This window comes from Dermacentor variabilis, chromosome 1 (assembly GCF_050947875.1).
Source record: "Dermacentor variabilis isolate Ectoservices chromosome 1, ASM5094787v1, whole genome shotgun sequence".
Classification (NCBI taxonomy): Eukaryota; Metazoa; Arthropoda; class Arachnida; order Ixodida; family Ixodidae; genus Dermacentor; species Dermacentor variabilis.
Window position 1 is genome coordinate 20308851 of NC_134568.1, and position 72089 is coordinate 20380939.

Genomic DNA, 72089 nt, shown 5'->3' on the forward strand with positions numbered 1-72089 from the left:
GAGTTTCCTGGCGGCGTCGTGGACCTGCTGGACGGCCCAGAGTCCCAAGCCCAGAGACGGCTTGGGAGTGGCACATTTAGTGACGTAAACGGCGAAGTGAACGGTTCGTTTTGCGAACCGTTATAACATTCCGCCGCTGGATACGAGTTGTTACAATAAAAGTCTAAAAAATGCGTGGTTGCTTAGCGGCCATGGTGTTGCGCTGCTAAGCAAGAGGTCGCCGGATGGAATACCGACCATGGCGGCCGCATTTCGATAAGGCGAAAACACCCGTTTCCTTAGATTTAGATGCACGTTAAAGAACCTCAGGGGGCTAAAACTTTCAGAGTCCCCCACTGTGGCGTGCGTCATAATCAGATCGCGGTTTGGGCACGTTAAACCGCATAAATTATTTAAAAAAAATCAATTTTGATGCTTGCGTCCATGAAATTTGCGCATGCTCGAAGAACGTATGCCACTGCTTAAGCGTTACTTGTCGTCGTCTCCTTCCACAGCTGTCTCCATGCCGCTCATTATTTAAGGGGTATGAGCCATTCATTGGCAAGAGGAAACTATCGCCGTCGTCGTCGTGCTCACCATCATCAGCATTAACAACAAAAACAACAACGATCATCATCATAAATGGCTCGAGCATCGTCGTCTTTTTCCACAGCTGGCTCGCTTGCGGCCCTCGGCATAAAAGCTCGAACGCACTTACACCTATATGCTCGCGCGTTCGTCGTCGTCTTCCCCAGCTGGCTCCGTGCCTATCATTCCTTAAGGGGTGTGAGCCATTCACTGTGAAGAGGAAACTATCGTGATCATCATGACCTACGATCATCACCAGAAATCGCTCGGCATCGTCGTCTTTTTCCACAGCTGGCTCGCTTCCAGCCCTTACCACAACCGTTCGAACGCACTTACGCCTATATGCTCGCGCGTTAGTCGTCTTCTTCCCCAGCGGGCTCCGTTGCCGCTCATTGCTTAAGGCATAAAGTTTCAGACAATAATTACTAGAGGGAACTCTGGCGCTAGTGTCTACGGGAGTTGCAATAAGAACGGTTGTACCAGCATGGGAATGATGGGAAGTACATGTCTTCAGATTGACTTCAATCTTTAGCGATGTTTTCTTGCGGCACAGTGAACAAAGCTATACTCAGATATTATCGCATAAAATCTAATTTTCTTTCAGCAGTATCTTATATAATGCACAAAACATTACGTAAGCATTGTATGACTGAGATTGAAGCAGGTGTTGACACTAGGGCAAACTAGGGTATGCATTCTTCTGCAATTCTGTTCCCGATTTAGCGCCAGAGAATAATTAATTTACCTTTACAACACCAATAACAACCGTGCTTGTACTTATATAAAATACTCAAGTATTTTATACGTGCTTTACTGACTCAAGTACGCGCTTTACTGTCTTCATCAGTAAAGCACGTAAGGCCAAGCTTTGTGTCAGTGATCTAGGCTTCTCTAGCATTTCTAACGTACCTATCTTCGTAAACGACCATCTGACCTCATGTAACAAGGCCATGTTTTCCAAAGCCCTAACACTGAAGAAAGAAAAGTGGATGTTTCTTTGGACTGACAACTGTCAAATCAAGGCTAGAAAGACTACTAACGGCAGAGTTCTGCGCATCCGTGATCATTCCGACTTGACTAGAATAGACTAATACCATAGCAACCAGTGTTCATTGTCTCACCGCTTATCATGGCCTCTTTCCTGGAACCTAATCAAGTTAATTCTTTCATAAGTGGATTTCATTCCGTCATTCATTTCAATGCTAGAAGTCTTCGGAAGCACTTTGAGGAGATTAATCATTTCCTTTTTTCATCTTCTAGCTCATTCTCATTAATTGCCTTCACTGAAACTTGGTTGTCAGACGATTACAAAAATCTTTATGGCTTCCTTAACTACAATGCAGAATATTGTAACAGATTAACTAGCTGTCATGGTGGTGCGGCAATATATGTCTCTCCTGATCTTACTTATCGCAGAAGACATGATCTACATTTACCCATCACTAATTGCGAATCTGTCTGGATTGCAATAGTTAATTGTTCTCTCTCTAATGATAACAGAGATTTCATATTTGGATGCATTTATCGTACGCCTTCATCATCAGTCGACGACTTTTTTTATAATCTTGATCATACTTTACATACCCTCTCACTAGAAAATAGAAATGTCATTATAATGGGTGATGTCAACATTAACCTACTCAATGACACATCACCAACAGTTATTTCTTACACCAGTCTACTACAAAGCTACGGATATGAATGCTTAATTGATGTATCTACAAGACAGGTTCCTAGTGGCACAGGGACGCTAATTGATCATGTTCTAACTTAATAACTTCACCAGAGGCAAAAGTTCTTGATATGGATATAACAGATCATTACCCATTGCTTCTACGTTTAAACATAACTCGTGTCCTTGCCCTCTCCACACTTCAAATACGTTCTGGACAAAGAGAGCTTCATAACTGCCATTGCTAATATAGACTGGTCTGAAATAAAAACTTTTAATGATCCTCAGAAAGTATTTTCTAAACTTCTTACTGTAATTGTATCACTTATTCATAAATTCACCTGTAAAAGGAAATGTAAAAAAACCATTGCATTCTCTCACAATCCATGGATGTCTAAAAAGTTATTAGCAGCTTTGCGTAAACGCGATAACCTGTACAAAAACTAAAAACCAGCCTTTTAATACCAAATTAATTGCCCGATATAAAAGGTTACGTAACTCTATAAACAACCAGTTAAAAGCGGCAAAACGATTATATCTTGAACAAAAAATCTTACAAGCCGGCAATAACAGCAAATTGAAATGGAACATCGTCAACTCCTTTCTAAACAGGAATTCTAAACCAGAACAGCTATCAAAAATTATATACAATAACTCAGAGTATCACTCCCCTAACCAAATAGCCAACGCCTTCAGCTCCTATTTTTTTTTATAATGACACACCCTCTCCTTCACAAGTAGCTCAACTTAATCGTCTCCCTCACACATTTTCTTTTCCCCACAACGCCAGAAGAAATATATAACGTTATATGTCACCTAAAACCCACCAGTGCTGGAATAGATGAAGTTCTACCTACTACCATTAAAATGATTGCCCACCTAATTTCTGATATCATGTCTCATATTACTAATTCGATATTCAAGACTGGTGTGTTTCCTAACGAGCTTAAGCGCGGTAAAGTCATTCCAGTTCTAAAAAAAGGTGACAGTACATTAATACATAACTACCGCCCTATTTGTATTTTATCCTTTTTCGGCAATGTTCTGGAGAAATTAATCGCATTGCGTCTAACCAAATATCTCACTAAATTTAATATTCTCTCTTCATGCCAATTTGGCTTTCGTAATGGATACTCCACAGATTTGGCACTCATATATCTACCTGACCTATTGAAACAAATAATTGATGATGGTCTATTTGCAGGTTCAGTTTTCATTGATCTAACAAAGGCATTCGACTCCTTAAACCATATTATCCTTTTTGCTAAGCTTGAGGCTATCGGTGTTCGTGGTCCTGCGCTCCATTATTCAAATGTTACTTATCAAACAGGGTTCAAATAGTGTCTGTGTCCAATGACTACTCCAGAGAACAAACCACTAACATTGGCGTCCCTCAAGGATCCATCTTAGGACCACTACTGTTTTTGATTTATATCAATGACCTACCTAACTGTTAGTCATCTACTAAGTGCATTCTGTACGCTGAAGATAATACCATATTTTCCTCTGATAAACACATGTCACTTCTTATTAACAAGCTAAATACTGATCTACAACATGTTTTAAGTTGGTGTAATGCCAACCTATTGTCTATTAATGCCACCAAGACTAAATTTGTTGTATTTTCCTCCCATCAACAATATTCGGGATTCTCCCCTTTAACTTTCGGCTCACATTCCATCTCTCCCAGTCCATGCTCATCTTTTCTAGGGATTTCTCTTGACTGCAGCTTGAAATATAAAGATCACATTTCTCACATCAAAAAGAAAATAGCATACGGTATTCGCGTTCTAATTAAAACTCGTCCCTACTTTACACATAATACAATAATCTCGCTATACCACTCATTCATTCACTCTCATATTAACTGCGGCATACTATGCTGGGGTAACACTTATAACACCCACTTGGCATCCCTCCAGGTAATCCAGAACCAATCCATAAGAATAATTACAAGCAGTTCACGCTTTACTAATGGAAAATCCCTACTACATGAAAACAACATCCTAACCATTTCAGAACTCACCAAATATAATCTAGGAATTTTATTCTACAAATATATGACTAAGGAACTACCGTCAATCGGCTTCTCACCTTGTGACCTAATAGCTCATAGTCACACTAGATTTGCACTCAATAATAATTTTCTTCTACCTAAAGTGCGAACTAACTATGGTAAACAGACTGCGGAATTTTCCGCAATATTGCTTTGGAATACTCTACCACCTATGATCAAAAATGCAAAAAATTTATACCAATTTAAAAGAGAACTAAAATCATTCACAATAAATACTTACTGAAACTCTCTTGTTCTTCTCTTATTTTTTTTAATTTTTTAAATTTTATTCCGTTTTTTTTATACTGTCCTGCTGTTAACAAGTGTTCCTATTACTCATATGATATAAACATGTTTTGATATTACCCTTAGCTCTCATCTGCACTACTGCTGCTTTAAATATTGTATAACATCATAAGTGTCTTTAGCAGGAGGTCCCGATACAGTCTTTGACTATGGGACCTCCTTATGTATACTACGCGCATGCAATTATCTGTATTTTTACTAATAAAAAGAATTATGAAATTATGAATTATGAATTTATGGAAATAAAATTTTTGTATTCTGAGAAAGTGTTGTGCCTTCGAGAGGAATGCTACAAGTGTTGTCTGCTACGACGCCTGCTCGCTGCGAGCGCGATATTTTTCTCGCAGACGACAGGTACTTGCGAACTCTCTCGCTCTTTCGAAAGGCTGCGGTGGCTGTCACGACGTCAGGATCATCATCACTGTCATCATCAGCAATGGCTCGAGCATCGTCGTCTTCTTCCGCAGCGGGCTCGCTGGCGTCCCTTGGCGCAACCGCTCGAACACACTTACGCATATGTTCGAGCGTTCGTCTTCTTCTTCCACAGCAGACTCTGTTGCCGCTCGTTATTCCAGCATAGAATTTCACTTCTGTTCTGTCGTCGTAACGGGGAGGCCGTGTTAATTTTTTTATTTACGGTGGTATCAACCATTGCTTAAGGGGGTGCGGGGCATTAATTCTCTTACGTGACGGATGCATTTATTAACAGAGGTGATACGAGAATGTGTGTGCATGCCTATCGTCCCGATGACCACGGATCAGGACAATAAATATGTTCCTTTGTTCAAAACTTTGTCCCCTCTGTGTCATGTGCTAAACAGCTTTGCTGGGCATCCACCTTCACAGAATGGAATTGCTCATTATTTTTTCGTCAGGACGGCCATAAATATGACTCGCATGACAGCAGCTACTTCAGCCGTTCGTAGTCGTGAACTATAGGGCCATTGCGGCAAAGCACCCCTGGACGTTCCCCGCGACAGTCCTATTTCAGCCAGTGAGCTACGAGAAGCTGACCGGTGGCAGGGGCGCCCTGCTACCGGCTTAGACCGACATTGGCTTCGGATCTGGCTGGTCCGATACGCACGATATGCACGACCAGTTAAAAATATCTCTAGAGAGTGCATCGGTCAAATTGTGACAAAGCGGAGACCTACATGGCACTAAGCGCCCTGCGACATGCCCGGACACATGACAAGCGCAAAATCACCGACAGGAATAAGCGTATGCTACAGGACAAGACTTTTCATTTTCAATGACACAGTGTATGACACAGTGACACAGTGTGACACAGTGTAACTTGTCGCTTGTAATCTTACAAGCGTTCAGCAAGAAGAGTAGCCGCGCAGGTGGCAGCTTTCCTCATGGGGGCGGCGGCCGGACATGCGAAAACGTTGGCAAACGACGGATGCTCTCTGAGTGGTGCGTTGCACCGGTGGCGGCCTCGCACCTCGCCGCACTGCAGGTAGCACCAGATGGCGTATTTCAGCTGAGGACCAGACAGCTGGGGCACAGCCGCTAAGAAGGCTGCCGCGTCTTCTCCTCGCACGCGCGCCTTGAGGACATGCCGGAGAGCCGCCACCTCCAGCAGGCGGGTCGTCGCCTCAGACCCTTGCTCCAGCGCTTGAACGACGCGCCGGGCACATTCGCTGACAGGATGGCTCTGGTTGTAGGCTTTTCCAGTCCACGAAACGTTTTCCCGATCAACGAATCCCTTGTCCACCACCAGGGACAGCAGCGCGGACGACATCAACGACGCCAGGCCTCCGAGCTTAAAGACGAGCGGTGCCTCAGCGTGGTAGAAAGGAACGGCGATCACGTCAGGAAGCAAACGGAAGTCCTTTACGCCGTTAGGGTCACCGCTGTCAACAAATTCATAAAACATCGGTTCTGGCCGTTTCGAGTAAACTTGGGGAAAAGTGACTTTGTCTCTGTCGGAACGACTGAAACCCGCTTTGAGTCGTAGCCAATTCTCGAAGCTATCAGCGGACATGTCGCTGAAGTTTTGGTACGCGTCATCGAGGTAGGCGTCGCTCGACTTCTCCACAATCTCGAAAGGTCCTCTGTCCACGATGATGGTCCCGTTCTTTTGACTGTCGTGGCCATGGCGTTCGTCGTAAGCCCCGAAGCTGAATATCGGAACCAACGGCCTGAGTGCCTGCAAAAGGTACTCGTAGGCGTCCGTGAGATCACGGTGTAGCGTTCTCAGGTCGCGCTCGACAGCTTCGGTAAAGAAGTTCCGCACGTACGGTGCCACAAACGCCCGCCCTGCGTACTTCAGCAGCATGCGGTGGCATTTGAATTGCTGATGCAGTAGGGCGCGTTCTTTACTTCCGGCCATCTCGACCATCCAAGGTCCATGGTAGTTCGCTGCCAGCGTCTCGATAACGTACCACCTTAGGTACTGCTGTGCCGCGGGTGCTCCTATCTTTGTAGGTAAGGAGAGCACCTTGCGTACGAATGCTGCGTGGTACACGGTGTACACGAGGGGACCGGTGTGGTCCAAGCAGGCGTGCAGAAGCAGCCGCCACACTTGCCCGTAGATTCCCGGCACAAAAGAACCGACTGTAACGTGGTCATAGAGCACTCTACCTTCGTACTCCTCGGGCTGCAGGAGCTCGCCGCCTAGCTCTAGCGTAATCCGGTTGTCTAGGGCTAAGAGCTGTGCCGAGGTCATGTCCTCGGTAGAAAACTGTGAGCCGGCCGCGGCACCCGAACCTGGGTAACTCGATGCGAAGAACTTGTGCAGCGCGTCGAAGTCCGCCTCTTGCGGCAGTCGACGAGACCTGCGAGCGAAATGCTTCCTCGCCCACATACTCGGAGCCAGGGCGAGCAACGAGGCATTCCTCTCGAGTTTGAACGTGATGAGAGGCGCCATATGCCAGCGGGTTTCCAGTGAGCAGGAGGCGTTGACCATGTCGTGCGGGCCAGTCCACACCGGCGGAGCGAAGAGACCGGCTTCCATGAGCATGTGTCGTACGGCATCCATGGAACTGTGGTTTTTGACGACCAGGTCTTCGCAGGCCTGAAAAGCCATGGCTGCTTTCTGCACTGCTGTCTGTGGTGAAGGTGTGGTGGCTGCGACCTTCCTGTTCAGCTCATTCACGGCGTGAACCACTCGTTGCAGCAGTGCCATTTTGACCGTGTCCTGAAACGTAGCAGGAAAAAGGGTAAATAGAGAAAAGGCACATCTAGGCGGCATCTGAAAAATATAATATGTGTTTAACTTCATAGCTCAACGAGCCCTGCGGGTCGAAAAACGCTATAGCCAAATTGCACCGTCATCAAAGCGATGGCGCTATGCCCACTCTACTACGCTGTCCTGTGGCATCATGAGTGATGCTACGACGCAGAAGGACTTCGTCATTGGTCACAAACTCGCAGGTAGCTGGTGACGTCGATGTTGATAGGCCTGGGATGGGTTCCAGAAGAGCATCAGCTGTTTTGCGCATGCACTGTGGTTGCCTAGGCGCAGGAGAAACAGGCAGTGGTTTGTCTGCGGCGCACCTGTTCTTTTGTTTTTGCTTTATAAAGCTGGCCCGTTTCTTGCACTGCCTAAACTGTGAAATTTTGGACTCGGATATCGATAAATAAACAAACGAGATTCAGTTTATCGCATTGAATATCATTCATTATCACACGTAATTTATCATTCATAAACTAATGAAATCGCCTGTGCGATTATTCAAATTGATGAGTTCGATACAAAGAGACAGTTTTTGGTGATCAAGATGTATAGCAGTGGCGGTCATCAGAAATTGTTGAATAGTCATCAATAATCGCATAAATAGCTAACAAGATCACAAATAATCATAAATCAAACAAAAACTAGTTTTTCCGAAACAAATAAACAATTTAAGTTATAGGCTCAAGGGGCATGTCATAACTGCAGAACTGAGGGCGGCCAATACGCATAACATAACCATTTGCGAAAACTTTGTGCTAGCAGCAGTTTTTATAGGAACATGGATTCAAAACGCATGTCAATTTACTGTTCTTAAATGTGCTTAGCGCCCACACGCACGCACGTTTGTCTGGGAAGTGTCGGAATGTCTGGAAAGCACTCTCCGTAGGGCAGCACGTCAATGATAGGCAGAAAACGCGTTCTCACCGTTCGCTGAGCGTCCCAGGAGCCGCACACGTGACCGTAGAAGTCGTCACACGGCCTGACTGTGCGCGACAGGCTCTTCTTTAGCGTGGTGGCGAACTGGGCGCACGCAACACTTCGGCAGCCTAATGTTTCACGCTGTGGCTCGGCCGTCTCTGGCGCATCCATGAGGTGGATACCACAGTAGACCGCCAGGACGACCAGCAACAGGGCGCAGAAGGCGCCGAACACCGCCGTCACGGTCCACGATGGCATCTTGACCATGGTTATCAGGCCCACGCGCTGTCCGGTTTCGTCCGTGTAAGGCTCCGGGTTGGTATCCACCTGCTCCTCCATTCTCAAAGTCTGCGAGGAACAATATATATATATATATATATATATATATATATATATATATATATATATATATATATATATATATATATATATATATATCGCACGCGAAATGTGAAGGATGTGGGTTCGGTTCCCACCTGCGGCAAGTTGTTTTTTCATCCACTTTAATTACCATTAATTTATCGTTTCATTACTTCATTTATTAAGCACAAGTAATTTCCCCTATGTTGTCCTTGGTGTCAGTGTTTGTTGGCTTCTTATGATATGACTAATCAAAATCGGGGCCCTCGGTTAACCCCCTTTCTTCTCGTTGATTACACAACGAGGGTCCCGAATCCGGCAGCATTGATGCCTTTAGGTAGCATATGTGGGTTTATTGACCAGTTGCCTTCACCCAAAAAGATCACGTTCTCGTGACGCCTGCGGCATGAAGGACGTTCCACGTCCGCCGCCAAGGTCTGTGAGTAGCGGCGCTGGCTAACACTCCCAGGGTTCTACTAGGACGCATAAATACCCAAGAAAGTGGATGGGAAAACAGCGCCGCGGTAGCTCAATTGGTAGAGCATCGCACGCGAAATGCGAAGGTTGTGGGTTCGGTTCCCACCTGCGGCAAGTTGTTTTTTTCATCCACTTTAATTACCATTAATTTATCGTTTCATTACTTCATTTATTAAGCACAAGTAATTTCCCCTATGTTGTCCTTGGTGTCAGTGTTTGTTGGCTTCTTATGATATGACTAATGAAAATCGGGGACCTCGGTTATAACCCCCTTTCTTCTCGTTGATATATATATATATATATATATATATATATATACATATATATACATATACATATATATGTGTGTGTGTACCTCGCGTGAACAAGTTGATAACGCCAGTAGGACGCTGACAGCTATCTGAGAAAAATTACACCATCACCGAACAAGAGTGCCTTGCTGTTGTTTGGGTAGTGCAAAAGTTTCGGCCCTACCTCCATGGCCGTTACTTTACAGTCGTCACCTACCATAACGCATTCTGCTGGCTATGGTCGCTAAAGAACCTATCGGGTCGCCTTGGTCGCTGGGTGATCCGTTTAAAGGAGTATGATTTCGATGTTACGTACAGGTCTGGCAAGAGTCACCAAGAGTTGCCCTTTGCGGAGCAATAATGACTCAGCATCGCCTAATCGTACTCATGTACAACCCGAGCCCACTTCATCACTCTTGTCCGTCTCAAAGCTCGATTGGCTGAAACCTAATCACCAACCGGTCCTTGTTTCCCACCAACGCGCCAACCCATACTGCCGAACTATCCTCGACCGCATGCAAGCCTCTGCTTCACCTCCGAACGCACGACTCCGTCGACAACTTAAACAATGTAAGCTTCACGATGGCGCTTTCCATCGCTATATTTATCACGTCGATGGCAACAAATGGGTACCCATCATACCACGTTCTCTGTAAGGTGAGGTGCTTGAAGCCTTTCATGATGAACCGACGGTAGGTCACCTCGGATACCACAAGACGTAGGGCAGTATACGAATTCGGCGCTCTTGGCCTGGCCTCTCTTCTGCCGTAGCCACGTTCGTCGCATCATTCGCTCTTTTTCAACGCCGCAAACGACATATGACTCCTCCTTCTGGTATTTTGCAACCTCTTCCTTGTCCCGTTTCCCATTTCAAGGTCGTCGGAATAGACTTGTATAGTCCTCTTCCCAAGACCTCCGATGGAAATCGCTGGATTGTTACGGCGTAGACCATCTGACACACTACGCGAAGACAGCCTGTATACATATGGGAGTGCCGCTGAAGTTGCCGATTGCAGTGACCGCGGCAAATCCTTCCTCTCGTCTCTTCTTACCGAAGTTCTGCGCGCCTCAAACACCGCTCACAAGACCACTTCGAGTTACCACCTGAAGACCAACGGCTTGACAGCGCGTTTTCATCACACTCTATCGGATATCATTGCAGTGTACATCAGCCCCGACCACAGCATCTGCGATGCCATCGTGCTGTTTGTGGCATTTGCTTACAATACGGCTGTACAACACACCACCAGCTTTTCTCCATTTTTCCTCGTCTATGGCCGCTCACCTAGTTTCGTCCTGGACGTCTCGTTCGCTATGGCTCCCGTGTCCTCAGGAACGCCCTTCTCAGAACAATTTTTGTCTCGCCTCGAAGACTACCGTCATCGAGCATGCATTAACACCGACATCGCTCAGTATGTGCGGAAGCATCGCTACGACTCGACTCACCGTGTTGTCACATCTGCCCCTGGTGACAAGTTCTTCTATGGACTCCTGTGTGAGTCCTCGGTTTATGCGAAAAATTCGCCAGTCGTTTTATTGGACCCTACACGGTCATTGAGCAGACATCTCCGGTTGATTACTGCGTCACACCCCTTAGAATTTCTTCCGACCAACGTTGTCGTGGTATAGAAATTGTGCATGTATCGCGCTTAAAACCGTGGAATCGCCGCGTTTCACCATAATGCCGCGCAACCAGGAGGCCGCTTCTACCGCGGGAGAGAATTAGTGTGAGGGCGACCCATGACTGACCCTTCCTCATCTCTACACATCATCATCACTTGTACAAATTATATATATATATATATATATATATATATATATTATATGAATCTGCACTCGCCGAAAAGCGTGCTGCAGACGCACACGCTTTGTACGTTGTTCATTGCCCACACTGTGTGTTGATAATTTCGTTTTGCTCATGGAAGTGCTCGAAGACTGATTAGCATTTTTTGGGTGTAATTTAAGGGACATTGGCATAAACGTTTGCTTGATATTTTAATAACCGAGGCTACCTACATTTAAAGATTACATTAACTTATTAATGAAATTACTACATTAAAGAGCCACGCAGAGCGTGGCTGTTTACCTTCTTCCTCTCTGTCGCTTCTTTCATGTTGCAGATTCATATGGGTGTATGTATACGGTCAGGATCAGCAATAAAACCTTAGTTGAAAGTCAGCGCTGTGTATGTCGTCTTCGCAGTCCTTGTCTTTCGCGCTGTACGTTATTTTTTATCATGAATTACCAACTAGCTACAGCAACCACCCTAGCTATCAGGTACACGGCGTCGGAGCTAGCATGCATCAGAGCTAAGACGCAGTGGCATGCCGCCGTGTCGCGTCGGTGCAGCGTCTGGCACACGACACCGACGCATGTGGCATCTCAACAAATCGCTTCTTATGCGGTGGGCGCCACAAATGGCGCGCCGTCCCAACCGAGACTCCCCACAGAAGAAGACGGCATGGGCATTTCGGGAGCCTTAACTTCCCCCAGCTCCGCTGGTCTCTGGTGTTTGCGATAGCAGAGCCACGAATAATTTTTTAAAGGGAAGCTTTCTTTGCCTCTGCCCGCCTCCAATCTGTGGGTGCTGGCTGCTACCGCCTTGCCGATGACATAACTTGGTCTTCGTAGTATGAGCAACTGGGCATGTGCCACTGGTTATGTGCCCGAATAGACAACTTGTGTCACTGGGCATGTGCGGCTGGGCAGTGGCGCTGGGTATGGGAACATTCTTGACCAATCCTCCACAATGGGTATGCGCCACTGGGTTTACACCCCAACAGACAAAGAGAACAGTATGCAGGAAGTGATGAAGTCGACAACAGAAAATTGAAGAAGTCGGCTACAGAGAAACCGAAAAGTGCGCAAAGAAAAGCAGCCAAGCGTAGAGAAAGAAGGGAGAAATATGAGACCAGAGTGTGCACTGACATTCATTGAGCTACATAGAGCTGATGATGGGGCAGTGAAGTCATCTCAGTAAACGTCAGAGAAGGATTCCCTTATCACCGACTCTCGCGTTGGCGTGGGATCCGCATATGAATTCGCTTATGTTCAATACAAGAGTCACACTGCACTGTAACAATAAAATGACATTGTAATTCAGAAACCTGCGATAAGGACAATAGGAGTGACTTATTTTGTGCTATCCCCGTCCGTATTCACAAAACTTTATCTTATCTTTACTCTAACGTGAAAGTGTTTCATCAGGCGGCAAAAGAGCGCATGCCACTCATGACGGCGACACGCAATCGTGATCACTGAGGGGAGCTCGCGTTCGAGAAGGTTTACGAATACGCGCTACGCCAGGCCTGCAATTAGGAAGTCAGCGTATGCTAGATAAATTCAATGTCGCCCACCAAACACTGCTTACGAAAGCAGCCGCTATTGTGACTATATATATACACGCCTGAATTGCAATATTCGCGCCATTCAATCCGTCCTCGCGAAATTCAACAAATTCCGCGCCCTTATTTTTTTTTCGCTCGATACGGTGCCCATATGATGGCTTTATATTCGAATACGTTACAATAGATATCTCGGCAGGGTAATTTATGGGTACTGTAGAATGGTACACAAGAGCAGAATTGAGAAAATATGTGAAACGTGATTTTTTTGTTTGTGCTTCTTTTTACACATTAAGGGTAAGGTCACATCAAGTGCTCTCGCATAGTTGAATCGATTTCCGCGAATTCTCGTGCGAGGCCACTGTGGTAGCATGACTTATGTCATGTTAAAAAAGTTGCGTCTGAGTGATCAGGTAATTTCTGAGCAAACATTCGTGGATATGCCTAGCATTATGGCACCGTCACCACGATATTTGTAAGCAGTGTATTAATTTCCTTCTTTTAAAGCTCTTTAACATCATGCGGACGGCGTGCCATTATTTAGCAGACTGACTGCTTACAGAAAATAATAACTTTCACCTCAGTTCGAGCCACTGTCTTGTTATCCAAACGTCGCGATGAAAACGTGACGCGCAATAATCACACCCGAATCAAGCCTCCACACGTCTCACACCAGGGCATTTGGCAGTACATTTACTACAGTACCGAAAGACACCTGGATACGCGGTAAACCATTCCGCGCGTTTAGCGGGGCACGGTTACCTTATTACCGTACGAACTGATGTTGCGTAAACGCAGCAGAGCTGTGGAATTCCCCAGTGACCGCGGGCAAAGAGCGAAAGGTTCTCACCGGTGTGGTTCAGTCTCGTCGTCCATATCAAGGGCAGCGCCGGGCAGCGCCCATCGTCAGGTGCCTCCCGCCTCAGGTACTGTGTCCCAGTGGCATAGGTGACTTGTCGAAGAAGGCCATGAAATCTCCGCGGGGATGCCCGGCTGTTGAGGATTTGAACTTGTTAGCGGCGGATGATGGACGAACAGAACGCTGGGAAGCGCGCGCGAGTACCAATGACGCTGGTGACTTCCCGACCACGAAATGAAGACGAAGAGCAGTTACTAGGGTGCATATGGCACTGAAAGCCAAAAAAAAATTCTGCGATGTCTGACATTGTTACAGGAAACCACATCACTGCCGCCAAGCAACCGCGGGCCGTTTGAGGGATCCCGTAGCGAAAAGCATGGAAACACGGATGTCATTGAGACCTCGAGCAAATCACAGATATCTGCAACCCGAATAGCACTGTTGGCGTTGCCGAATGCTATAGTGGTCACACTTTGCTGAGCGAGAACATGGTTGGGGCTATACTGAGGTGTGCGTCAATGAGAGAAACCAACCAGATGAGGCACCTCTTGGGGATGATGACCGTTTTACACCGAAGAACCAGCTTTTTTGTGAAAGCGTGGATAGCATATCCTCTTCAGAATTTGTTGGGCGCGACAATGACGTGGCATGAGACGCGCGTCATGCGCGATTGGTCGGACGTGAGAGGGCAGCAGCTGGCGAGAGGCATTTTGCGTCGTACCAACAGCTTCAGGCAGACAGATAGGAAAGCGCGTTTAAGAAGAAGCTAGGCCTATCCCTCATTGTGTGTATTGCCACCCGAATCGTGGCCTATCCCCCATAGTGTGTTAGTGCCATTAATTTAGGCTTCATCATCATCATCATCATCATCATTGTGTGTACGTGCCATGTTTTCAAGGCACAACAAAAACAGCAGCAGCAGCTGCCGCCGCTGTAGCCGCCACCACACTAAAAAGTCAAACGCTTTCTCCTTTTTTCATTCTTGCTCGCAGCGCTAAAGAAAGGAAATACAAGCAGGACAGATGACGATTATTGTTTGGGGACAAAATACAACCCAAACACTAAAAACAGTTGCGCCCTTTGGGCTGTATATTTGCCACAACGATAATCGTCATCCGTCTTGCCCGCATTTTCTTTCTTTAACGCTGCGAGCCCGGTACTTCCGAGTCACGAACGGCATGCACGTTATAAGCAAGACAGCATTCTCGACAGGAAAGTAACGAGCGCAGCGTTTTCGAGAAAGGAAATGCGGGCAAGACAGATGACGATTATTGTTGTGTGGCAAATATACTTTTCCACCGACGAGGTACGCCAAGCTCTCCATGAACTCAATGGGCGGTCCGCACTGGTCCCAATGGCATCAACAAGCTCCTGCGCGACCTGGATGACCCCTTCGTCATTTATCTCACCGACATCATCAACGAAGTTTGGAAGAAAGGCGAGCTACCCGATGCCGGGAAACTTGCCACGCGATCTTCATTCCCAAACTGGGCAAGGCGCCTAGTCTAGATCACCTCCACGCCATCTCGCTCACGTCATGCGTGGGTAAGGTGGCCGAACACGTCGTCCCCAACAGGATCGGTTGATATTTCGAGGAAAACGAATGCCTCTCACAACACTCGATTGGCTTCCGACCCGGGTTATCTACACATGACGCCATGTTACTCCTAAAGTATCAGATTCTTGACGTAGGATACACTCGGGACACCCGCGCATATTCGGCCTCGATTTGGAAAAGGCATTTGATAACATAGCGCACTCGTCCATCCTGAAGGCGATCACCGACCTCTGGCTCGGGCCTCGGTTGTTTGACTTTATCCGCTGCTTCCTCACCCGGCGCAAGGTCCTACGCGCAGGAGACCTTGTGTCGGAAGCAGTCGAGCTCGGACAGCGGGTCCCAGGTATATCACCTCACCCCCAGGGACTTAACCCCAGAAAGAGAGAGAGAATCAACTTTTATACTGAGCCCTTAGTAAAAGTTGGTGCGCGCAGAGATCAGTCCTCTCGCCGACGCTTTTCGATCTCGTGATGATCAGGCTCCCCCAACGATTCTCGAAGATCGACAGGCTAAACCACGCCATTTACGCCGACGACATAACCATCCGGTGCTCCGCAGGGTCGGATGGCTTCATCGAATCCGCCCTACAGGAGGCCGTCGAAACCGCCGAGTCCTATCTCAAACACGCTGGTCGCAAGTGCTCCCCCACCAAGTCGGAACTGTTGCTGTACGTGCCCAAACGCCGGGGCGCGAAGGCCAGAAGGTGGAAGCCCCCGGCTGACCGCAACATCACCCTCCGCACCAGGGACGGCCATACCGTCCCCAAGGTAGACCTCATCAGGGTTCTGGGCATGATCATCGAGTCCCGGGAGCCAAAACGCAAACAGTACAGAAGTTCACGACCGAGACGGAGAACGCCATACGACTCGTACGCAGAGTGTCCAACTATCACCACGGCCTCAAAGAAAACCTGCTACGTCTCGTACACGCTAGAACAGATCGCCGAGGCTCAGGAGCGAAGGCCGGTGGTCCGACTGATGACCACCGAGGCGGGCCGCCACATTTTGCACGACCTCGGCTTCTCTTCGACGACCAGGCGTCCACCAAAGTTGAAGCCGGTTCCCCGCGACATCCGATACTTCATCACGATCACACCTATTCCGCGGAACGTGCATCCTGACCACAACAGAGGCAAGCGCCTTGCCCGGGCCACCGCCCCTATCCAGTGCTCTGACATGAAAGCGGACGACGTCACGTTCGTGGTGCCGCCGCCTACAGGAAAAACCAAGCCTACACCGCGGTCGCAAGTCTATTCCACGCAGCGGGCCCTCAACTCTGCCACGATCCTCACCCGAGACCCAGAGGTGGCGGAGCAAGTAGCCATAACCGTGGCCGTGCTCGACGGAAAACGGGAAGTGATCTACAGTTACTCCAGACCGGCCATCAAAGCCTTCGAACGTGGAGTCGTCTCCGACCAAGCGTTACGCATCCTCCGTAGCGCGGATCTGCGCACCTTCAAGCACCACACTGTCATCTGGTTGCTCGCCCATCACGGTCGTGCCGGGCGTCCCGCCCAACCTCAACGAGATCGCCCACGACGCAGCGTGCACGCTTGCCGACCGCGCCGTGCCCGGGCAACCCAATCTCGTCGAGCTAGAGGACAACCGGGGCGCACTCATTACGTACAGTGAAATAACGACACTTCTACCTGGGGCGCCGCATCTCCTCGCCACCACACCCAAAATTAACAGGGTGCAGGCGCTAACACTACACTTACTAAATCCAGAGCAAACACGGGGAAGGCGGGAGATCTAAATTCAAGACTATGAGCAAAATGAGAAGGTGAAAGCACGAACCAACGTTTCGACAAGTGAACTGGTCTTTTTTTCAAGGCGACATAGGCTTTCCTTGCCACAGTATATAGGTGTGGGGTTCTTCTAAAGGGGAGAGGGCGTAAGGCGGGTGGGTGCGGCAACGAGCGAAGGTGTGTTAGAGGCCAGGGTGTCGAATTCAGAATGAAGGAGTGCTGTGCACAAGGCTAGTGACACGGCAGTCATTGAATTACGTGTCAATGGCCGTGTGTCATCCGGCGTGTCAAAGGCGTTTACAGCAGCCCTCTTGTTTCGCTGGTGGTCGTGGGCTAGCGTGTCTCTGAAAGAGATACTAGAAGGAGCGGCCGAAACCGGTGCTCGTGAAAAATTACACAATTTTTGCGACAATTAGACAAACAACGCATGCGAAATTAGGTGCAACATGAAGAGTCTCTCAAGACAGTGCTTTTGACAAAGCGTGCAGCATAAACAAAAATGCATCACCAAGTGTGTGGTGCAAAAAGTAAAAATAAAACTTATTCGCATGGACAGCGGTTTGCTGTCACGATGGGTACCAATTATTTAATAATTAGAGTGGTGAACAATTTTACTTCTCATAAGGCACAGTATTCTGTCAGACAAAAAGAACAGGATATATTGGCATGTGGGTTTAGCAACATGGCGTGTGCTTAAAAGGAGAGACCAGTGAGGCGTAAACCCCTAGTAGTACAGCATTCTGGGCTATATCAGGGTCATTTTATCAAACGAGATCGTGCAAGGACGACGGCTAGATTGGGCTAGAGTACTACAATGAATCACACAAGAAACAACGGACGGACAATGAAAGCCAATTTTTATTGCGCGTGCATTAAAACATTAGTCTGTGCCGACCAAGTTAAAATAAGCTGACAAGAATGTATACGGCGTAAAGTTGCAAACATAAAAGGAGTTAAAAGCGTTGAAATAAGTTCATTATGTTAAAATGACAAGTATGCGAGTCGCGCATTGGGCTGCCTATAGAATTACCGCTTCCAAGAGCGGCCATCAGCTCGATTCACACTATCGACTACAGGCAGGACGTTCGTGCATCAGGCGTAGCTATGCTCTGGAGTATAACGACTCGTCTCACCTCAGCGATAGATTTCACGAGGAGCCAGGCGCCGGCGATGCCCAAAGCGAGCGACCCCACGGTTACCGCCGACACCACGCTGACCAACACGGAGTTTTCCCTCACCAAGGCGGCCAACGCCTGCAAGCAGCCCTGCGTGTATATCGCCCGCTCGATCGAGGCAGGCGACTTCTTTGACGTGTCCGTAACACCGTAGCCGCACATCACGTTGGGCAAGCTGCCCCGGTCCCTGCAGCAGGAATAGGGCACGCCGCAGCGCTCGCGGCTCGGGTTCCACTGGGAGCAGTTGAAGTAGGCGTTGTGCTGCCAGTCCAGGTAGCCCCGGGAGGTGATGCCACAGCAGCGCAGAGACAACTGGAGCGTGTTGATGAGGTCTTCCATGTCTGGGTCGTCCCTGTAGATGATTATTGCACGCCGCAGAACGTTCTCGAGACGCCGCGAGCTGTTGGACGGGCCCAGTGTGGGCCACACAACGGTCAGTACGGCCACGAAGAAGGCTGCGACGACGATACCAGACAGGCAAAAGCCGTACAGACAGAGGAAGCGCGTGTTCTCGCGCAGTGCTCCGACGCAGCCGAGTCCGGCTATGACGAAGACGAGGCAGCCGACGACGATGAAGAACACGGCCGGATCGAAGGTGAGATCGACGTAGCGGCGCAGGATGCCCACCTTCACCATGAAGAGGTAGACGCCCATCAGCACGGTCGTGCCTCCGAAGAACCAGTACAGCAAGTTCACCAAGAAGAGTATTCCCTTAAGCAGCAGCTCTACGGACATGGCCAAGCAGTTGCGGTGCTACGTACCGAATTACCGTGTTTAGCTCTCGTTCCAAGTATTTATGGTATTTCCGCCCCTTTCTGAGGCAAGAATGCAAAGGACATGCGCGTTGCGCTTTCTCAAGTGTCTGCTGCCTTCGCTTTATGATTTTCAAATAATTGATCAGCTGATAGAAATGGCGTCGGAGACGTACCATGATATTCCTACTATGGGCGTTGTTGGCATGTGCCAGCCATCGCTATGGTGTACTCAATCAAAAAAGAAAAAAAATGAGAGATAGGTATCGGAAAAGGGCATTTCGCAGTGGATCTTGATATTTTATCTGGATGTTGAACGCGCTTTTTTTGTTTTCATATTTTATTATCGCTTAAGAACGACAGGTTGGCAGATCTGCTATGCATCCTGTAGCGTGCGCATCAAAGAACAAAGTTAGCCCTGCATGAAGACTATGTAATCAGACAGTGATAACACTGTTGCCTGAAACCAATCGCTTCGCAGCCTTTTTTGCGCCCGGGGAGCTGCCAAATACTTCCATCGGGTCCGCTGCCACGACATGCCAGCACTCCCGATGGATGGATGGATGGATGGATGGATTGATGGATGGATGGATGAATGCTATGAGAGCCCCTTTGTAAAGGGGTGGTGGGTTGGGCCACCAAGGTCTTTTTCTGTATTTTGCCTAATGTGTTACATATTTGATTTTTTGTTACAAACGAAAAATTCCCTGCGTCAAGGTTTCTTCACTACATGTATTATTGGGACCATGGTTTCTGTGTGCCTCCGTTGTTTGTAGTATCCCTACTTTTGTGTCACCAAACCTCCAATCACCTTTTATAAATCCTTGTAGCAGAAATGTTTACTTTCCTCTGCTATCCCTGAACCAAAAAGCTTCAAGGAGGCCAGTCGAACCTAAACCTACAGCTGGGCAATCTTCACATTCTAATAAAACATGTTCCATCGTTTCCCTAGGTTTACCGCAGCAAGTAGATGCTTCTTCCTTGATGTTCCTCGCTTTATAGCTACGCGTTCTAGGGCATCCTGATCTCGTTTCGAAAAGGAAACAGCTTGCGTTTAAGTTATCATAAATTGTTTCTTTCCTGATTTCGTTTTTACCCCTTAGGTAGTTACTCTAGTTACTCATCGCCAGATTCTTTTCCGTGGCTGCCACCCAGGAGATTGTCTCAGCCTCTTTGACAGGCGTTTAACGTTCTTTGTTGCCATGTTGCTCACTATGCCGCTTGCACACTTGCTGGTAAGCTTTCTAGTTCTTTTTCTCCACTGTGAATCAATGTTCTTCCTGTAAAAACATCTGAACACTCTCCCAGCCAATCACTTTCTTCCATATTTCTCCGTCGTTCCTCTTAGTTTTACTGTTAGCTTCCCTCACTTCAACACTTGTCCAGCCCATATAACCCTGCACGGTTTCAGTTCTAGTCTTCCCGTGAGCGCCCAATACCAGGCATCTCGCTGACCTTTTGTTGCTATCGAGTCCTAACTGTACCACCGACTTCAGGCAAACAACCGTATTTCCCAGTGTAAGTCGGGGAAACATTACACCTTTCCACATACCCCGAGCACCCCATACCTATTGTATTTACATAGCGCTCTGTGTTTCATTATGGCCGCATTTATCTTCCCCTTTACGCTTATTGTTTCCCCCTGTGTTTCTATATATCTAACGCCTTCGTTTATCTATACACTCTAAAAAAATACACGATTATCTAAGCGTGCGTTTGCAGTCTTTTTTACACGCTCAATCTAAGCTTGATATTTCTCCGCGCTTACCGATCACGCCTGCTAGGAGTGATCAGCAACTCCTCGCTTAGCAGACGTGATAAGGATGTCGTCTGTAAGAGGCAAGGGACACAAAAATAAACGAAGAGCACGACGTGCACCGGGACCGATCGGAACGGCACGAGCCCTCGAGGCGCGTGACTCGAGGTGTGATCGGAGGAGAAGCGGCGCCAAGCTGGGGATTATCGACGTGGCTCAGGGCCAAGAAGGTTGGAGCGCCAGCTTCGCATTGGCGACGGGAGCCACGGAGGTTCGGACAGGCCCGTGACGCTGGCGACCCAGGGTGTGGCCATCGACCTCGGCGACGTTCTAGCGAGGCTCCCTGTACCTGCTGCAGCCTCCCACGGCAGTGCCAGACACTCCAGGAATTGGATCCCCCTTTTCCGGCAGACCAGCATGGACCAAAGTCCCCGGGGCTTCTCGTCGGCACTCGGAGAAGAAGCGGTGGAGCGCGGTGTTAGATCTAGCCAGGCATGCCAGAGTGATCCGTCACCGACAGAGTTCGGGACGCCGGCATCGGAGACGGAGGAGCTTGCCGGCCGATACCAAGGAAGCAAGACTTACGGAGTCGGCGGGAGCACTGACGGTGACCAAGAGCCGGCGCACATCGGACTTGGAGTGACGTGCGACAACGGAACCTTGTAAGAGCGTTCCTTTTTGTAAGCGTGCAGCCATAAGCCAGGGTTGCCGGACTTTCGCGCGGAAAGTGCTAAGGATGAACTTAGGGGAGGATAAGGACATATTTAGGCTACGCAAGTGTGGAGTTTTATTTTTGTCAGTTGAGTTTTGAGTTACATTTTCAGTGTGTTTTATTTTGGGTTTGTTCTCAGTAAAGTCTGTTTGCTGTGCTCGCCTGCGTCTCCAGACCCCACCTCTGCCAACGCCCGCACGGCCCCGGGATCAGTGTGACAAAGGACCCCAGTTCTTACACTTATTATGGCGTGACCAATCTCCACGCTTAGAGAGGGTTTCCGAGGTGGCAAGGGGGATGGAGTGACCCCTTAAACTTCGTAAAGTAGCGACTGTCTCCTCCTCCGCCTTCACTCCTTCTCGTTTCTCCTCTCTTTCACGCTCCCTCCTCGACCGTGGCGCCGCCTACACTGCTCGAGGGTAGCAACGGCGCCAACATGCGCTCCTCGCCACTCCGTAGACGCTTCTCGAGCAAAAGTGGTGCTGATGCACGGCACGAGGGCTCACGTGATGCTATTAGGCCAATAGCGACGCGGCGTCGGCCTCGGCTAGAGCGCGCGAGGAGGAGGCAGCATTCTTCAAAGCGTGGCACTACTTTGCGAAGTTTAAGAGGTTTTAGCATGCCCCATCTCTCACTCACCCCTTCTCTGCATGCGTTGGAAGCAACGAAGAAACACCGGCCATGGTTGGCTTGGGCGCTTGGGTCGCATCTCTGAAGCGAGCTTTGCTCACCAAGCTCTTCGCAGTCCTTTTCTTTAACTTCTGCTTCGATGGCGCAGACTGTGACGAACCAAGACGCTAGACATTGACAGAATGCCGGAGAAGGAGAAGCTTAGTATACGGTCAGAGAGATTGCGCAAGGCGCTCCAGCCAATGACATTGAAACTAATCCACTCAGAAGGGGCTTGGCAAAGCCCTGGCACATTTCAACGACGCCAAGGAATGTAAAACGTAAACAAGCCCCTCCGTATCTCATTGCACAAAAGGACGAATGCCCTCTCAACCGTGCTCTGCAGCGCCACGCGTTCAAAGATAGCAAGGCTGGTGTAGGATAGGGAAGTCAGGACAGAATTTCCCGCATTAAGATAACCATGATATTGCTCTCTTTCTTCGATTGTTAGCCCAAAACGTCTGATCAAATTATTTTTCAGTGGCCTCTTTCTCTGAGAAAGACGAATATTCTAGGCTGTGAAAAAAGTATTTTACACATATTTCTTCCTGGGGTAAATCTTTTATTCATAATATTCATTCCCAGGAAATATGATACAATGAAACGTTGATGCTTAAAAACAAAACTTCCAGAGCTAAAGCGTTTTCAGATCGCTGAGAAAGCGCAAGTCTCTATACGATTTTGATTTAAATGCGCATTGCGATGAAAAAAATGTTTTAATCGTGTTTGCGCCCATGATATTTCGTTGCTTGTTCTTGGCGTTAAGTTGGTTGCACAAAAATTGCCGATATGCAGCAGGATATGTTACATATTACATACCATAAAGGCATAGGCACATCAATAGTGCCTTTTGTAGGGATGTATCATTACTGATCTCCATGCTTTCCAGCCTGCTCACAGCTGGAGATGAGGAGCCTTGTTTCCCCCCAGACAATGCATGGTCTTCTAAGGTCACTTAGCGCGATCTGAAAAAAAATATAGAAAAGAAAATGTCTTAATACCAACAGTATAATACTTTATAGGTGAAAACATGCTTCTTTTAGGCTAAAGGTGCTAACGAAGACAGCTTGGTTTTTCACTGCTTTAACAGTGATTGTAATTCTTCTGACATTTCTCCTACTGACTGCTCTTAAAATGTTCTGGTTTGGAAGTTTTTAGAAGCAGCTAAGTGACAGAGGAAAGGTGGTCAAATCACCGCAATAATGAGAGCATGCATTGTAAGCCTGGTTCGCAAGCATGCTTCTAGACGATCGTATGAAACCTCAGAGAATTTCACTACTTTCGATAAGATCAGAAGGAACTTATTCAATTTTTGTTCATTTTCATCAATCCTACATTCAAACCTTTATTAGTTTTCAAATACGACCCGAAAAACAAAAGAACAATGTGCAAAACGCCTTTAGGTGAGACACATAGCTGTAACTGATTTTATTCCATCATGCTATTCATAAAAATAATATTTAAAAATTCGAACACAACTGGCAACGCTTTCGACAAAACCTTTTAATACCTACGGAAGAATGAGCTAGAAAAACGTAGCTATGCTTAAGAGGAAGCTTTAGCTCGGGCACAATTCCGACGCGGCCTATTCAAATGCATGTAAAACGCAAAAACGTTTTTCTGAGAAAACCCCTGGACCGATTTTAATAAAATTTGTTGCATTTGGGAGAGAAAGTTGAATTCTAGTGACTGTTTCAAGCTAAATTTCGATTTAGGGCTTGAATTGTGTTGTGAAAGTTTTCAAAAATTCAAAAGTTTGAAAAAAATAGAAGCATGAAGTTTACAAACTCATAGCTCTGCATCAAGAACAGATATCGTAGTTCTGTGAACGGCATCCATTAGATCATCGAAAGCGGACAAATTCGATATGTCATTTTACATCTTACGTGAATTTGGTACGTTGTTTACAAGGTTTATGCAAAAGCTGTATTTCCATATTACAATTTTTTTTAGATTCATGTGTAACATAAGAATTTTGTCCGCTTTGGATGTTCTACTCGATGCAATTCACCGAAGTGCATTATAATTTTTGGTTGCTGAGTTACAGAGTTGTAAACTTGATAGTTTCATTTTTTGAAGATTTTCAAATTTTGCTGATATTTAATAAAAACTCTACGACCTAAATAAAAAATTCGAAACCAACAGTCACTCAACTTTAAGTTTTTATTTTAAATGCAACAAACCTCGTGAAATTTGGTGCCGTGGTTGCCGAGAAAAACGAATTGTCCTTTTACATGTATTTAGATAGGAGCACCTGAGCTAAAGCTTCCTCTTAAGAGGAAGCTTTCGCTCGGGGCCAACTCCGACGCGGCCTATTTAAATACATGTAAAACGCAAAAACGTTTTTCTGAGATAACCCCTGGACCGATTTTAATGCAATTTGTTGAATTTGAGAGAGAAAGTTAAGTTCTAGTGACTGTTGCAAGCGGAATTTCGGTTTAGGGCGTGAATTTTGTTAAAAAGATTTTCAAATATTCGACCGTTTCAAAAAAATAGCAGCACGAAGTTTACAAATTCATAGCTCTGCATCAAGAACGGATATCACGGTTCTGTAAACGGCATCCATTAGATCATTCAAAGCGGGCAAATTTGGTACGTCATTTTACATCTTACGTGAAATTGTTACGTTGGTTAGAAGGGTTCTCCAAAAGCTGTATTTCCGTATAAGTAAATTTTTCCATATTCATTTGTAGCATATCAATTTTGTCCGCTTTAGATGTACTATTAGATGCAATTCACAAAATTGTATTATCCTTTGTTGTTGTTGAGTTACAAAGTTGTAAACTTAATAGTTCCGTTTCTTGAAAATTTTTGATTTTTGCCGATTTTTAATAAAAAATGCACGACCTAACTCAAGAATTCGAAACCAACAGTCACTAGATTTTAAGTTTTTATTTTAAATGCAACAAACCTCGTCAAATTTGGTGCAGTGGTTGCCGAGAAAAACGAATTCTGCTTTTACATGTATTTGGATAGGAGCATTCGAGCTAAAGCTTCCTCTTAAATCTCGGCCCAATGATAATGAAAATTTTGGTAAGAATGACATTCTACGTGAAATTATCACACGTGCACTCTCATTGCGGACATAGATGTGTTTGCAGCTGCAAATGAAGAGCTGCAACGGGCAGAGTGTAATCATGTTCATTGAACACAGTCACACTGTCTCTCTTTAAAGCCCAAAATATAAGATATGCGGAGCTACACTAGATGCATATCCTAATTCACAGTGCAATTAAGGTTGCAAATGAAGTAGCACGTGTGGTTACAACCTCGCATGCAGCGCTTCGGAGATGCTGGTCACTGTCAGTCGACAAATAGCTCATAAAATTATGAATTTTCACTTTATAGGCACCGGTATACTATGAGCGGCATACGCGGCCACTACACGGCAACTACACGACATAGACGGCATACCACATTGATGCGCCACTAACAGAGTTCTATATCATGAGAAGAAGCATGGTGCAAAATGCAGAATGGCAACTCACTGCTCACCCCCCTTGCCCGAGGCGAAATGGCAACGGGCAGAGAGAGAACAACAAAAGAGAAAATGAAAACAACATAAATCGGGAGAATTTGGTACTTCAACACAATAAACTGAAGAATCAAGAGGAATTCAACAGCCCGGTATTAAAACTTGCTAAAAAAGCACGAGGCTGACTGCTTTCGATTTCGATCAACGCTACTGCTCGCGTAAAAGGTTGTCGATCGCTTTCCAATAAGCGTACCATTACGGCAAATTTTACACCACGCATCATACAACCGCATACCGGAAATCATGACAAATTGGCAGTTCGCCGCTATTTAATACAAGCGAACCATAACTAATGTTCTTACCTGTATATTTCAGTCGTCCATGAATAGCAGGTGAGGGACCGCAACATATCCATTATCCATATGAAAATGCTGCTCTGGAGCCGTGAGACCGCGGTGGATTCTCTGTCGTAAACTCTCGTAAGCTTGGCAGAGTGCACAATGTATGCATACACCACCCGCGTTGTAAGTCATGAATCTACGTAAAAGTGATCATCTCGATACACCCCAACTCTGACAATTAGACCGGAAGCTCTGTGCTGCAATGAAGGAACGTCGCTCATTGCAGTCCGCCGGAAAATCCACACCAAAAATGGCCGAGCGCAGACACGAAAACACAACGGCCTCCTTCAACCTCCCCAAGAAAATTTTCGAATTCACCGCAGGGCAGCGAGAATACGCAAAGCGTTGTTGGCCCTGGCCCACGCTCTGCGCAGACCCCGTGATATATCACGGCTCTCTTATTTGGATTTTTATAAGCGTGATGAAGAGTTCTCGCGCGAGCGCTCCGCGGGATGTTAAGCGTGTGGTCTGCGTTTCTCACGCGTACGCAGCTCGCTCACGCTTGCACAAGACAGAACTATGGCAGGCCGTCTTGCCCGCACGCTTAAATGAAGGAATGTCACGCTTATTTTCGGTCGCGTGGTGCTTGAAACGTCATCCGCGCCTCATTTACATGCGCGTCACGCTTAAACTTACAGTTTAGCGTGAGATTAAGCGTGGAATTTTTTATAGTGTACACCGACGTATATGAATCATTTTGCCCGTTGTATTTCCCAGTTTTGTATTGACACTGTCTGTTCAATTTTTTTCATTGGATACCATTAGATCTGATTTTTTAACGCTAAATTTCACATCTAAATTCTCGCCTTCCTGTCCACAAATATTAGCCAGATGATGCATATCACTCTGCTTGTTAGCAAGCAACGCAATTTCGTCCGCATAAAACAAACCTGGAAACTACTGCTCTACAATTATGCCCGCCTGTTTGTATGAAATATTACATCCGATATCGATTACTTCTAGTGCCCTTTCCGTCCTTACCATGTATATCATAAACAGTAGCCAGGAGAAAGGGCACCCCCGTCTCAACCCCTTGATGACATAAACTTTCTCCTCGCTCCTCAGCACTTCCCATTCGACGCAAATGGTATTTTCTAGGTAAATCTACCTAAGAAGCTGTAGCTCTATACAGTAGTTGCTTAGGCCTTCTTCCAGGATATCCCAAAAATGTTGCGGTCAGCGTTGACGTATACGCTCCGGTAATGTCTAAAAATGCCGCATATAACGGCCTCCTTTCTTCTCCGGATATTTGAATACACTGATTAAGGACCAATAAGTTATCATCCAGAAGCCTACCGATTCCGCATGAAGCCATTCTGAAGTCCTCCCAATATGCCATTATGTTCTGCCCATGCTTGCAGTTTCACTTTATTTGCCCGCATTGCTAACCTGTATATTACCGCTGTGATGGTCAACGGTCTATATGAGTGAATTGTATCTTTTTTTCCCTCTTAGCTTTATAAATTAAGTTCATTATACCATGTCGCCTACTGTCTGGTATTCGTCTGTTTTGTAAACTTTATTCTAGTGACTGTGACACAGCTTCCTTACCCTTTAATCCAAGTTCATTGATCAGACTAACGGGAACCTCCTCTAACCCTGTGGCTCTGATGTTAGGACATTTATCGTTGGCTTTTTTGCAGTTAAGATTTCTCAGCGTTTTCTGTCTGGCTCTCCTTTATGCTCTTTATTTTTTATCAGAATCGACCTCGTCATTACATTGAAATCATTCGGCTGTTATTTTCCGAGTGTAATTAAATGCCGCGTCCCCATCCAGTTTGTTTGCACCTCCGTTTAGGATATGTCGTAGTATCGTTCGAGACTTCTTGCCGAATAAGTTAAGGTGGTTCCAAAATACTCTAGGTGGGCCTTCTCTTTCTCACGTGTTTCCGACAACCAACGTTCGATTTCACCTCTAACCCTCTGAGGGCCAATTTCTTTCGCCAAGTATGCCACCCCATCACCACCCCAGGGTCGATTTTGTTATTGCAGATTTAAAATGTTCAGAGGGCCCTATTTGCAAAAGATTTTCCGCGATTTTTTTAGATTGGTCATAAAGTGGCAAAAAAACTATTTTCCGTATGTAAATATGCATTATTTATACACGAATGCGGATGGGCTTGCATAAATGGTTAGTATAAGAATAAAGAAGCACATACACTGGAATGGACATATTCCGATTCGGCACTACGGCAGCAGTCCGCAACGCAGGAATCACCCCTTGACTCTCTTGCCGAAGAGCAACGGGTGCGCACGTCCATAGCCTAATAGAACCATCTACCTGAGCGCATGCAAAATAACTCGATGGTTGCGTGCCCGTCAGAAATAAAAGAAAGTCGCAGTTTCGCCCGAAAGGCAAAGCATCGATTGCGATAGCAAATTAGTGGACAGCTATACGAAGTAAGGATAGTAGTTTTATCGGCCATATAAACTTGTAAACACGTGCATACTAACTAAATTAACGAACATGGTATCACGCGCACACAAGCAAACCTGAACACACCTCACTCGATGACCGCGAAAACTCGCTGTCAAAACGCGGCAGTGAGGCAACGTGGCCGCAGCAGCAGCGGGAGAATTGTCCTCTGTGCTACCGCTCGTATCAACACGAACTAAGTGGCGAAAACACAACGAAGCGCGGACTCTGTGCACAGCTCAGATGGCTTTCAAGGTTGTTACGTTTCGCCTACGACGCGCGGTTTAGCCGGCGCGATTGCAACAAAGCGGCAGACATTTTGGCCCGTTCGGCGTCGCCGCTACGCTCCCCGCCAGGCGTTTCCAGGCGTTTCCAGGCGTTTCCAGGCATGTTCCGATGCCACGTGTCTTCATGTGCGTGTGTGAGTGTATGTGCCATTGTGCCCGACCGGCGGCGATGCGACAGCAGGGGGTTACCTTCTCCTTCCAGTCTTTGTGCCCGACCGGCGGCGCTACGACAGTGTGCGTCACCTTAGCCCATTGTACAATCACGTGCTCGTCTATTGAGGGGTTCCTTCTTGCCCTCAACTGCGAGAGTATAAAAACAGCTGCCCCCGGACGCCAAAAGGAGGGCTCCGATTTCTTCTGTTGAGTGGAGTGCTCTCCCGTCTCTCTACTTCGGTCAACCTGACCGCCAACTCTTTGCGATGTTAAAATAAACAAGTTGTTTTGTTGTTACCAGTCGACTCATGCTTTGCCGGGACCTTCGGATGCTTCCAGTTGTACCCCAGGCCGCCAGGCCAACGCTACCCTTGGGGCTTGCGACCCAGGTGCAACCACGGGCGTCAGCGCCGAGTTCCCAACCGATCGCACCAGCGGTGCGACCACAACAACTCGCGCCATCGGTGCGATCCAAACAACTGTCTGCCAGCGGTGAGATCGCGACAACGGAGGCCAGCAGCAAAGAGATGCAGTTGACGGTATGCTGAGCAGCTCAACAACGATCCGGGAGCAGTGCAACGAGCCCTGTGTGATGACTGGTTGCCTGCAGCGGAACGACTGCGCTGAACTCTTGACTGCGAGGTTTGGTGAGTGCGGGACTTTCTTCTTCTGAGCTTTGCCAGGCTTTTGTTAGTGTCAGAAACAGAGCTGGTAATTGTGGTTGTCGTTGCTGCCGGGTTAGTTTGCGGCAAGACAATAGTAAGCAGTAGAGAAAGCAGCATTCAGAGCAGCCATGGATTTGAAGTCGTTGCGCAAACCGAAATTGTTGGAGCTTGCAAGAGAGTTGGGTCTGGATGTCTCGGACAAACTCAGAAAACCAGAACTGCTAAAGGCTATTCTTGAGTTAGAGGCTGAGGATGACGAGCTGTCGGAATGCCTTGAGACCATTGAAGAGAGGGAGACTGCAAAAAGACAGGAGCGCGAACTTAAAGAGCAAAAAGAAAAAGAAGAGCGCGAACTTAAAGAACAGAAAGAGCGAGAGCAACAAGAGCGTGACCGTCAACACGCTTTGGAAATGAAGCGTCTTGAGGTAGAGATGGAACGCGCTCGTAATGGAAGTGAGGCACACGGTGCAGGAGAACGCGTATTGTTCAAAATGACTGACCTGATACGGCCGTTTAAACTTGGAGAGGACATTGGTTTGTTCCTGGTTAACTTTGAGCGAACGTGCGAGAAGCAGGGGTTCTCTCGGGAAACGTGGCCACAGCGCTTGCTCACTTTGTTACCCGGCGAGGCGGCCGACGTAGTCGCTCGCTTGGATAGAGAGGAGGCAGAGGATTTCGACAAAGTAAAATCGAGTCTGCTAAAAAAGTACCGGCTGTCTGCGGAAGCGTTCCGTCGGAAGTTTCGGGAAAATGAGAAAGGCAAAAGTGAGTCATATACAGAGTTTGCGTACAGGCTTATGTCAAACATGCAGGAGTGGCTCAAAGAAGAGAAAGCGTTTGGTGACCACGATAAAGTTCTGCAGTGTTTCGGGCTGGAACAGTTTTATAATCGGTTACCTGAGAACGTGCGATACTGGGTCTTGGATAGGCCAGACGTTTGTACGGTGGCTAAAGCCGCTGAGCTAGCCGAGGAGTTTGTGACGCGTCGGGCTCGCGGAGCTAAGGACGGTCAAAAGGGTGAATTTGGCTCCAAGTTTGAGAGGCCGAAGTTCACACCCATGAGAGCAAAGGGGAACACGCGTAGTGCGGATGCGAGTGGAAGCAGTGCGACCGAACCTAAGGAGACGGCGGCAGCCGAAGCCGAACGCAGAAAGCGGTTCGAGAGGAGGCGAGCGCGCTTGTGTTATACGTGCCAGAAGCCGGGTCACTTTTCGGCGCAGTGTCCGGAAACAACACCAAAAGTTGTGTTTTTTTCAATAGGCAGCACTGACGAGAACATGAAGCTTCTCGAGCCTTACATGCGAGACCTCCTCGTGAACGGGAAAGAGTGCCGAGTGCTTCGCAATTCCGCAGCTACAATGGATGTAGTTCACCCGTCTTATGTAGAACCCCATATGTTCACGGGCGAGTGCGCATGGATCAAGCAAGCCGTTGAAGCTCATAGCGTGTGTCTGCCAGTAGCAAAAGTGCTTATTGAAGGACCTTTCGGAGCGCTTGAGACGGAGGCCGCAGTGTCATCTATGCTGCCACCTCAGTACCCGTACCTATTTTCAAACAGGTCCGATCACCTCCTGCGCGAGAAGGGGCTTTTGTTTGGTGAAGCTAGTGTTCAGGCCTTAACCAGGTCGAAGGTTCGGGAGCTCGCTGCAAAGGCGGTAGTTGCGGGGCCGACGTTATCGAACAATGAGAAAGGGTCAGAGGCGCAGCAAGCTGATATTCAGAGCACGCCCGAACTGAATAAAATTGAGCCTGTAGCGTTGAAGGCGCCAGATACTGGAGAGGAAATGCCCGACACGGGAAAGTTAGAAGAGCTATCTACAGATTTGCTCATCGCGCCTACGTCAGACAGACTTGATAGGTTGCTAAAAGTCAGCCGGTCGGCTTTGATAGCCGAGCAAAAGAAGGACGGTAGTCTAGAAAACATACGCTGCAATGTCAAGGAAGGTATCGCCAGGAAAAATGTGCGTTTTGTGGAAAGAGGTGGAGTCCTGTACCGGAAGTATCTAGACCGCAGAGGAGTGGAGTTCGATCAGCTGATCGTGCCTCAATGCTATCGTCAGGATCTGTTGCGCTTGTCACATGGGCGTTCGTGGTCCGGACACCTAGGAGTTAAGAAAACGAAGGACCGTCTCTTGCAAGAGTACTATTGGCCAGGGTGTTTTCGGGACGCAGACCACTTCGTGAGGTCATGTGACTCCTGTCAGCGGGTGGGCAAACCAGGGGACAAATCGAGGGCGCCGTTGAAATTGGTACCTATCATTACGGAGCCTTTTAGACGGCTCGTTATTGATACAGTGGGACCTCTGCCGGTAACAGCCACGGGGTACAGACACATTTTGACTGTGATCTGCCCAGCGACAAAGTTCCCTGAAGCAGTGCCGCTTAAAGAACTCAGCTCAGTTGAGATAGTCAATGCACTACTGTCCATATTTGCGCGAGTTGGTTTTCCTGCGGAAATCCAATCAGATCAGGGCACAGTGTTTACTAGCGCTTTGACGACAACTTTTCTCGAAAGGTGTGGGGTAAAGCTGTTACACAGCTCAGTGTACCACCCACAGTCGAATTCCGTTGAGAAGCTCCACTCCGTCCTGAAGCGCGTGTTGAGAGCATTGTGTTTGGAACATCAAACTGACTGGGAGCTGTGTCTGCCTGGGGTGATGTTTGCATTAAGAACCGCGCCGCATGCAGCTACGGGGTTTTCGCCAGCTGAGCTGGTGTACGGTCGCTCGCTTCGGTCTCCGCTTCGCATGCTTCGAGAATCGTGGGAAGGCAGGGGCGACGACCCAGTCGTGGTGGAGTACGTGCTTAAGCTCCTCGAACGCTTAAGAAGGGCACAGGAGTTGTCAGGTGAAGCAATGGCAAAGGCCCAGCAGAGGGCCAAGGTTTATTATGATCGGACAGCCAGGGCCCGTCGTTTTGAGGTGGGCGATGAGGTCATGATATTGCGCAAATCGCTAAACAACAAACTAGACGTGCAGTGGGAGGGCCCAGCACGAATTGTTCAGAAACTGTCGGACGTTAACTACGTGGTGAGTCTGCCAGGAAAGCGGAAAGCACAGCAAGTTTACCACTGTAATCTGCTTAAACCCTATAAACAACGGGAAGCAGTGGTGTGCATGATGGTAAACGTTCCTGAAGAGCTTCCGGTCGAGCTTCCGGGACTAGGCTCAGTGACGAACAGGGAAGACACCGGTCAAGTCATTAGTGACCTTATCAGTAAAGCACCGCTGTCGCCTGAGCAGAAAACCGAACTACACCAGCTATTACAAGAGTTTCAAGGTCTGTTCTCTGAGAGGCCTGGTAGGACTTCTGTACTTACTCATGATATAGAACTTACCTCCCCAGAGCCAGTACGATCCAAGGCGTATCGGGTGTCACCCCGCCAGAGCGATATTATGGAGGCTGAGGTCAAGAAAATGCTACAGCTCGGTGTTATTGAGGCAGGTGAGAGTGATTATACCTCCCCTTTGATTTTAGTTGAGGTACCGGGCAAGGAACCTCGTCCTTGCGTCGACTACCGCAGGCTTAATTCCATCACTAAGGATCAAATTTATCCGATCCCTAACATCGAGGAGCGCCTTGAGAAAGTTAGTAGCGCTCAGTTTATTTCCACCCTAGATCTTGTCAGGGGTTATTGGCAGGTTCCACTCACAGAAGAGGCTAGTAGGTATGCGGCGTTCATTTCACCAATGGGAACATTCCGTCCTAAAGTGTTGAGTTTTGGTTTGAAGAACGCGCCATACTGTTTTTCAAGCCTCATGGATAAAGTGTTGCGGGGACAGCAAGAATTCGCTTTACCGTATCTAGACGACGTAGCGATATTCTCCGCATCCTGGTCTGAGCATATGGCACACTTGCGGGCAGTGCTAACCCGCCTGCGCGAAGCGGGCTTGACAGTAAAGGCTCCTAAGTGCCAGTTAGCACAGGCCGAGGTTGTCTACCTCGGTCACGTGATTGGTCAGGGTCGTCGCCGCCCCTCTGAAATAAAGGTGGCCGCTGTGCGAGACTTCCCGCAACCGCGCACGAAGACCGATATTCGGTCGTTCTTAGGTGTCGCCGGCTACTATCAGAGGTACATCCCCAGGTACTCTGATATCGCGGCTCCCCTGACGGATGCTCTAAGAAAAACAGAGCCTCAAACAGTCGTCTGGGACGAGACAAAGGAAAGAGCTTTTAGCGCCCTAAAGAGTGCCCTAACAAGCCAGCCTGTGCTACGATCGCCAGACTATACAAAAGGGTTCGTTGTTCAGTGCGATGCTAGTGAGCGAGGCATGGGCGTTGTACTGTGCCAACGGGAAAATGGAGAAGTAGAACACCCCGTCCTGTATGCTAGTCGTGAGCTGACCAGTCGTGAGCAGGCGTATAGCGCCACCGAGAAAGAGTGTGCATGTCTCGTGTGGGCCGTTCAGAAATTGTCATGCTATCTAGCCGGCTCGAGGTTTATCATTGAGACGGATCACTGCCCTCTCCAATGGCTGCAGACCATCTCTCCCAAAAATGGCCGCCTCCTGCGCTGGAGCCTCGCTTTGCAACAATATTCCTTTGAGGTGCGTTACAAAAAGGGGAGTCTCAACGGTAACGCCGATGGCTTAAGTCGAAGCCCCTAACGTAGGAATCAGCCTCAAAATTGTTTGTTACTGATGTTTTTCTTCCTGAGGCAGGATTTTTAACATATTGCTTTTGTTTAGTGTTTCAAAGTGATGACATGCTTTCTAGTGTAATTTTCCAATTTGTGGACGCGTTCTAAGTGCTGCTAGACTACTGTAAGGAACGAGGCAGTGGTATAGAAGGGGAAAGAGCCTGGCAGAGCTTAGTGAGGGTTGTGCCGTGCTTGCTGACTGAGCGGTTGAGTTTCAGCGTAGTTCTAACGCTTGCCGGGAACGAGAACAAAAATGTGAACTCTCCCGAAGTCACTTTGCAGTGTCCTGTGCGAACCTGAACGAGAGAACGAGGCCTTCTCTGTGCGCTGCGCTCAAGAAACGTCGAGGGACGCCCGACTTCGGTTATGAGCATCATCGAGCGACATCCCTCCGGACAGCGGATGCAGTCCCCTGTCCATCGGGATCTCCTTCCCCCGGCGGGGCGGTCTGTTACGTTTCGCCTACGACGCGCGGTTTAGCCGGCGCGATTGCAACAAAGCGGCAGACATTTTGGCCCGTTCGGCGTCGCCGCTACGCTCCCCGCCAGGCGTTTCCAGGCGTTTCCAGGCGTTTCCAGGCATGTTCCGATGCCACATGTCTTCATGTGCGTGTGTGAGTGTATGTGCCATTGTGCCCGACCGGCGGCGATGCGACAGCAGGGGGTTACCTTCTCCTTCCAGTCATTGTGCCCGACCAGAGGCGCTACGAGAACCGAAGTTACCTTCTCCTCCAAGTCTTTGTGCCCGACCGGCGGCGCTACGACAGTGTGCGTCACCTTAGCCCATTGTACAATCACGTGCTCGTCTATTGAGGGGTTCCTTCTTGCCCTCAACTGCGAGAGTATAAAAACAGCTGCCCCCGGACGCCAAAAGGAGGGCTCCGATTTCTTCTGTTGAGTAAAGTGCTCTCCCGTCTCTCTACTTCGGTCAACCTGACCGCCAACTCTTTGCGATGTTAAAATAAACAAGTTGTTTTGTTGTTACCAGTCGACTCATGCTTTGCCGGGACCTTCGGATGCTTCCAGTTGTACCCCAGGCCGCCAGGCCAACGCTACCCTTGGGGCTTGCGACCCAGGTGCAACCACGGGCGTCAGCGCCGAGTTCCCAACCGATCGCACCAGCGGTGCGACCACAACAACTCGCGCCATCGGTGCGATCCAAACAAGGTACAGAGGGCCCGGCTGAATCCTGCGCGGCCGCCCGTGCCACCCAGAGTGGAAGATTAATTTTTACCACCTGATGATGTTTAACGTTCATTTCGCCCCCATCGAAATGCGGCAGCGCTGACCGGCATTTGATCCCACGACCACGTCCTTACCATCGCGACGCCGTAGCCACTAAGCCGCCACGGCGGGTGCAACTGCGAAATTGAAGCCGAGCAGTAGTGAAGTAATTTTCGGTTAGCATCAATCGTAAGTCGAGCACCAATTTCGAGATGTTCATCTCGAAAGTTTGTCAGGAAATGCATCGGATGGTCTAGTGAAGGTCGCCCTGAACTGCTGGGGGGTACTTACGGTGAGTGTGAAATTTAATACCAATTCATTTGGCGCAGGCACGTACCCAGGGGGGGGGCCTGGGCCCCCCCCCCCCCGAAATCAAGTGGCGTACCCCCCCCCCCTCCCCACTCACGCCACCACTCCTCACACATTCCTAAAGCGCCGCCAGATCAATGTTGAGACTTGGCAGCTGTTCATCGGTCAGCATTATGCTGCCTTTTTCACTCCTTTTAGATGGCGGTAGTTATCGGCATCTCTTGTAATGTGAAGGACAGTTTTCTCATGGATTCCGCACCCGCACGATTAACTCGAGATGCCTTCAGTTGTCACATCTATTCAACCGTCACGCGCATAGCTGTTGCTTTTGTTAGTTCAACCTTCTTTGTTTAGGCTGATCCTGGGACCAAGAGAGGGATGCGGTGTTACTCAGCTGGTCTATACTCTCATGCAACGAGTTGCGGCCGGAGAAAACGCCAGTTGCGTTTAACTTTTCCCTTTGCTTCATTATTTCCTTGAGTTAAGGCTCGCCGCGACGCTGGCAGATGCCCGGAACCATATACACGTGATATGGGTTAGATAAGGTGGGAAATAACATAATGTGAAAGCGCGTCCATCATGAAACCCTGCAATAACCCTTAAACCCATAAGCAAGATGACTGTCGCCCGTTACCTCGTCTGTTTTTCCCTAATTGTATAGCACTTTCCGTGCAAAATTGGCAACTGGAAACAAAAGTTGCAAGGAGTTCAGAAATTAAGCGATCTACTAAGGGAGAGAGCCAAGGCAACAACCCAACTGCAAGCAAAAGCAATAATAAAAAAGTTAACCGTTGTTTATGACAATATTTATGGATCAACATCTTTTTATTTAAAAAGGAAGTAGAGAAAACGCCGCCGGAAGTGGAGAACAATTACTTGTTCTGAATGACGCTTCTACAGTAATCGGTCGAACCGCCTCACGTAGCCACTTCTCTGCTGTGCTTATGTGGGCGTTTTTCTAACCTTTAGCGGTGAGCGCAGTACGTCTAGAATCGCAGTCCTGCGCTCTACGCGGTTGTATGGGACTGGCGGCCGCACAGCGTTACGCAATTCGCGGAACTGTCAAAACTGATCAACAAGGTGAAAATAACTGATATTCGAAACTATAACACGAGAAAGACTGAAGAAGCCGTAAAAAATAAACGCAGCCTGAAATCAGTATAAAAGAAACCTGGCATAGGACAAACCACGATGTATGCACTAAAGGATAAGAATTATCAGCAATCTCGAAGATATAGTTAAAGTAACGGAAAAATTCTAAGCTGACCTGTATACAGTAGCCAGAGGAGTCACGATACCTCACTTAGAAACAGTAATAAAAAGGATACGGAAACTCTCCTATAACTAGCGATGAGGTCAGAAGGGCCCTGCAAGACATGAAACGATGAAGAGCGCGAGGAGAAGGTGGAATAACAGTCGATTTAATCAAAGATGGGGGCGACACAATGCTTGGAAAACTGGCGGCTCTTTATACGAAGTGTCTATCGACTGCAAGGGTGCCATAAAACTGGAAGAATGCAGACATCATACTAATCAACAAAAAAGGAGACGTTAAAGAATTGAAAAATTATAGGACCATTAACTTGCTCCCAGTATTATATAAAATATTTACCCAAATAATATCCAATAGAATAAGGGCAACACTCGATTTTGTCAACCAAGGGAACAGGCTGGCTTCAGGAAGAGATACTTTACAATGGATCACATCCATGTCATCAATCAGGTTATCGCGAAATCTGCAGAGTACAATAAGCCTCTCTATGTGGCTTATATAGATTACGAAAATGCATTTGATTCCGTAGAGATACCAGCAGTGATAGAGGCACTACGTAATCAAGGAGTACAGAACGCTTACGTAAAAAGCTTGTAAAATATTGCTACATGCGTGTGGCGTTTGAACGAGGCGCGTGGGCGCCATCACTCCAGAAAAGAGGAGGAAGAAAGAACTGGGCTCGCGCTGTGAATCTGACCGGTCAGCGCTGCAACCGTTGTTGTAAATATAATCTGTAAATAGTTTGTCGTCTGGAGGAAGAACGAACTGGGCTCGCGCTGTGAGTCTGACCGGTCAGCGCTGCAACCGTTGTTGTAAATATAATCTGTAAATAGTTTGTCTTCTTACTGACTCGTCCTTCGCGTACGAATATCTACAGAGGTTCTACAGGTACCTTAATTCTAGACAAGAAAAGCAAGGAGATAACTACAGAGAAAGGGGTCAGACAGGGAGACACCATTTATCCAAAGCTATTCACTGCGTACTTACAAGAATTCAAGCTATTAAACTGGGAAGGCTTTAGAGTAAAGATCGACGGCAAATATCTCAGCAACTTTAGGTTTGCCGATGACATTGTTTTATTCAACAACGATGCAGACGAGTTACAACAATTGACTAGAGACCTTAACAGAGAGAGTGTAAGAGTGGGGTTGAATATTAATATGCAGAAGATGAAGATAGTGATAAATAGCCGGGCAAAGGAACAAGAGATCAGAATCGCCAGTCGGCCACTAGAGACTGTGAAGGAGTACGTTTACCTAGGTCAATTAATCACAGGGAACCCTGATCATCAGAAGGAAATTCACAGAAGAATAAAAATAGGTTCGATCGCATACGGAAGACATTGCCAGCTCCTGACTGGAAGCTTACCATTATTATTGAAAAGTAAGGTGTGCAATCAGTGCATTTTGCCAGTGCTGACATATGGGGCAGAGACTTGAGAGCAAGTTAAGGACCGCGCAAAGAGCGATCGAACGAAGATTGCTAGGCATAACGTTAACAGAGAGAAAGAGAGCGGTTTGGATCAGAGAGCGAACGGGTATAGACGATATTCTAATTGACATCAAGAGGAAAAAATGTAGCTGGGCAGGTGATGTAATGCGCCGTAGATAACCGTTAAAAGCACTTCTTGTTGGGCTAGTTGGTAGCTATTCATTATAAGATATGAAGACGCCAAATCAACAGACACACACAAGAGAAGAAAACGGGACAGGGCGCCACTCGCAACTGTTTTATTTACAGAACGCAGGCACATATATACTGTAGTCAACACATGCGCACAGAGCAAACATTCTTTCACGCATCTAATCAAACATTCATGACGCACCACGCTCGAGAAACCTCATCTTGGCCTTATATAATGATATCGAAGTATCGCTCACGCACAAGCTGCGTTTCTTGCCTATGTGATAGGCTTCAACCAGTTCCCTTGCTCAAGTATCTTTACTTCGGGAAAGAATCCGCACATTTGAAAAACGTGGTTCACAAGAGCGTGAGGGACAGGTCCCGATGTGCTTAGGCAAATTTGGGCCCTCTTTGCCAATTTGGCGTCTTCATATTTTATAATAATAGATAACCGTTGGACCATTAGGGTTACAGAATGGGTACCAAGAGAAGGAAAACGCAGTCGAGGACGACAAAACACTAGGTGGAGCGATGAAATTAGGAAATTCGCGGGTGCTAGTTGTAATCGGTTGGCGCAGGACAGGGGTAATTGGAGATTCAAATTCAAATTCAAATTTTATTTTGCCACCATGGTACAGATGATGGCGGGGACCCGTAGTAAAAGCTGCCGTTGGACAGCTTGACAAGGCCACGGGCCCCCACTTTGACAGCAATACAGTGGTTGTTTTTCTTTCCCTTTTTTTTTCCCTTTTCTTTTCTCCTTTTTTTCACACACACGAAAAAGAAAAGAAAATACAGGAAATACAGATAACAAAGGAAAAAAAAAAAAAATACATATAGCAGAGTTGTTATCCGGTTACAGTAGTCAGCATAAAATCAACAGCATTGTCCTGGCTGGAAAGAAAACTTACAATGATGGTGAAAGAAAGAAGAATTGGGTAGACAAATCACAGAAAAAAAAAAAAAAAAAAAAGGTTAGGTGTAGTGTAAAAAATACTCGAACAGTTTGTGGCGTGTTGTGTTTTGGAGATCAATATCGTTTTGTGCGAGTTTGTTAAGAAGTCGTGGTAGTTTATTTTCTAATGTTTGATTACCATAGAAAGTTCTGTATGTTTTTACGTTCCATTGTGCTATGTTTCTTGTGCTGTACATTGCATCTCGTTTTTCTAAACCAGCTAATTTTGATAGAAAAGATATGTTCTTCAACACCTCGTTTTTCACACACTTGCTCAGACGATAGTCATAAAGTTTAGTAATTGGTAGTAAGTTATACTTTAAGAAAAGTGCGGCCGTATGGTAGGTATGCGGAACATTTTCAACAATTCTTAGAAATTTTTTCTGTAACAAGTGTAGTTTCTGTAACAAGTGTAGATGGCAGGGAGAGGCCTTCGTCCTGCAGTGGACATAAAACATGATGATGATGATGATGATGATGGAGGTGGTTGGGCTCCCCCCGAAAAAAAATCCTGGGTAGGTGTCTGATTTGGCGGTACTATTTTAAGGACGGATATCTCGCCTACAATGGCTATGTCTTGAATCTGCGTCGTGCTCTTGTTTGTTTCTTTCTTTTTTCCTTTCCTCGCATTTGGCCAAACACGCAGCCAGTACCTTCACTGCGTGCGCGCTACATCGCGAACAACACAGTTGAAGTGACCTCGTGCACAAGAAAAGGTTGGCCGCACGTGCGGCAGCAACGCTCGCAAACAAAAGAGAAAGAGCTTGCAACGCGACGCTCACTGAGCCGAATGCACACAGTTGACAGCTGCAGTCGTGGCCGAGCGGTTAAGGCGATGGACTAGAAATCCATTGGGGTCTCCCCGCACAGGTTCGAATCCTGTCGACTGCGATTTTTTTTTTTTTTTTTTACATGACGAGCCTGTATGTTTTTGTTCGGCGAGCCTGTCTGACACGTTTATTTATGCTTCATATCTCTTTATTTTAGATGTAGAAGCAAGGGTACTGCGATCTTCGCTTAGCGCGTTGCTGCAGCATATGATAAGCATAGAAATAGAACTTACGCGACCAACGTCATTAGTAATATGTTTTCATGTCTCATCCGAAAAATAGATATATCAAATATGAGATATTTACCGGTTGCGCGATGTATTTAGAAGCATGGATTCGAATCTCCGTACACATAAACATTCCAATTTCATCTGTCTAGGTGCTTAACTTCGTGTTCACCAACCACCCTGTCGGCAATCGTAGCCCACATATTCCAGGGTATCAGCAGCTGTCAGTCTGACGCAGGATATGAAGCGGTATTCATTCCCAGTAGCCTTCCACGCAGGCCAGAGCGACTGGACATAGACAGGCAGGCCCAGAAGATCGCAAAAGCGTTAGCCCCTCCCGCTGCAGAATTCTCTACCAAACCAAGCATGCTTTGCGTTACGTATAGACGGGTTGGGCATTTACAAGATTTCCGGAATTTTTAAAGATCGCCTTTTGCTGATAACATAATCCTAGTCCTTAAGCTAATTTACTCAGAGGCCGACATTACTCGCACGAGAAATTGAAACGCATATTCAACTAATTAATAAAAGTACATTAATTAATAATTAATTACATTATGCCACATATTACAATTTATGAATTGTAGCCCGTCAGTGTGCAAGGTATATCTGTTTGGAATGAATGTCCAGAATGACGCCAGTTTGGAGATATGCGCAATCAAACTGGCAGTAAGAGTGCACTGTTGTCCTACTTACCTTTTTAAAGAAAACGCTCGTTTATGCATTGAAGCACAATAAGTAACTGGAACACCCTTGGATTTCGCTCGGCACTTTGAAAATTCATACCTCAAAGCTGCTGTCACCCTGAGAGTTCGTTCTAAGTGGATACGCCTTGCGAGCTCAGCGGCTACAATTCGTATTGAAATATGGGCTGTAAAGTAATTAAGAAGTTAATTAGTGGATCTTTGATAGCTAGTTGAATATGTGTTTCCATTTCTCGTGAGAGAATGTCTATCACTTCGAATAATACAGCTAAGGGAGAAGAATTGTGCTATTTGCCGCAAGCGATTATTTAAACATTCCGGAAAACTTAAAAATGATCACCCTGCATGCCAACTGGAGTCGGGTCTCCTTTAAGTTTTTGTTGTTAGTGACAATCAAATAGGACGTGACAAACAATGAAGCCAGCGAGACCATAGGGGAAGGTAAATGCTACGTTTAATTGAAATGTAGAAATAATCAGATAAGAGAAATGACAGTGGACGAAAAGATTATTCGCCGCAGGTTACCGTGGCGCCATCCCTCTGGCCAGTTTCTCGGGAATTCTCGTGCAAGATTAGGCCTGGCCGGCACTGGCAATGTTAGCCAGCGGGGTGCACCGGCAAAACGCGGAGAACGTGGAACGTCCTTTTACTCTCAGGTGCGGCACGCTGTGGAAGCTCAGGAGCATGCAGCTGGAGTTCAAAAGCTGACGGGAGCGTGAATCGGTCAGCGATCGAGATAGGTAATTAAGGCTCTGTTATACTCCGACGTTCTCGGCGCGCGGGCGAGCGGCGGTTGCGGTCGGATAAGTCACGTCCGCGACGCCGCCCCAGGCGCAAGTCCGGCACTTTACACTGCAACCACTTCCGACGCGGCGCAGCGGCCCCAGCTGGAAAAGCGTATGCGCAGTTAATGCGCAGAACGTCGCGCCACCTGTCGTGAACCCGCGAAACAATTTCATTCGCCACTCGGGCCTGTGCCTGCGAAGTGTCTCCCTCGTTTCGTACGGATTTCGCGCGCGTTTTTCTCCTTCTTTGTGATCTGCTTCGCATTTGTTCTCGGCGATGGCGTGGACATACCCCGTACGAAGGAACATTATTCTCCGTTTGTGGGTACATCGTCTGCGTCGCAAGAGGAAGATGTCCCTCTACATAAGAGAGATCGTCGACAAGCGTCCGGAGTACGGCGAGTACCACCACCTCGTACAGGAGCTGCGGCAGAGCGATCCTGAATATCACTTCAAGTATTTCAGGTAAATGAAAGCGAGTTACATAACACCTGTATTGCTTTCGAGATTGTGTAGCTCGAGCACGCTGTTTTTCGTTAACTGCGTCACAAGTCTAGCCTAGGTGCCGGGCAGTAAGCCTAATTGCTTGAAGTGCGTCGCAGACTGTCGAAGAAAGTTTCTCACCTTGCCGTAGTACAATAGTGCAGTGGTGCCATGTCGAAGTTCAGAAGGAACGCAAGAATTCGCCGGGTGCCCACCAAGCCAAGCTAAATCCAAAAATAGAAAAACAGGCAGACGGGTGACCGAACAGGCCAACGCTCAGATGCGCGGCCGGTCTCTCTCGGTTCGGCGACGTGCCTGACGAATGACGCATGCATCTGGCTCGTCATTCGCCGATTGGCCCGTCGCCAGGCAACGGAAGTAAGCCGCAAAGTTTAATTTAATTTATATGCATATATTTTTGCTTTTACCGGGAAAGAATAAAAAGAATAAGACAATTTCTGTTAATCTCATTTCACATTCTTTTTTGTTCGATGTCGCGGCAGCAAGCGGTCGGCGTTAAGAAGAAGCTTTAGCTCGAGTGCTCCTATCTAAATACATGTAGAAGGAGAATTCGTTTTTCTCGGCAACCACTGCACCAAATTTGACGAGGTTTGTTGCATTTAAAAGACAAACTTAAAATCTAGTGACTGTTGGTTTCGAATTTTTGAGTTAGATTGTTAATTTTTTATTAAAAATTGGCAAAATCGAAAATTTTCAGAAAACGAAACTATCAAGTTTACAACTCTGTAACTTAACCACTAAAAATTATAATACAATTCTGTGAACTGCATCTAATAGTACATCTAAAGCGGACAAAATTGATATGTTACACATGAATATAAAAAGAATTAATCATAGTGAAATACAACTTTTGCAAAACCGTTGTAACGAACGTAACAAATTCATGTAAGATGTAAAATGACAGATTGAATTTGTCCGCTTTGAATGATCTAATGGATGCCGTTTACAGATCTGCGATATCGGTTCTTGATGCAGAGCTGTGAATTTGTAAAATTGGTGCTTCTATTTTTTTCAAACGGTGAAATATTTGAAAATCGTTTCAAGAAAATTCAAGCCCTAAATCGAAATTCCACTTCCAACAGTTAGTAGAATTTAACTTTTTCAAATTCAACAAATTTCATCAAAATCGGTCCAGAGGTTATCTCAGAAAAACGTTTTTGCGTTTTACATGTATTTGAATAGGCCGCGTCGGAGTTGGGCCCGAGCTAAAGCTTCCTCTTAATACTATAGCGTCATGTGTTTCCTGCTTCCACTTTTCGGCGAGCGTCCGCTCTTGTTATATTCCTTTCTCAATGACTAAACGCTCTTAGGACGATAAGTCACTTCCAGGCGACGAGCGGCTACGCCTTATCAAGAACACTGATAACGCCGGCGGGACAAGCAATGTGGCGAAGTTCAATGCGTAGGGATAGCTTTTAATTCTTTTATTTTTGTATTGCTGACGTCATCATCGCGTCACAGCGGGAAGTTTGAACAGCTTAAGGTCAGTACGCCACGTGGTGGCACTCACGCGAACTAAATCCTCGTGTGCAGAATAACGGGAGCCGAATCTTATAACGGTTCGGAAGGGAACCGGTTCACTTGGCCTCATCTGATTGGTCAAAATTTTGCTTACGTCAGAGACAGCGGGGCGGCACCGCAAATTATGATATTACGTCACGCATCTGTCAATCATTTCCAAAGCGAACCCGTCTTTGGCTAAGAGCGGAACCGGCGAAGGGGTAGTCTGCTTTGGGTTCCGTTGCTGTGGCTTGGCGGTTGGCTTGCGACCCCGGAGACACGCGGGCGTCGCGCGCGTTGGTTGCTTCGGAGGCTATCACTTGCCTATGTCGTCTGCTTGGCGTTGCTTTTTAACGCGACAGCGTTAAGGAGCTTGTGTCGCAGAAAAGGCGGTGTCGTCGGCGTCGGTGTCGGCGGTGTTGGCCGTGAGCGATAAATCTTGCAAGATGCAATCTTGCAAGCGATAAAGAACTTGCAAGATGGGCTGGGTGGGAATCAAACCAGGGTCTCCGGAGTGTGAGACGGAGACGTTGCCACTGAGCCACGAGTTCGACGCTTCGAAGCGGTACAAAAGCGCCTCTAGTGAACGCGGTGTTGCCTTAGAAACGAGCTGTTTCTAAGGCTCAGGCGTGCGTCGCTTGCTCAGGCGCACATTTCGTTGTCGCGCCGAACGCTGCGTTGCTCGACGCTCACCGCGTCCGATGCGGGGCGCGTAGTCGCTGCGCCGTAGCCCATTGTCTTACACCCCTTGGCGGGTCGACGGGAACGCTGTCGCGTTCCACTCTTGAAGGCGAAGCTTAAGCGTCCTCCAATTTTTTGGTGTCGACCACGGATGGAAGTGCGATGCGCGTTCAAAGTAGTCCTTTTGCAGGCTACGCTATCAATTGGAGGAGACTCGGGTGCAAGCGTAACAGTGGTACATCATTCCAGGCAGAGGTAGTCATTGCGCGCTGTGGTCTACAGTTCCCAGAGGTCGGTCGGAAGCGAAGCATTCATCAGAATGGCCTATAGGTCTCTGCTGCCGACACTGTCCACGAAGTTGCTCTCGCAATCACTGTGTTGGCCGGTAGAAGGGCTGGGTCAGCTTTCTCGTGACCTCCAATTCAAAGTCAATACCAAGGAGATATTTGCATGGTGAGATCGAATTCCCCATGCTATCGCCAGCGTGAATAGCTCGCAGATCGCCGTTCAGCAATCAGAACGGTTCAACCTGGGCTGGTTCAGCGCTTCCTTCGTTCGGATGATAAAACTATACAGTCAGGACGGGAAGATATTGTGGAGATCTATTATTTGGCTGCCCTTTTTTCTCTAATTCCCGGGAGTGCCACACTTTGTTCCTCAATTTTACGGCACAGCAAGCACCGTCAGCACCACACTCTTCGATTTTATTTCGCGCAGACAATGCAGGGCCCGTATATCGTAATGTCTGAGTTCAATTGCAATTTCAATTGCTCCTCTCGCACGACGCGCCGTGGGGCAAGTCGCATGGAATAGCGGCAGCGCGACGGCGAGCGAGTCATGTCCGAGCCGATGACGAAGGGCGAAAAAAGAAGGAAAATTGATATAATCGGCTAGTAACGGTGACCCTAAGAACCAGTTCACGGGTTTGTCGCGCTCGCTATTTCGGAAGTGCTGGTAGTGCATTCCTGTTGCGTGCATTGTGCAAGCTCCTGGTAGCAGACGACAAAGCGCTGCGCTCTGCCAACTCATTTACGCTTGCAATACCACCTGTTAGCTGTGAATGAAAAAGAATGACATTAATAAATTACTTCTGCATTGCGTAAACGCCCGGCCCCACACGTTTATACTTTAGAACTTGCCGTATAATATTTAATTTATATTTATTATTTAATTAGGAAGAATGAACATTCTGCTGTTCCTCGATTAGCTCATCATATGATGACGTACACTTCAGAGGTAGCACCCTCTCGTGTATTGGTAGCGTCCTCCTCTTCTTCCACCTCCGGCTTGGGTAGGAAGGAAGGAAATCAACTTTATTCGAGGTCCTGCAGGCCACGAGAGCTTTGGGCTCTCATAGAGTGGGCGTCTCCCACGACGGAACCGGGAAGTTGAGTTTCCTGGCGGCGTCGTGGCCCTGCTGGACGGCCCAGAGTCCTAAGCCCAGAGACGGCTTGGGAGTCGCACATTTAGTGACGTAAACGGCGAAGTGAATGGTTCGTTTTCCGAACCGTTATAACATTCAGCCGCTGGATACGAGTTGTTACAATAAAAAGTCTAAAAAATGCCGTGGTTGCTAGCGGCCATGGTGTTGCGCTACTAAGCAAGAGGTCGCCGGATGGAATACCGACCATGGCGGCCGCATTTCGATGAGGCGAAAACACCCGTTTACTTAGATTTAGATGCACGTTAAAGAACCTCAGGTGGCTAAAACTTTCAGAGTCCCCCACTGTGGCGTGCGTCATAATCAGATCGCGGTTTGGGCACGTTAAACCGCATAAATTATTTTTAAAAAAATCAATTTTGATGCTTGCGTCCATGAAATTTGCGCATGCTCGAAGAACGTATGCCACTGCTTAAGCGTTACTTGTCGTCGTCTCCTTCCACAGCTGTCTCCATGCCGCTCATTATTTAAGGGGTATGAGCCATTCATTGGCAAGGGGAAACTATCGCCGTCGTCGTCGTGCTCACCATCATCAGCATTAACAACAAAAACAACAACGATCATCATCATAAATGGCTCGAGCATCGTCGTCTTTTTCCACAGCTGGCTCGCTTGCGGCCCTCGGCATAAAAGCTCGAACGCACTTACACCTATATGCTCGCGCGTTCGTCGTCGTCTTCCCCAGCTGGCTCCGTGCCTATCATTCCTTAAGGGGTATGAGCCATTCACTGTGAAGAGGAAACTATCCTGATCATCATGACCTACAATCATCATCAGAAATCGCTCGGCATCGTCGTCTTTTTCCACAGCTGGCTCGCTTCCAGCCCTTACCACAACCGTTCGAACGCACTTACGCCTATATGCTCGCGCGTTAGTCGTCTTCTTCCCCAGCGGGCTCCGTTGCCGCTCATTGCTTAAGGCATAAAGTTTCAGACAATAATTACTAGAGGGAACTCTGGCGCTAGTGTCTACGGGAGTTGCAATAAGAACGGTTGTACCAGCATGGGAATGATGGGAAGTACATGTCTTCAGATTGACTTCAATCTTTAGCGATGTTTGCTTGCGGCACAGTGAACAAAGCTATACTCAGATATTATCGCATAAAATCTAATTTTATTTCAGCAGTATCTTATATAATGCACAAAACATTACGTAAGCTTTGTATGACTGAGATTGAAGCAGGTGTTGCCACTAGGGCAAACTAGGGTATGCATTCTTCTGCAATTCTGTTCCCGATTTAGCGCCAGAGAATAATTAATTTACCTTTACAACACCAATAACAACCGTGCTTGTACTTATATAAAATACTCAAGTATTTTATACGTGCTTTACTGACTCAAGTACGCGCTTTACTGACTTCATCAGTAAAGCACGTAAGGCCAAGCTTTGTGTCAGTGATCTAGGCTTCTCTAGCATTTCTAACGTACCTATCTTCGTAAACGACCATCTGACCCCATGTAACAAGGCCATGTTTTCCAAAGCCCTAACACTGAAGAAAGAAAAGAAGTGGATGTTTCTTTAGACTAACAACTGTCAAATCAAGGCTAGAAAGACTACTAACGGCAGAGTTCTGCGCATCCGTGATCATTCCGACTTGACTAGAATAGACTAATACCATAGCAACCAGTGTTCATTGTCTCACAGCTTATCATGGCCTCTTTCCTGGAACCTAATCAAGTTAATTCTTTCATAAGTGAATTTCATTCCGTCATTCATTTCAATGCTAGAAGTCTTCGCAAACACTTTGAGGAGATTAATCATTTCCTTTTTTCATCTTCTAGCTCATTCTCATTAATTGCCTTCACTGAAACTTGGTTGTCGGACGATGACAAAAATCTTTATGGCTTCCTTAACTACAATGCAGAATATTGTAACAGATTAACTAGCAGTCATGGTGGTGCGGCAATATATGTCTCTCCTGATCATACTTATCGCAGAAGACATGATCTACATTTACCCATCACTAATTGCGAATCTGTCTGGATTGAAATAGTTAATTGTTCTCCCTCTAATGATAACAGAGATTTCATATTTGGATGCATTTATCGTACGCCTTCATCATCAGTCGACGACTTTTTTTATAATCTTGATCATACTTTACATACCCTCTCACTAGAAAATAGAAATGTCATTATAATGGGTGATGTCAACATTAACCTACTCAATGACACATCACCAACAGTTATTTCTTACACCAGTCTACTACAAAGCTACGGATATGAATGCTTAATTGATGTTCGTACACGACAGGTTCCTAGTGGCACAGGGACGCTAATTGATCATGTCCTAACTTAATAACTTCACCAGAGGCAAAAGTTCTTGATATGGATATAACAGATCATTACCCATTGCTTCTACGTCTTAAACATAACTCGTGTCCTTGCCCTCTCCACACTTCAAATACGTTCTGGACAAAGAGAGCTTCATAACTGCCATTGCTAATATAGACTGGTCTGAAATAAAAACTTTTAATGATCCTCAGAAAGTATTTTCTAAACTTCTTACTGTAATTGTATCACTTATTCATAAATTCACTTGTAAAAGGAAATGTAAAAAAACCATTGCATTCTCTCACAATCCATGGATGTCTAAAAAGTTATTAGCAGCTTTGCGTAAACGATAACCTGTACAAAAACTAAAAACCAGCCTTTTAATAACAAATTAATTGCCCGATATAAAAGGTTACGTAACTCTATAAACAACCAGTTAAAAGCGGCAAAACGATTATATCTTGAACAAAAAATCTTACAAGCCGGCAATAACAGCAAATTGAAATAGAACATCGTCAACTCCTTTCTAAACAGGAATTCTAAACCAGAACAGCTATCAAAAATTATATACAATAACTCAGAGTATCACTCCCCTAACCAAATAGCCAACGCCTTCAGCTCCTATTTTTTTTTATTATGACACACCCTCTCCTTCACAAGTAGCTCAACTTAATCGTCTCCCTCACACATTTTTTCTTTTCCCCACAACGCCAGAAGAAATATATAACGTTATATGTCACCTAAAACCCACCAGTGCTGGAATAGATGAAGTTCTACCTACTACCATTAAAATGATTGCCCACCTAATTTCTGATATCATGTCTCATATTACTAATTCGATATTCAAGACTGGTGTGTTTCCTAACGAGCTTAAGCGCGGTAAAGTCATTCCAGTTCTAAAAAAAGGTGACAGTACATTAATACATAACTACCGCCCTATTTGTATTTTACCCTTTTTCGGCAATGTTCTGGAGAAATTAATCGCATTGCGTCTAACCAAATATCTCACTAAATTTAATATTCTCTCTTCATGCCAATTTGGCTTTCGTAATGGATACTCCACAGATTTGGCACTCATATATCTAACTGACCTATTGAAACAAATAATTGATGATGGTCTATTTGCAGGTTCAGTTTTCATTGATCTAACAAAGGCATTCGACTGCTTAAACCATATTATCCTTTTTGCTAAGCTTGAGGCTATCGGTGTTCGTGGTCCTGAGCTCTCATTATTCAAATGTTACTTATCAAACAGGGTTCAAATAGTGTCTGTGTCCAATGACTACTCCAGAGAACAAACCACTAACATTGGCGTCCCTCAAGGATCCATCTTAGGACCGCTACTGTTTTTGATTTATATCAATGACCTACCTAACTGTTTGTCCTCTACTAAGTGCATTCTGTACGCTGAAGATAATACCATATTTTCCTCTGATAAACACATGTCACTTCTTATTAACAAGCTAAATACTGATCTACAACATGTTTTAAGTTGGTGTAACGCCAACCTATTGTCTATTAATGCCACCAAGACTAAATTTGTTGTATTTTCCTCCCATCAACAATATTCGGGATTCTCCCCTTTAACTTTCGGCTCACATTCCATCTCTCCCAGTCCATGCTCATCTTTTCTAGGGATTTCTCTTGACTGCAGCTTGAAATATAAAGATCACATTTCTCACATCAAAAAGAAAATAGCATACGGTATTCGCGTTCTAATTAAAACTCGTCCCTACTTTACACATAATACAATAACCTCGCTATACCACTCATTCATTCACTCTCATATTAACTACGGCATACTATGCTGGGGTAACACTTATAACACCCACTTGGCATCCCTCCAGGTAATCCAGAACCAATCCATAAGAATAATTACAAGCAGTTCACGCTTTACTAATGGAAAATCCCTACTACATGAAAACAACATCCTAACCATTTCAGAACTCACCAAATATAATCTAGGAATTTTATTCTACAAATATATGACTTCTCACCTTGTGACCTAATAGCTCATAGTCACACTAGATTTGCACTCAATAATAATTTTCTTCTACCTAAAGTGCGAAACAGACTGCGGAATTTTCCGCAATATTGCTTTGGAATACTCTACCACCTATCATCAAAAATGCAAAAAATTTATACCAGTTTAAAAGAGAACTAAAATCATTCACAATAAATACTTACTGAAACTCTCTTGTTCTTTTAATTTTTTTAATTTTTTAAATTTTATTCCGTTTTCTTATACTGTCCTGCTGTTAACAAGTGTTCCTATTACTCATATGATATAAAGATGTTTTGATATCACTCTTAGCTCTCATCTGTACTACTGTTGCTTTAAATATTGTATAACATCATAAGTGTCTTTAGCAGGAGGTCCCGATACAGTCTTTGAATATGGGACCTCCTTATGTATACTACGCACATGCAATTATCTGTATTTTTACTAATAAAAAGAATTATGAAATTATGAATTATGAATTTATGGAAATAGAATTTTTGTATTGTGAGAAAGTGTTGTGCCTTCGAGAGGAATGCTACAAGTGTTGTCTGCTACGACGCCTGCTCGCTGCGAACGCGATATTTTTCTCGCAGACGACAGGTACTTGCGAACTCTCTCGCTCTTTCGAAAGGCTGCGGTGGCTGTCACGACGTCAGGATCATCATCACTGTCATCATCAGCAATGGCTCGAGCATCGTCGTCTTTTTCCGCAGCGGGCTCGCTGGCGTCCCTTGGCGCAACCGCTCGAACACACTTACGCATATGTTCGAGCGTTCGTCTTCTTCTTCCACAGCAGACTCTGTTGCCGCTCGTTATTCCAGCGTAGAATTTCACTTCTGTTCTGTCGTCGTAATGGGGAGGCCGTGTTAATTTTACTTACGGTGCTTTCAACCATTGCTTAAGGGGGTGCGAGGCATTAATTCTCTTACGTGACGGATGCATTTATTAACAGAGGTGATACGAGAATGTGTGTGCATGCCTATCGTCCCGATGACCACGGATCAGGACAATAAATATGTTCCTTTGTTCAAAACTTTGTCCCCTCTGTGTCATGTGCTAAACAGCTTTGCTGGGCATCCACCTTCACAGAATGGAATTGCTCATTATTTTTTCATCAGGACGGCCATAAATATGACTCGCATGACAGCAGCTACTTCAGCCGTTCGTAGTCGTGAACTATAGGGCCATTGCGGCAAAGCACCCCAGGACGTAGCCCGCGACAGTCCTATTTCAGCCAGTGAGCTACGAGAAGCTGACCGGTGGCAGGGGCACCCTGCCACCGGCTTAGACCGACATTGGCTTCCGATCTGGCTGGTCCGATACGCACGATATGCACGACCAGTTAAAAATATCTTTAGAGAGTGCATCGGTCAAATTGTGACAAAGCGGAGACCTATATGGCACTAAGCGCCCTGCGACATGCCCGGACACATGACAAGCGCAAAATCACCGACAGGAATAAACGTATGCTACAGGACAAGACTTTTCATTTTCAATGATACAGTGTATCAGTGAAACTTGTCGCTTGTAGTCTTACAAGCGTTCAGCAAGAAGAGTAGCCGCGCAGGTGGCAGCTTTCCTCATGGGCGCGGCGGCCGGACATGCGAAAACGTTGGCAAACGACGGATGCTCTCTGAGTGGTGCGTTGCACCGGTGGCGGCCTCGCACCTCGCCGCACTGCAGGTAGCACCAGATGGCGTATTTCAGCTGAGGACCAGACAACTGGGGCACAGCCGCTAAGAAGGCTGCCGCGTCTTCTCCTCGCACGCGCGCCTTGAGGACATGCCGGAGAGCCGCCACCTCCAGCAGGCGGGTCGTCGCCTCAGACCCTTGCTCCAGCGCTTGAACGACGCGCCGGGCACATTCGCTGACAGGATGGCTCTGGTTGTAGGCTTGTCCAGTCCACGAAACGTTTTCCCGATCAACGAATCCCTTGTCCGCCACCAGTGACAGCAGCGCGGACGACATCAACGACGCCAGGCCTCCGAGCTTAAAGACGAGCGGTGCCTCAGCGTGGTAGAAAGGAACGGCGATCACGTCAGGAAGCAAACGGAAGTCCTTTACGCCGTTAGGGTCACCGCTGTCAACAAATTCATAAAACATCGGTTCTGGCCGTTTCGAGTAAACTTGGGGAAAAGTGACTTTGTCTCTGTCGGAACGACTGAAACCCGCTTTGAGTCGTAGCCAATTCTCGAAGCTATCAGCGGACATGTCGCTGAAGTTTTGGTATGCGTCATCGAGGTAGGCGTCGCTCGACTTCTCCACAATCTCGAAAGGTCCTCTGTCCACGATGATGGTCCCGTTCTTTTGACTGTCGTGGCCATGGCGTTCGTCGTAAGCCCCGAAGCTGAATATCGGAACCAACGGCCTTAGTGCCTGCAAAAGGTACTCGTAGGCGTCCGTGAGATCACGGTGTAGCGTTCTCAGGTCGCGCTCGACAGCTTCGGTAAAGAAGTTCCGCACGTACGGTGCCACAAACGCCCGCCCTGCGTACTTCAGCAGCATGCGGTGGCATTTGAATTGCTGATGCAGTAGGGCGCGTTCTTTACTTCCGGCCATCTCGACCATCCAAGGTCCATGGTAGTTCGCTGCCAGCGTCTCGATAACGTACCACCTTAGGTACTGCTGTGCTGCGGGTGCTCCTATCTTTGTAGGTAAGGAGAGCACCTTTCGGACGAATGCTGCGTGGTACACGGTGTACACGAGGGGACCGGTGTGGTCCAAGCAGGCGTGCAGAAGCAGCCGCCACACTTGCCCGTAGATTCCCGGCACAAAAGAACCGACTGTAACGTGGTCATAGAGCACTCTACCTTCGTACTCCTCGGGCTGCAGGAGCTCGCCGCCTAGCTCTAGCGTAATCCGGTTGTCTAGGCCTAAGAGTTGTGCGGAGGTCATGTCCTCGGTAGCAAACTGTGAGCCGGCCGCGGCACCCGAACCTGGGTAACTCGATGCGAAGAACTTGTGCAGCGCGTCGAAGTCCGCCTCTTGCGGCAGTCGACGAGACCTGCGAGCGAAATGCTTCCTCGCCCACATACTCGAAGCCAGGGCGAGCAACGAGGCATTCCTCTCGAGTTTGAACGTGATGAGAGGCGCCATATGCCAGCGGGTTTCCAGTGAGCAGGAGGCGTTGACCATGTCGTGCGGGCCAGTCCACACCGGCGGAGCGAAGAGACCGGCTTCCATGAGCATGTGTCGTACGGCATCCATGGAACTGTGGTTTTTGACGACCAGGTCTTCGCAGGCCTGAAAAGCCATGGCTGCTTTCTGCACTGCTGTCTGTGGTGAAGGTGTGGTGGCTGCGACCTTCCTGTTCAGCTCATTCACGGCGTGAACCACTCGTTGCAGCAGTGCCATTTTGACCGTGTCCTGAAACGTAGCAGGAAAAAGGGTAAATAGAGAAAAGGCACATCTAGGCGGCATCTGAAAAATATAATATGTGTTTAATTTCATAGCTCAACGAGCCCTGCGGGTCGAAAAGCGCTATAGCCAAATTGCACCGTCATCAAAGCGATGGCGCTATGCCCACTCTACTACGCTGTCCTGTGGCATCATGAGTGATGCTACGACGCAGAAGCACTTCGTCATTGGTCACAAACTCGCAGGTAGCTGGTGACGTCGATGTTGATAGGCCTGGGATGGGTTCCAGAAGAGCATCAGCTGTTTTGCGCATGCACTGTGGTTGCCTAGGCGCAGGAGAAACAGGCAGTGGTTTGTCTGCGGCGCACCTGTTCTTTTATTTTTGCTTTATAAAGCTGGCCCGTTTCTTGCACTGCGTAAACTGTGAAATTTTGGACTCGGATATCGATAAATAAACAAACGACCTTGAGTTTATCGCATTGAATATCATTCATTATCACACATAATTTATCATTCATAAACTAATGAAATCGCCTGTGCGATTATTCAAATTGATGAGTTCGATACAAAGAGACAGTTTTTGGTGATCAAGATGCATAGCAGTGGCGGTCATCAGAAATTGTTGAATAGTCATCAATAATCGCATAAATAGCTAACGAGATCACAAATAATCATAAATCAAACAAAAACTAGTTTTTCCGAAACAAATAAACAATTTAAGTTATAGGCTCAAGGGGCATGTCATAACTGCAGAACTGTGGGAGGCCAATACGCATAACATAACCATTTGCGAAAACTTTGTGCTAGCAGCAGTTTTTATAGGAACATGGATTCAAAACGCATGTCAATTTACTGTTCTTAAATGTGCTTAGCGCCCACACGCACGCACGTTTGTCTGGGAAGTGTCGGAATGTCTGGAAAGCACTCTCCGTAGGGCAGCACGTCAATGATAGGCAGAAAACGCGTTCTCACCGTTCGCTGAGCGTCCCAGGAGCCGCACACGTGACCGTAGAAGTCGTCACACGGCCTGGCAGTGCGCGACAGGCTCTTCTTTAGCGTGGTGGCGAACTGGGCGCACGCAACACTTTGGCAGCCTAATGTTTGACGCTGTGGCTCGGCCGTCTCTGGCGCATCCATGAGGTGGATGCCACAGTAGACCACCAGGACGACCAGCAGCAGGGCGCAGAAGGCGCCGAACACCGCCGTCACGGTCCACGATGGCATCTTGACCATGGTTATCAGGCCCACGCGCTGGCCGGTTTCGTCCGTGTAAGGCTCCGGGTTGGTATCCACCTGCTCTTCCATTCTCAAAGTCTGCGAGGAACAATATATATATATATATATATATATATATATCGCACGCGAAATGCTAAGGTTGTGGGTTCGGTTCCCACCTGCGGCAAGTTGTTTTTTCATCCACTTTAATTACCATTAATTTATCGTTTCATTACTTCATTTATTAAGCACAAGTAATTTCCCTTATGTTGTCCTTGGTGTCAGTGTTTGTTGGATTCTTATGATATGACTAATCAAAATCGGGGCCCTCGGTTAACCCCCTTTCTTCTCGTTGATTACACAACGAGGGTCCCGAATCCGGCAGCATTGAAGCCTTTAGGTAGCATATGTGGCTTTATTGACCAGTTGCCTTCACCCAAAAAGATCACGTTCTCGTGAAGCCTGCGGCATGAAGGACGTTCCACGTCCGCCGCCAAGGTCTGTGAGTGGCGGCGCTGGCTAACACTCCCAGGGTTCTACTAGGACGCATAAATACCCAAGAAAGTGGATGGGAAATCAGCGCCGCGGTAGCTTAATTGGTAGAGCATCGCACGCGAAATGCGAAGGTTGTGGGTTCGGTTCCCACCTGCGGCAAGTTGTTTTTTCATTCACTTTAATTACCATTAATTTATCGTTTCATTACTTCATTTATTAAGCACAAGTAATTTCCCCTATGTTGTCCTTGGTGTCAGTGTTTGTTGGCTTCTTCTGATATGACTAATCAAAATCGGGGCCCTCGGTTAACCCCCTTCCTTCTCGTTGATATATGTATATATATATATATATATATATATATATATATATATATGTATATATATATATATATATATATATATACCTCCCGTGAACAAGTCGATAACGCCAGTAGGACGCTGGCAGCTATCTGAGAAAAATTACACCATCACCGAACAAGAGTGCCTTGCTGTTGTTTGGGTAGTGCAAAAGTTTCGGCCCTACCTCCATGGCCGTTACTTTACAGTCGTCACCTACCATACCGCATTGTGCTGGCTATGGTCGCTAAAGAACCTATCGGGTCGCCTTGGTCGCTGGGTGATCCGTTTAAAGGAGTATGGTTTCGATGTTACGTAAAGGTCTGGCAAGAGTCACCAAGAGTTGCCCTTTGCGGAGCAATAATGACTCTGCATCGCCTAATCGTACTCATGTACAACCCGAGCCCACTTCATCACTCTTGTCCGTCTCAAAGCTCGATTGGCTGAAACCTAATCACCAACCGGTCCTTGTTTCCCACCAACGCGCCGACCCATACTGCCGAACTATCCTCGACCGCATGCAAGCCTCTGCTTCGCCTCCGAACGCACGACTCCGTCGACAACTTAAACAATTTAAGCTTCACGATGGCGCTTTCCATCGCTATATTTATCACGTCGATGGCAACAAGTGGGTACCCATCATACCACGTTCTCTGTAAGGTGAGGTGCTTGAAGCCTTTCATGATGAACCGACGGTAGGTCACCTCGGATACCACAAGACGTAGGGCAGTATACGAAGTCGGCGCTCTTGGCCTGGCCTCTCTTCTGCCGTAGCCACGTTCGTCGCATCATTCGCTCTTTGTCAACGCCGCAAACGACATATGACTCCTCCTGGTATTTTGCAACCTCTTCCTTGTCCCGTTTCCCATTTCAAGGTCGTCGGAATAGACTTGTATAGTCCTCTTCCCAAGACCTCCGATGGAAATCGCTGGATTGTTACGGCATAGACCATCTGACACACTACGCGAAGACAGCCTGTATACATATGGGAGTGCCGCTGAAGTCGCCGATTTCAGTGACCGCGGCAAATCCTTCCTCTCGTCTCTTCTTACCGAAGTTCTGCGCGCCTCAAACACCGCTCACAAGACCACTTCGAGTTACCACCTGAAGACCAAGGGCTTGACAGCGCGTTTTCATCGCACTCTATCGGATATCATTGCAGTGTACATCAGCCCCGACCACAGCATCTGCGATGCCATCGTGCTGTTTGTGGCATTTGCTTACAATACGGCTGTACAACACACCACCAGCTTTTCTCCATTTTTCCTCGTCTATGGCTGCTCACCTAGTTTCGTCCTGGACGTCTCGTTCGTTATGGCTCCCGTGTCCTCAGGAACGCCCTTCTCAGAACAATTTTTGTCTCGCCTCGAAGACTGCCGTCATCGAGCATGCATTAACACCGACATCGCTCAGTATTTGTGGGAGCATCGCTACGATTCGACTCACCGTGTTGTCACTTTTTCCCCTGGTGACAAGTCCTTCTATGGACTCCTGTGTGCGGCCTCGGTTTATGCGAAAAATTCGCCAGTCGTTTTATTGGACCCTACACGGTCATTGAGCAGACATCTACGGTTGATTACCGTGTCACACCCCTCAGAATTTCTTCCTACCAACGTTGCCGTGGTATAGAAATTGTGCATGTATCGCGCTTAGAACCGTGCACTCGCCGCGTTTCACCATAATGCCGCGCAACCAGGCGGCCGCTTCTACCGCGGGAGAGAATGAGTGTGAGCGCTACCCATGACTGACCCTTCCTCATCTCTACACATCATCATCACTTGTACAAAATATATATATATATATATATATATATATATATATATATATATATATATATATATATATATATATATATATTGTTACGAAGAGTTGCGAAGAAATGATTTTATTTACAGGCAATGGATGATGATCGTCGCGTGATAGTAGCGCAGCTCGGCCTCTCCAACGCTTCGTCCTCTTCGTCTTCCCTTCTTTTCTCTTGTCCGTGCCTTTTGTATCTGTTACATTTCCCCGCAAGCAGACGAAGCCCGTGGGGCGAGTCAGGATGCGCAAGCAGGGTAGAAAGGCTTCAGGCGAGCAATGTGAGTCAGCTGAGTTCTGCTTGATCGCCGACCATTGCACAGTAGGCGAGCTATGACGTAAGTGAGTTCGCTCAGGCGGTCCACAACTACAAATGGGCCTGAATATTTTGACAATAACTTTTGGCACAATCCACGCTTGCGTTGCGGTGTCCAAAGAAGGACCAAGTCACCTTTTTCCAACGATACTTGTACGTGACGGTTGTCGTATCGCTCTTTCGAACGACTTTGCGAGGCCAGTGTACGAAGACGAGCTATTCGACGCGCTTCTTCGGCGAGACACAAAGTCTTCGATACAGAATCGTCACTGTGCAGAACGAACGGTAAGAAAGTGTCCAGAGGGCTTCGCGGTAACCTGGCATAGAGGAGATAAAATGGGCTATAGTTCGTGGTTTCGTGTTTCGCCGTGTTGTATGCGTAAGTGATGAAGGGCAGCACGTCGTCCCAGTTCTTATGATTGGAGGAGACGTACATGGCAAGCATGTTGGTCAGCGTTCTGTTCGTCCTTTCAACGAGGCCATTGGTCTGTGGATGGTACGGCGTGGAATGACGGAACTGGGAAGTGCACAAACGAAGTAGCTCTTCAATGGCATCAGCAGTGAACTGGCGACCACGGTCGCTGATGATGACACGTGGTGGGCCATGACGAAGGACCACGGAACGCAACAGGAAGGCCGCCACGCAAGCGGCGGTGGAAGACGGTATGGCTGCAGTTTCTGCATACCGTGTAAGATGGTCTACGCAGACAATTATCCAACGGTTCTTGTTGCTAGATAACGGGAATGGACCCAAAAGGTCAATGCCTACTTGCTCGAATGGCGTGTTGGGTGGTGTCAATGGCCGAAGGGACCCGGGGCTGCGGTGGTCGGTCGCTTGTGACGTTGGCACGTTTCACAACTAGCGACATAGCGCTTGGTTGTTTCGTACATCTTGGGCCAGTAAAAGCGCTCCTGCGTGCGGTGTAGTGTTCGTACGAAACCGAAATGGCCGGATGTCACATCATCATGCATGGCGCGTAGAACGTCGGAGCGAAGGCTCTCCGGGACAACAAGCAGAAAACGCGCTCCATGCCCGGAATAATTAGTTTTGTAGAGTAATTTATCACGGACGGTAAAGCGACCACTGCCTTGAGAAGCACGGGCGGCAACAAAAAGCGGATCGAGGGTAACATCACTCCGTTGTTCTCGCTGAAAGTCTGCCGCGTCAGGGAACGTAGAAGTAACAGCAGCGAGACAGTCGTCAAAATTCTCAGCATCGCAGTCGGTAGCCGCAAGAGGAATCCGAGAGAGGCAGTCTGCGTCAGCGTGACGACGGCCACTCTTGTACGACACCACAAAGTCGTATTCCTGGAGGCGCAGTGCCCAACGTGCGAGGCGACCAGAGGGATCACGCAAACCGACCAGCCAGCATAAAGAATGATGGTCGGTGATAATCTTGAATGGTCTACCGTAAAGATAACACCGAAACTTCTGTATGGCGAAAACAGCTGCCAGGCATTCCTGTTCCGTAACCGTATAATTCCGTTCAGATTTGCTCAGGCAACGGCTGGCATATGCGACTACATGTTCTGCGCCACTGTGACGTTGTACAAGCACCGCTCCTATCCCAATTCCACTAGCATCAGTGTGAACTTCAGTTGGGCAAGACGGATCGAAGTGACGCAAGAGCGGTGCTGACGTTAGTATAAATTTCAGTTGAGAAAATGATGCGTCACACTCTGGTGTCCAATTGAAGGATGCATTTTGTCGCAAAATACTTGTCAACGGGTAAACGATGTCGGCAAACCTGGGAACAAAACGACGAAAATATGAACATAGGCCAATGAATGAGCGAAGTTCTCGTGCTGATTGTGGTGGCTTGAAGGAGCTCACCGCTTCAATCTTACGAGGATCGGGTCTGACGCCATCCTTGTCAACTAAGTGTCCCAGGACCAGTGTTTGACGTTCGCCAAAGCGGCATTTCTTTGAGTTTAGAACCAGCCCAGCTTTCTCGATGCAGTCGAGAACAAGGCTGAGGCGTTGATTATGTTCTTCAAACGTGCGGCCAAAGATTACAACATCATCGAGGTAACACATGCATATCTCCCACTTCAGACCACGTAGTACTGTGTCCATGAATCTTTCGAAGGTGGCAGGAGCATTGCAAAGGCCAAAAGGCATAACATTAAATTCGAATAGGCCATCTGGAGTCACGAAAGCGGTCTTTTCCTTGTCGGCAGGGTCCATAGGTATTTGCCAATACCCCGATCGCAAATCAAGTGTTGAGAAGTAAGAAGCAGCGTGTAAGCAATCAATGACGTCATCTATTCGCGGTAGTGGATAGACATCCTTCTTCGTCACTGCGTTTAGATGTCTGTAATCCACGCAGAATCTCCAGGAGCCATCTTTTTTTCTGACCAGGATTACTGGGGCTGCCCAAGGACTAGACGACTCTTGAACGACACCTTTGTCCATCATCTCCTTGACTTGTTGTGCAATAACCTTTCGCTCGGAGGATGACACTCGGTAGGGCTTCTGGCGGATGGGGTGTGCGGAGCCGGTATCTATTCTGTGACGAGCGCGGGACGACGGCAAATGAAGGGGTGCATCTCCATGCGTGAAGTCGAATGCAGCCTCATGCCTGGCAAGGACATGTACCAGTGCTTGCCGTTCCGACGTACCGAGAGCCTTGCTGATCATGCCAAGCATTAGCTCTTCAAAATGGCTATTATCGCAAGGAGAGCAAGCTGTAGAGACGTCCGTAGTTAGGGCCGCCATTGAGTTACATGCGGCTTCATCGAAGAGAGCGATTTTCATACCGCGAGGAAGGACAACCGGCGAGGCGGAACAGTTCAGCGCCCACAATGTGGCGACTCCTTTCGTCATGCATACGACAGAGCAGGGCACAAGTATATCTTTTTTAGCACAGTTTATGCGGAGAGGCCTAACTACAATATCAACACAATCAGCGTCAACAGTAGTTGCAGAAACACGAACGGGCGTCAGGCACCACGATGGTGCAATCACTTCATCAAGAACACTGAGTGTGTCTGTGTCCCTGTGTTCGCCACGCGAGCTTTGTTCGGAATCTGTTGATATAATTAACTTGTTAAATGATATTTCGCCACAACCACAGTCCACGGAAGCGCCGCACTGTTCAAGAAAATCAATACCAAGAATAACATCGTGCGAACAACGAGCAAGAACAACGAATTCCGACACAAAAACTTTCCCAGCCAACAAAACACTCACAGCACAAACACCAAGGGGATGAAGCCACTCGCCGCCCACTCCACGAAAAGTAATACCGTCGTTCCAAGAAAACATAACTTTGTGGCCTAGACGGTTCTTGAAAGCGAGGCTCATCACAGACACAGTCGCCCCAGTATCAACTAACGCCATGGTCGGTATTCCGTCAATCGAGACATTCACTTTGTTTTTGAGCATCACAACAGGCAGAGGAATTTCTGGCAAAGACCGTCCGGCGACCTCACCTCCATTGGCCGCGGATGCTAGTTTCCCGGCGGCGGTGACGAAGAACGGCGCCGAGGGGACGGAGAGCGACGGGGACGATTATTTGGTGGCGTCAAACTCCGCTCAGAAGTTGGCGAATCGCTGCGTCTGGTCTCGTGTGGGAAGTGGTCCATTGGAAGGGAATCGGTCGTCCGCAAGTCATATGAAGTACGGGTTCTGGGTGGCGATAGCATTGTTGGTGTCCTTCGTGATTGACGGCCTTGGCGACAATACCGTGCTATATGGCCTGTGGCACCGCAGTTGTAGCACACGGGAGGGTCGTGGTGCACAGCATCTTCCTCGAAACGGATGCTAGGCTGCTGCGGGCGGCGAGAAAGTTCGTTGTCATGTGGATAACGTGTCTCTGCGCCTCGCTGAAATCCGTCATATCGTTCATAAGTCACGTCGTGGTAGTAGGGTCGGTGCCCTTCTTGTCGCGGCCTGACAGAAGTCACAGGACCTCGGGGGTAAAACCGCGGCTGCTCTCGTTGTGGCCGAGCGTCATAAGTAGCGCCTCTGTCGTAGAGCCGTGGCTGCTGTCGGGGCGCGAGTTCATAATCCTCGGTGCCCCTCGCCGCAGGATACGGGGCGATGGATGCCACGTTTGACTGGAAATCTGGTGATAAGCGGAAGCTGTGAGTGCCTGAATGTGTCGCTTGTGCGTGCAGGCTGAGCTCTTCCCGAACTATTTGTCTGATCGTTGATGCAAGATCGAGGGGCTGGTTGCTGTCCACGCTTGCAACTGTTGTCACATTGGCTAGCCTGCCAAACTTCGGCGTGATGCGCCTCGTTTTCAGCTGCTCGAAAGTACGACAATGCCGAATGATGTCAGTGACGGAAGCCAGGTTGTCCTTTGCGATGAGGAAATTATAGACGTCTTCGGCAATTCCTTTCAGGATGTGCCCGACTTTATCTTCCTCAGACATTCCAGAGTCCACCATCCTACACAGTTTTATTACCGCCTCAATATAGGTCGTGCAGGTTTCGCCTGGAACTTGCGCACGTTGCAGTAGCGTCTGTTCCGCCCTTTTCTTTTTCGTCGCGGAGTCGCCGAATCTCTCTTTGATTTCGGAAACAAATCTTCCCCATGTTGTGAACGTTTCCTCGTTATTGTCGAACCACAGCAACGCAGTATCTGTTAGGAAGAACACGACGTTCGAAAGCTGAGAAGCGCTGTTCCACTGGTTGGCGGCACTCACCCGGTGATAATGGACGAGCCATTCCTCGACGTCTTCGTCCGATCTTCCGGCGAAGGGACGCGCATCTCTCAGTTGCAGAACGGAACTTGTCGGCGCAGCTGTTGGAATGGGCCGTTGTTCGTCTGCGTCGTGGGACATATTCAGCTCCGGTAGATACGGTGGGAGTCCAGCAATGCGACGGCTCCGTCGAAGAATTTCTGGTTCAGCCTCCGTCTTCGGGTGTCGATTACCCCGCACCTTCCACCACAACTGTTACGAAGAGTTGCGAAGAAATGATTTTATTTACAGGCAATGGATGATGATCGTCGCGTGATAGTAGCGCAGCTCGGCCTCTCCAACGCTTCGTCCTCTTCGTCTTCCCTTCTTTTCTCTTGTCCGTGCCTTTTGTATCTGTTACAATATATATATATATATATGAATCTGCACTCGCCGAAAAGCGTGCTGCAGACGCACACGCTTTGTACGTTGTTCATTGCACACACTTTGTCTGTTGATCATTTTGTTTTGCTCATGAAGTGCTCGAAGACTGATTAGCATTTTATGGGTGTAATAGAAGGGACATTAGCGTAAACGTTTGCTTGATATTTTAATAACCGAAGCTACCTACATTTAAAGATGTCCGGGGCAGCCGTAGCGTTGCAAACGTATGAGCTCTGTATTTTCGTCACGACATTTCTTGCATAGGTGAATGTGATGTCGTCGCTGGCTTTTGGCGCGTCATTTGGAGGCTTAGAGATCCATGTGACAAGCATTACCTTGGTTATATAGGGTGTCCCAGCTAACGTTAGCTGAGCTGTTCAGCGAAGAAATATTTAAAAATGCACGGTTCATACATGTATATACAATATTAAAACTTACGGTGTTCGGTCATCAGAGGTCTTACAACAGAACACCATGTGTTATTGTATCCTGTACCGTATTTTTTAATTCTATTTTTTTTCTCTGAAGAGCTTAGCTAACCTTAGCTGGGACACGCATTATATAGAATCTGTAATCAGTGTTTTAGGCAAGGCACCTTAACTGCACTTCTCATGAGGCGGAACTTCTGCGGCCACAGAATGCCGAAATGTAAAGGCGCATTCACATCAAGTCGCGGGAATCGCGCGACCAACTTCGTCGCATGTGGTCGCGTCGATAGAATAGCGGCTTGTTTCGGGTCAAGTATTTGCTGTTCGCCTTTTCCAGCTCAGTGACTTAAATGGACCAATGCGGGCTAGACAATGGGCCTGTGCCCCCTGCTTTATGACGTCATGCTACTTGGACAGAAATTTCCCCTGTCAAGGCCGGCGCGATGAAAGCGGTGACGACAAAATTACCGCGGCTTACTCGGAAGCAACCCCATTAGATTCTATGGCAGTCAGGCAAGGTAGCATGATGTCATGGATCGAAGTACACAGTCCTTGTGGCAGCTAGGAGGAGTTGACTAGAGGCTATATTTAGAGTGGAGCTGTTAGAACCACGCTGAGTTTCTCTTGACGTTCGCAGCTTCGCCGAGCTGGGAGAGAGAGAGCTGAGAGAGTGAAAGCAGGGTATAAAAGTAGCAATGTGCAACGTAGCGACGCAGCCAGGGCGGGTGGAGCCTTGTGGGGCAGGAGTGGCGCGGCGGGGACACAGGTGGCATGACGTCATTGCTCTCCGATGTTAACCCACGCGCTCGCTTCAGTGGATTTCGAGAAGCTATCAGGTAAAAATACCGTACAGCGCGAAAGACAAGGACTGCGAAGACGACATACACAGCGCTGACTTTCAACTAAGGTTTTATTGCGGATCCTGACCGTATACATACGCCCATATGAATCTGCAACAGGAAAGAAGCGACAGAGAGGAAGAAGGTAAACAGCCACGCACCATCTGCGTGGCTGTTTACCTTCTTCCCCTCTGTCGCTTCTTTCCCGTGGCAGATTCAGATGGGTGTATGTATACGCTCAGGATCCACAATAAAACCTTAGTTGAAAGTCAGCGCCGTGTATGTCGTCTTCGCAGTCCTTGTCTTTCGCGCTGTACGTTATTTTTATATCATGAATTACCAACTAGCTCCAGCAACCACCCTAGCTATCAGGTACACGGCGTCGGAGCTAGCATGCATCAGAGCTAAGACGCAGTGGTTGCCGCCGTGTCGCGTCGGTGCAGCGTCTGGCACACGATACCGACGCATGTGGCATCTCAACAAATCGCTTCTTATGCGGTGGGCGCCACAAATGGCGCGCCGTCCCAACCGAAACTCCCCACAGAAGAAGACGGTATGGGCTTTTCGGGAGCCTTAACTTCCCCCAGCTCCGCTGGTCTCTGGTGTTTGCGATAGCAGACCCACGCATAATTTTTTAAAGGGAAGCTTTCTTTGCCTCTGCCCGCCTCCAATCTGTGGGTGCTGGCTGCTACCGCCTTGCCGATGACATAACTTGGTCTTCATAGTATGAGCAACTGGGCATGTGCCACTGGTTATGTGCCCGAATAGAGAACTTGTGTCACTGGGCATGTGCGGCTGGGCAGTGGCGCTGGGTATGGGAACATTCTTGACCAATCCTCCACAATGGGTATGCGCCACTGGGTTTACACCCAAACAGACAAAGAGAACAATATGCAGGAAGTGATGAAGTCGGCAACAGAATATTGAAGAAGTCGACTACAGAGAAACCGAAAAGTGCGCAAGAAAAGCAGCCGAGCGTAGAGAAAGAAGGGAGAAATATGAGACCAGAGTGTGCACTGACATTCATTGAGCTACATAGAGCTGATGATGGGGCAGTGAAGTCATCTCAGTAAACGTCAGAGAAGGATTCCCTTATCACCGACTCCCGACTCTCGCGTTGGCGTGGGATCCGCATAGGAATTCGCTTATGTTCAATACAAGAGTGACACTGCACTGTAACACTAAAATGGCATTGTAATTCAGAAACCTGCGATAAGGGCAATAGGAGCGACTTATTTTGTGCTATCCCCGTCCGTATTCACAAAACTTTATCTTATCTTTACTCTAACGTGAAAGTGTTTCATCAGGCGGCGAAAGGGCGCATGCCACTCATGACGGCGACACGCAATCGTGATCACTGAGGGGAGCTTGCGTGCGAGAAGGTTTACGAATGCGCGATACGCCAGGCCTGTAATTAGGAAGTCAGCGTATGCTAGATAAATTCAATGTCGCCCACCAAACACTGCTTACGAAAGCAGCCGCCATTGTGACTATATATATAAACGCCTGAATTGCAATATTCGCGCCATTCACAACGTCCTCGCGAAATTCAACCAATTCCGCGCCCTTATTTTTTTTCGCTCGATACTGTGCCCTTATGATGGCTTTATATTCGAATACGTTACAATAGATATCTCGGCAGGGTAATTTATGGGTACTGTAGAATTGTACACAAGAGCAGAATTGAGAAAATATGTGAAACGCGATTTTTTTGTTTGTGCTTCTCTTTAGACATTAAGGGTAATGTCACATCAAGTGCTCTCGCATAGTTGAATCGATTTCCGCGAATTCTCGTGCGAGGCCACTGTGGTAGCATGACTTATTTCATGTTAAAAAAGTTGCGTCTGAGTGATCATGTAATTTCTGAGCAAACATTCGTGGATATGCCTAGCATTATGGCACCGTCACCACGGTACTTGTAAGCAGTGTATTATTTTCCTTCTTTTAAAGCTCTTTAACATCATGCGTACGGCGTGCCATTATTTAAGAGACTGACTGCTTACAGAAAATAATAACTTTCACCTCAGTTCGAGCCACTGTCTTGTAATCCAAACGTCGCGATTAAAACGTGACGAGCAATAATTACACCCGAATCAAGCCTCCACACGTCTCACACCAGGGCATTTGGCAGTACGTTTACTACAATACCGAAAGACACCTGGATACGCAGTAAACCATTCCGCGCGTTTAGCGGGGCACGGTTACCTTATTACTGTACGAACTGATGATGCGTAAACGCAGCAGAGCTGTGGAATTCCCCAGCGACCGCGGGCAAAGAGCGAAAGGTTCTCACCGGTGTGGTTCAGCCTCGTCGTCCATATGAAGGGCAGCGCCGGGCAGCGCCCATCGTCAGGTGCCTCCCGCCTCAGGTACTGTGTCCCAGTGGCATAGCTGACTTGTCGAAGAAGGCCATGCAAAGTCACCGCGGAGAAGCCCGGCTGTTGGACATTTGAACTTGCTAGCGGCGGATGATGGACGAACCGAACGCTGGGAAGCGCGCGCGAGTACCAATGACGCTGGTGACTTCCCGACCACGAAATGAAGACGAAGAGCAGTTACTAGGGCGCATATAGCACTGAAAGAAAAAAAAATTCTGCGATGTCTCACATTGTTACAGGAAACCACATCACTGCCGCCAAGCAACCGCGGGTCGTTTGAGGGATCGCGTAGCGAAAAGCATGCAAACACGGATGTCAGTGAGACCTCGAGGAAATCCCAGATATCTGCAACCGGAATAGCACTGTTGGCGTTGCCGAATGCTATCGTGGTCACACTTTGCTGAGCGAGAACGTGGTTGGGGCTATACTGAGGTGTGCGTCAATGAGGGAAACCAACCAGATGAGGCACCTCTTGGGGATGATGACCGTTTTACACCGAAGAACCAGCTTTTTTTTGTGAAAGCGTGGATAGCATAGCCTCTTCAGAATTGATTGGGCGCGACAATGACGTGGCATGAGACGCGCGTCATGCGCGATTGGTCGGACGTGGGAGGGCAGCATCTGGCGAGAGGCATTTTGCGTCGTACCAACAGCTTCAGGCAGGCAGATAGGAAGGCGCATTTAAGAAGAAGCTAGGCCCATCCCTCATTGTGTGTATTGCCACCCGAATCGTGGCCTATCCCCCATAGTGGGTTAGTGCCATTAATTGAGGCTTAATCATCATCATCATCATCACTGTGTGTACGTGCCATGTTTTCAAGGCACAACAACAAAAACAGCAGCAGCAGCTGCCGCCGCTGTAGCCCCCACCATTCGAAAACGTCAAACGCTTTCTCCTTTTTTCATTCTTGCTCGCAGCGCTAAAGAAAGGAAATACAAGCAGGACAGATGACGATTATTGTTTGGGGACAAAATACAACCCTAACACTCTAAAAACAGTTGCACCCTTTGGGCTGTATATTTGCCACGCAACGATAATTGTCATCCGTCTTGCCCGCATTTTCTTTCTTTAACGCTGCGAGCCCGGTACTTCCGAGTCACGAACGGCATGCACGTTATCAGCAAGACAGAGCATTCTCGACAGGAAAGTAACGAGCGCAGCGTTTTCGAGAAAGGAAATGCGGACAAGACAGATGACGATTATTGTTGTGTGGCAAATATACTTTTCCACCGACGAGGTACGCCAAGCTCTCCATGAACTCAATGGGCGCTCCGCACTGGTCCCAATGGCATCACCAACAAGCTCCTGCGCGACCTAGATGACCACTTCGTCATTTATCTCACCGACATCATCAACGAAGTTTGGAAGAAAGGCGAGCTACCCGATGCCGGGAAACTTGCCACGCGATCTTCATTCCCAAACTGGGCAAGGCGCCTAGTCTAGATCACCTCCACGTCATCTCCCTCACGTCATGCGTGGGTAAGGTGGCCGAATACGTCGTCCCCAACAGGATCGGTTGATATTTCGAGGAAAACGAATGCCTCTCACAACACTCGATTGGCTTCCGACCCGGGTTATCTACACAAGACGCCATGTTACTCCTAAGGTATCAGATTCTTGACGGAGGAAACACTAGGGACACGCGTGCATATTCGGCCTCGATTTGGAAAAGGCATTTGATAACATAGCGCACTCGTCCATCCTGAAGGCGATCACCGACCTCGGGCTCGGGCCTCGGTTGTTTGACTTTATCCGCTGCTTCCTCACCCGGCGCAAGGTCCTACGCGCAGGAGACCTTGTGTCGGAAGCAGTCGAGCTCGGACAGCGGGTCCCAGGGATATGACCTCACCCCCAGGGACTTAACCCCAGAGAGAGAGAGAGAGAGAGAGAGAATCAACTTTTATACTGAGCCCTTAGTAAAGGTTGGTGCTGTTGCAAATGGGTCGCAAGCCCCAAGGGTAGCGTTGGCCTGGCGGCCTGGGGCACAACTGGAAGCATCCGAAGGTCCTGGCAAAGCATGAGTCGACTGCTAACAGAACAACTTGTTTATTCTAGCATCGCAAAAGAGCGGCCAGTCAGGTCGACCGAAGTGGAGAGACGGGAGAGCACGTTACTCGACAGAAGAAATGGGAGCCTCTCTCTTGGCGTCCGGGGGCAGCTGCTTTTATACTCTCGCAGTTGAGGGCAAGAAGGAACGTCTCGTCAGAGGCGCACGTGACGCGGGGCACGGACACACTGAGAGACACGTTGAGACGAGTAGGTGACGCATCCGCCGGGCCGGCGCCGCTCAGACCTCCTCGCTACACAGTTGGGGGAGCTCCTCTCCCCGGCTGCCGCGCTTTGACAAGCGTGGGCACCAACACACACACACACACACACACACACACACACACACACACACGTGGCATTGCAACATCCTGGACGCGCATGGCAGCGCTACGGCAGCGCTGAAGGGGCCAAAATGTCCGCCGCTTTGAATGAAGCCCCGGCGTCCGTTGCATCCGCGCCGGCTATACCGCGCGTCGTAGGCGAAACGTAACAAACCGCCCCGCCGGGAGAAGGAGATCCCGATGGACAGGGGACTGCATGCGCTGTCCGGAGGGATGTCGCTCGATGATGCTCATAACCGAAGTCGGTCGTCCTTCGGCGTTTCTTGAGCGCAGCGCACAGAGAAGGCCTCGTTCTCTCGTTCAGATTCACACAGGACACTGCAAAGTGACTTCGGGAGAGTTGACATTTTTGTTCTCGTTCCCGGCAAGCGTTAGAACTACGCCGAAACTCAACCGCTCAGTCAGTAAGCACGAAACAACCCTCACTAAGCCATGCCAGGCTCTTTCCCCTTTTATACTACTGCCTAGTTCCTTACAGTAGTCTAGCAGCACCCACAACACGTCCACAAATTGGAAAATTGCACTAGAAAGCACGTCATCACTTTGAAACCCTAAACGAAAGCAATATGTTAAAAATCCTGCCCCAGGAAGAAAAACATCAGTAACAAATAACTTTGAGGCTGATTCCTACGTTAGGGCCTTCGACTTAAGCCATCGGCATTACCGTTGAGACTCCCCTTTTTGTAACGCACCTCAAAGGAATATTGTTGCAAAGCGAGGCTCCAGCGCAGGAGGCGGCCATTTGTGGAAGGGATGGTCTGCAGCCATTGGAGAGGGCAGTGATCCGTGTCGAGGCATGCGAAGCGGAGACCGCAGCAAGCGACCGTACACCAGATCAGCTGGCGAAAACCCTGTAGCCGCATGCGGCGCGGTCCTTAATGCAAACATCGCCCCAGGCAGACATAGCTCCCAGTCAGTTTGTTGTTGAAACCACAATGCTCTCAACACGCGCTTCATGACGGAGTGGAGCTTCTCAACGGAATTCGACTGTGGGTGGTACACTGAGCTGTGTAACAGCTTTATCCCGCACCTTTCGAGAAAGGCTGTCGTCAAAGCGCTAGTAAACACTGTGCCCTGATCTGACTGGATTTCCGCAGGAAAACCAACTAGCGCAAATATGGACAGTAGTGCATTGACTATCTCAACTGAGCTGAGTTCTTTAAGCGGCACTGCTTCAGGGAACTTTGTCGCTGGGCAGATCACAGTCAAAATGTGTCTGTACCCCGTGGTTGTTACCGGCAGAGGTCCCCCTGTATCAATTACGAGCCGTCTAAAAGGCTCCGTAATGATAGGTACCAACTTCAACGGCGCTCTCGATTTGTCCCCTGGTTTTCCCACCCGCTGACAGGTGTCACATGTCCTCACAAAGTGGTCTGCGTCCCGAAAACACCCTGGCCAATAGTACTCTTGCAAGAGACGGTCCTTAGTTTTCTTAACTCCTAGGTGTCCGGACCACGAACCCCCATGCGACAAGCGCAACAGATCCTGACGGTAGCACTGAGGCACGATCAGCTGATCGAACTCCACTCCCCTGCGGTCTAGATACTTCCGGTACAGGGCCCCACCTCTTTCCACAAAACGAGCATTTTTCTTGGCGATACCTTCCTTGACATTGCAGCGTATGTTTTATAGGCTGCCATCCTTTTTATGCTCGGCTATCAAAGCCGACCGGCTGACTTTTAGCAACCTATTAAGTCCATCTGACGTAGGCGCGATGAGCGAATCTGCAGATAGCTCTTCTAACTTTCCCGTGTCGGGCATTTCCTCTCCAGTATCTGGTGCCTTCAACGCTACAGGCTTAATTTTATTCAGTTCGGACGTGCTCTGAATATCAGCTTGCTGCGCCTCTGACTCTTTCTCATTGTTCGACAACGTCGGCCCCGCAAATACCGCCTTTGCAGCGAGCTCCCGAACTTTCGATCTGGTTAAGGCCTGAACGCTAGCCTCACCAAACAAAAGCCCCTTCTCGCGCAGGAGGTGATCGGACCTGTTCGAAAATAGGTACGGGTACTGGGGGGGGGCAGCATAGATGACACTGCGGCCTCCGTTTCAAGTGCTCCGAAAGGTCCTTCAATAAGCACTTTTGCTACGGGCAGACACACGCTATGAGCTTCGACGGCTTGCTTGATCCATGCGCACTCGCCCGTGAACATATCGGGTTCAACGTAAGAGGGGTGAACTACATCCATTGTAGCTGCGGAATCACGAAGCACTCGGCACTCTTTCCCGTTCACGAAGAGGTCTCGCATGTAAGGCTCGAGAAGCTTCATATTCTCGTCAGTGCTGCATAATGACAAAAACACGACTTTTGTTTTTGTTTCTGGACACTGCACCGAAAAGTGACCCGGCTTCTGGCACGTATAACACACGCGCGCTTGCCTCGTCTCGAACCGCTTTCTGCGTTCGGCTTCGGCTGCCGCCGTCTCCTTACGTTCGGTCGGGCTGCTTTCACTCACATCCGCACTACGTGTGTCCCCCCTTGCTCTCATGGGTGTGAACTTTGGCCTCTCAAACTTGGAGCCAAATTCACCCTTTTGACCGTCGTTAGCTCCGCGAGCCCGACGCGTCACAAACTCCTTGGCTAGCTAAGCGGCTTTAGCCACCGTACCAACGTCTGGCCTATCCAAGACCCAGTACCGCTCGTTCTCAGGTAACCGACTATAAAACTGTTCCAGCCCGAAACACTGCAGAACTTTCT

General features: G+C 47.8%; 1 protein-coding gene and 1 non-coding gene across 2 annotated transcripts; one reads left to right on the forward strand and one right to left on the reverse strand.

Annotated features, from left to right (window-relative positions):
* Positions 1 to 18408: 18408 nt before the first annotated feature.
* Positions 18409 to 19248, reverse strand: LOC142557653 (tetraspanin-33-like). The gene has a single exon (XM_075670055.1). It carries the CDS (start codon positions 19246 to 19248, stop codon positions 18409 to 18411), a length of 840 nt encoding a protein of 279 aa, XP_075526170.1.
* A 21382-nt stretch (positions 19249 to 40630) lies between these two features.
* TRNAS-AGA (transfer RNA serine (anticodon AGA)) lies at positions 40631 to 40712 on the forward strand. Its single transcript has one exon. It is a non-coding gene; the product is annotated as a tRNA-Ser (tRNA).
* Positions 40713 to 72089: the final 31377 nt, after the last annotated feature.

Excerpts from the sequence above, each read along its gene's own strand:
- LOC142557653 (XM_075670055.1), bottom strand. The coding sequence starts at position 19,248 with ATGTCCGTAGAGCTGCTGCTTAAGGGAATACTCTTCTTGGTGAACTTG.